Source organism: Balaenoptera musculus, chromosome 3, assembly GCF_009873245.2.
Source record: "Balaenoptera musculus isolate JJ_BM4_2016_0621 chromosome 3, mBalMus1.pri.v3, whole genome shotgun sequence".
Taxonomy (NCBI): Eukaryota; Metazoa; Chordata; class Mammalia; order Artiodactyla; family Balaenopteridae; genus Balaenoptera; species Balaenoptera musculus.
In genome coordinates, this window is record NC_045787.1 from 119,244,193 (window position 1) to 119,316,281 (window position 72,089).

Below are 72,089 nucleotides of genomic sequence, written 5' to 3' on the forward strand. Positions count from 1 at the left end.
AAGCATTCACTTCCAAAACTTACAACTGTATACATTCTGAAATACAGATTTTCCCCCATGATAAAAGATAATTCTCCAAGCGATATGACTGACATACCTGTATATATGTGTATGTTTTAATTTAAAAGTATACTTTTTTATAATTAAAAAACCCAGTAAAGATCTACAAATAATAAAGATGGTGTTGCTGTGATAAGCTGAAGCTGATAAAATTTCCATTATGGTATATTACCTGGAAGAGGTTAAGATGTTAAGAATTTGTAGGAAACTGAAATAAAAACAAGCACCTGAATATGATGTATCACAGATGGAATTTAATTTAAAGAATAGTCTATATTCTTTTGTACACCATAGCCACTTTCATTACCATTCAAATGATAGCATTACCTAATTAGCATGTAATTACTCTGTAATCTTTGTTTAAAAATGGCTTGAAATTTTAGTATTTTTTCTGTACTTAAAATCCTAGCAAAGCAATTTAAATATTCAAATGCAAATTAAGTATAGCACCAAAATGCAGTCACCACATTGCTTGATATCTCATGATTTAAGAGGAGTTTTGAGCTTTGTTTCTGGCATGGAACCTCAATGGAGTCATGCCTATAAGACCTCCTAATAATGATCAGATGTTTCAACTTGGACTTAATGAATGAAGAGGGAGAACAGCCAGTCCTCTATTATGCTGTAAAGTCAGATGACAATTGGTAATCAAGAACAAAGATTAATAAGCGAACTTCAGTTTTTACCTAAAGTATAAAATTAGGAAGTCAAGTATGAAATCTGTAGATGTTGGTCAAATGTTTTTTTAATTCACTGAATTTTTCCTGGGTTAGACAGAGTAATAATTTATTACTGTTTCTAGCAGCATTGGACTTTGCATTCTAATACAAATTGAAGTTAGAGATGAACAAAACTATGTCGTGACAACTTGTTCAATCACTCTTAATGTCTTCAGTTAGAACAAGAAACAATAGCATGTCGAGTTGAATTCATCAATAATCTGGGCCTAATGAGAGAGAATGTATTCAAACCTTCTGAAAGGGAATAAATTAACTGTTTAACTTTTGCCTGCTTTGTTTATCAGTGCTAGTCCAGAGAGGATGTAGGTTTGGGTGAGAAAGCAGCCCACCGTATAACTGAGTAGAAAGCATCCCAGACCAGGAAAGAAGGGCTCTGGGTCCCAATTCTGGCTCTGGCAGGAGTGAGCTGGGTGATTTGGGGGAAACGACTGAATCTCTGGCTCACTCAATTTCTCATTTGAGAAAGGAAGGGATTGAATTAGGCTCCTAAGGGCCCTTTTAGCTCTTGGTCCATAAATAACACTTGTGACTTTTGCCTGGAAAACAATGGTAGAGAATCTGAAGAAACAGATGGACACTGTGTTGTCACCTATGACTATATCAGTACATCTGGATCAGTGACTTCCCCTAAAACATGTAGGATGATTGACTCATACATGTGTGAGTACTGTAAGCACTGTGCTAGGTGCTACAAAATATACTGGTGAATAAAAGACACCTCCCGACCCTTGTGGAGTGTATGTAGTACTGTTATTAGATGGGGTGAGAGGGCAGTGGAGTGAGACACAAGCAGTTAGAATAAATTAGATTGTTCATTGAATTATAGTTTCAAATACTTTGGTAAAGCTTTCTAAAAACCAGTATGCCAAGTATCCAAACTTTGAGACTGATACAATTCATGTTAATGTGACATGGCAAATTCAGTCTGGTACACATGAATAGCTTTTCAAACTAATCCACGTATGTTACTAATGTTGCCTTTTCTCTCTTAAAACAAACAAACAAACCAACCAATTTTTGTATTCAGGAGTCATCAGTGGTAATACTGTAACCTTATTTTCTAGTTATTATAGGTATATTATAAAGTAAAACAAATAATTATCTTAATGTTAAGGACCTAGAATTTCAGCATAAAAGGAAATACATGCAAGTAAAAAATCAACCAAAAAAACATATTATTTGAAAATATCAGTAGGAAATCATGATTTTTTTTTCCACTTCATTTTTATGTCCTGGCTTTGCCTACTGAAAACACATAGAAACAATGATCATCCAGGAGCTATGAGCAATCCTAGCACCCCGATTGTGGTCTCTAAATGCTATGTCTCTCTAAGAGGAACCAGAGTTCTTAGAAAAGGCTGAGTGTAGGTCTGGAACAGGAAATGAATGAGATGAGCCTGGGAAATTGGCTTAAGCCTGGGCTAGTAAGCAAGGAAGCCATTAAAGACTAATAGGGAAAATGCCAAAAGACACAGAGCCCAACCATAAGGTGTTTCCACTGCACTAATATAGGGCAACTTGAATATCAAAAAGAATAATTGTAACAGATTGAAACCCACCTAACAATAATATTAAAAAAAAAAAAAACCCCACTGTTTCCAGGGCACACCTTATTGCTCTGAAAACTGATAAATAAAGGAAAAGAATCAAGAATTTCTCTTGCCTTTCTTATATTTCAGGGTAACCAAATGGTTGATGAGGTAAATTTCTTCACAGAAGAATTCCAGCTAATTAGGAATGATAGACAGAAATAATCACCATTTTGCAACCTTAATAAAATAATGGATGCAGGCAATGCTAAAATTATGTGAAATGTTGTTGGGCAAAGTTTATAAAGGAGGGATCAAGCTGAAAGCATATAAACCCACCCCTCAATCCCTAAAAGTGGGGCAAACAGACATTATATGCCTCAGAACATAATATAATAGAAAGTATACAGTGCCACCTGTGAAACATTCTTGCCTAAGAAATGAACTAGAATCTAATGACGCCTCTAAATCTAGCCACCAGTTGTAAGAAATATGGATGACAGAAGAACAAGTTAAATAATACCACAGTGAAGCAATCAGACAAATCCAGAATATGTAACAGGATATAGGATGGATGACTCAATTTCTCCAACAAATCAATGGTATAAAAACAGGGGGGCTGTTATGAAAGAGATCTAGGAGACAAAAAAAAAAAACCAAATGCATCTTGTGGTCATGTTTTAATGCTGATTTAGATCAAACTTGTACAGAGACATCTTGAAACAACTTGGGAAATTAGGTATTACATGTTTTTAAGGAATTTGTCAATTTTGTATGAGTGATAATAGCATAGTAACTATGTAAAATATTCCTTAACATTTAAAAATGCATACTGAAGTATTTGTGTCATTATGGTTGACACCATGTCTAAAACTGGCCTTAAATGCTCTAGCCCCATTCCTCACCCAAATCCTATGAGGCTAGATGAAACAAGACTGGCATAAAGTTGATTATTGTTGAAGATTGGCGGGTGGGTCTACAAAGATTGTTAACTCACTCTCGCTTTTTTGTGTATGCTGGACAATTTCCATAATAAAAGATTTTAAAAGTACACACTTCCAGGGAAATATTTGCTATTGTACATATCTACATTCAGCCAGGCTTCACTTGCTCCTCGTAGTTTCTCACTTTTTCTCAGGGACTGGTTGCTGTCTTGTTAAATTTCCATTTTGTTGATTTCCCAGTTTTCTTTGAAGTCAGCACATTTCTAATTCCACTTGTCTCCTCTTGTTGTCTTCACAGGGGTCTTGAGATGGGATCTTGCAAATATAACGAGTTTCCTGTGCTCTTAGATAACATAAAACCCTGTGTCTATTTTCTCGAGAATCATCTCAGGTTGCCCTTTATTTTTCTTCCTGAGAAACTTTTCAATTTGTGTTGGATTTGTGGTTGAATTTCCTGATATATACTTCTTTCTAGGAAAGAACTTCAGGAATTCGAGAAACAGTTTCAATCTTTACATTTAGAACCTCAGACAAACAGATGATTAATATTTAACTCATTTCATACCAGTAAAAACAGAAGGAGAATGTGTTATACATTACAGAAAGCTGCTTTCTGTTCACAGAACTTCTTCACTCCTCGTAGGCATGGCTGACATAGAAAGATTGTTCACTATTTATTTTTTTTAGAATTCGGTATGCCATGCTGATCATATACAACGTAGCCTTCAAGTGCACATCTCAAAATAAGCCACACAACATTCACACACTAGATTGGTATCAGCTAAAACCGGGTCATGAATCATCATCTATTTACAGGCCTACTGCGAAGAAAGCTGTTGATGAGGGAATGTTAGCCCATATTTGCTAAGCACGTACTTTATACGAGGCTCTGTGTTAGGTACTCCACATACACCGTTTCATTAATGATAGTTAATAGTAATAAAAGCAGGCGTTATCATTACAAAGATCATTTATTTGGCATCTGCTGTGTTCCACTTGATATATTTTCCATTTGAACAGATGAAAGCTCCGAGGTTACTGCAGCTATTCTTAAGTGAGGTTAAGTAACTTACTCAAGTTTACTCAGTTATTAAGTGGTGAACTCTGACCCCCAGACCTCTGTTGCCTCCACTAGTTTTTTCCATCAGTCATTTGCATATGACTTGCATGATCTTTGCCACCTCACATACCACTCGTACAATTATTTACATAACATTTTAAACTTGACATATTTTTCCTTAAGTGTATTTACCCAAAAAGGAAATGAAATATCGCTGCCATAAGTGGAAAACTAATATAATTTGCCATGAATAGAAGGTAACCATATAAATAAATACAATGAAATTTTGGCCTCTGCAGCTTGAGACTGGCTCTCACTCTGATGGAGCAGACTGATTCCCCTCCTCGTCTCTCATTACCCCATGGAGAATACCACCTAAGTCATCTTGTGTACCGTTCGTGGTGTGGGTACCATATTCTAGGCAAAGCTTTGTTTACTGTCATCTAATGTGGCTTCAAATAGGTGAATCTATTATGCATCATGGGTCTCTTGTTATAAAATTGAAATAGAGTAAAACCTCACTTATACTTTGGCAAACACACTACTGACATTAGGCATGAAAGCTTGAAAGAACAGCTTAGTTCAAACAACTAGATTAGAAAACAGAGATATAAATAGAAACTTAATGAATAAATGGGAAATTGTATTTCTTGGCAACAAATTTTGACCATATTCAGTTTTCCGGTGAGATAGAGTATTTTATATGTAGCTATGCAAAAAATATGTGTATGCATATTTCTGGGTATGTATATGTATACATATATACATACATATATATATATATACACACACACACCTACACATGTATCTCAATATATGTATCATTCCATTTATACTGGGAATGCTTATGCTGTACAGGTGCCTCCTGAGGATTATGTGTGCCCAAACTAAAATGGTCCTGTAGGTGTAGACTATAGGCTACAGTCCTGATTTATGCACAAGAAGCCAATTCATAAGCAACTATAAGCAAAATGTCAATCATAGCCATTATCTGGCTGAACACTGCACATTCATTAACTAGCCTGAAGATCCCTCCTGACGGTTTTGGGTTGGCATGTGTGTGGACAGAGGGGTCAAGAATGTCAAATCCATTTAATAAGCAATGGAAAGCTCATTCTTCACCTTTTTTTTTTTTTTTTTAGTTCAAGGGTTAAGACCTAAGAACTTTGGTCTAAGATCACAAAGCTCTGTAGGCTGGAGTTGGATGTCTTTGGATATTAAGAAAGTTCAAAAACCTCTCTTTTGTGAGAAAAATTTCCTACTGGAAGGCAAAACAATTTGGGAGAAATAAAAGTGACTTTGGAGTCAGATAGATCTAAAGTGGAAATCCCCACTTTCTACCTACAAGCTGTAAGACTGTATCTATGCCTTCATTTCCTCGTTCACCAAGTGAGGATAGTAGCTCCTTCAGAGGATTTTCATAAGGTTAAACAAGAAAATATTTGTAAATTATTAAGCCCAGTGCTTGGCCCATTCTATCATCCGTTTATTTATTCATCAAACACTGAGTATCGTTATATGCCAGACCCTGTGCTAGGTGGAGACACAGCAGCAAATGAGGCAGCCATGGTGCTCCAGCAGATAAACCAGATTAAGATGATGAATGCGCTATAAAAGCAATTGGGAAATAAATTAAATGAGATAGACAGTAAGTGGTGGGCACTGTAGTTAGCAAAATTCTCTCTGAGGAAATTTAATCTGATTAAGCATTTAATCTGAGACCTGACAGTTGAGATTGAGCCAGCCATGGGAGGAAACTGGTGGTATTTGAGGGGGAGGGAGGGGCAGTGGGAAAACAGGAGGCCATTACTATAGTCTGGGTGGAGATAATGGTGACTTGGTTGAGGGCAGTAGCAGTAAAGATGGATCTGAATCTTGTAATTAATATTCATTCTCTTCTCCTAAAATTTCTCCAAAAAGAAAATTATATCATTGAATAATTTCCACTAGTAGAAATTCAAAGGAAGAAAGTAAAAATGCTTCTTACATATAATGCAGGTTCTTAAGATCTCCAAGCCTAATGGCCTTCCTTTCTATGAATAATTTTTCTTCTGGACCAGACCTTGAGATTAGATATGTTACCATGACAAATAGGTCTGCTTTAGATTTGATTATTATTTTCATTTAGTATTGCCTGTTCAGGAAATACTACCAATTTATTCTTGGTAATAAAACTTTTCAGAGATAATATATATAAAAAGAGAATGAATGTTCTCTTTTTCCTTTATGGATACTCACTCAGCTGACTCACTGGCAAAGAAATTTAATCATAGAAATTAATTGTCATGTTGTGGTCCCTCTGCCACCAGTAAGGGCGATTCTTGAGTGGCTTGTTGGGACAGCCACAAAAACCCTAAGTGAAAGGCATGAGACAGGACATGTTCCACAGAGAAAAACAACTCTCAGTTCACATTCTTCCTTTCAGTGCTAATACTGGCTTGATTTGGAGAACAGGCAATGGAGACCCAACACTCGGTCTGTTTCCCCAGACAAGTGGCTCAGGGAAGTGTTCTCTCTGTAGGAACTCTGTTGGGTATCCATGTACTTGAAAGCACAGACAAGCTACACACCTTCTACTTCTGCAGTTCCTGATTGGAGACCCCCTCCTTCCCTAGCTGCCTTTCTCTTGCCTTGGAGTATGGATCTCCAGCACCGTGCTAGCCTCGACTTGTCTTGGATGGTTATTTAATTTAAGGAAACCACTTATCAGTGATGAGTGAGCAACATCTTTAAACTTGCAGGTATGATCAGGTAAGGATTTCTTGCTACTTAACAATCCTAATTGCCTTGGAATGGATTCAGAAGCAACACTGGAGGATAATCACTGAAATGGTCGGAAACAGCTCACGCCTTGCCCTAACTACCTTCCCCCCTCCTTTGGTAATTTTTATGTGGCTGTACATATAACTGCATTTGTGCACAACTTAGCATTGCCTTGTTCATTTCTACAGCTGATGGGTGCATCGAGACATGTACACATAAAGCAGGCAGCTACGTGTTAATGCCCTCCCATGGGTAAAATTAATTGGAGGTGTTCCTATTTAAAAAAAACCGATTCAACCTCTGATGCATATATCAGAGAAAACATCATCAGTATAGTGAGGTGGGAACAGCATGGGCTTTGGAATCAGGCTGAACAGGTTGGGTCAGGGTTCCAGTACACAGTAACTGTGTGATCTCAGGAGTAAAAATGGGGATATATTAATAGCACATACCTCATAGAAATCTTATGAGGATTTGATATCATAGTGTAGTGAAGCAGCTCAAAGTCTGGCACATAATAGGCACTCAATAATCATTTTTGTTACCACTACAAATTGCCACTATTCTTTTGGATTGAATAAAGAGTATAGAAGAATTGCCTCTGGCTGAAAATGAGTTTCCAATAAGGATCTACTAATGACTTTGGTAGAATATCTTCTCTTTTGTATAATTTCTGCCTTGGACCTGCTTCAATACACTGCTAAGTGTTCCTTTATCTCATTGTGGGGGCAGAGAGTGTGCCTCAGTCTTTGTGTATCCTCAGTGTCCTGCAAAGTGCCTGGTGCATGGTAGGCACTCAATACATATGTGTTGAATAAAAGAATCAAACTCAAATAACTTATTTTCTATAATCTTCTGAGCCTCAGATGCTGAAAGGGTTGAAAAATCAGACTTGTTTTAAAATGGCACTAAAAAAAAAGTTCACAAACTTTTACAGCTGTTCAATATGGTATTATTGGACAAATCCTAAGTATTAAAAATATTTTTAAAAATTTTGTAGATTTCAGACAGCTGGATTTAAAAACAATTCCAAATAATCTTCATTTTCTTTAAGCCAATTCACTCTTGATCTTACTTAAAAAAAATTCAGAGACATAATTTTGTAAACAAAAGAGTTGGTTAATTTTTCATAGTGAGTTTCCCATAGATATAAAAACCAGAATTTAAAAAAATCTACTTAAAATACATTTTTAAACTATACTTAATAATAGTGTATTGTACATTTGAAAGTTGCTATGAGAATAGATCTTAAAACATTTTGATCACAAGAAAAAAACATTTTGTAACTATGAATGGTGTTGGATGTTAACTAGACTTACTGGGGTGGTCATTTCACAATACATAGAAATATGGAATCATTATGTTGTGCACCTGAAACTAACATGTTATATGTCAATTATGTCTTTAAAAATGTATTTTCAGTAAACATTTAACAGAGAAGCAACTAATTAACTTACTAAAGAGTAGTAGAGTGATATTACTTCAAGACGTTCACATTTTCTTAGACTTGAATGACAATATTGTCCAAAAGGAAAGGCTGTGTTCTCTGTCAACAGATGCTTCTTTAGAGATTTTTAGGTAGAACTTTTAGGAGGGTGTTTTGAGTCAGTGATGGTGGCTGGGATTGGGGGTAAAAACATGACAACTGAAGACAAATGCAAGGTCTACTCTGGCGGGTCTTTGTAATACCATCCCAAATCAAGAAACAACCACACAGCTCTACCCACCACCAGTCCCTCCCATCAGGAAACTTCCACAAGCCTCTTAGATAGCCTCATCCACCAGAGGGCAGACAGCAGAAGCAAGAACTACAATCCTGCAGCCTGTGGAACAAAAACCACATTCACAGAAAGATAGACTAGATGAAAAGGCAGAGGGCTATGGACCAGATGAAGGAACAAGATAAAACCCCAGAAAAACAACTAAATGAAATGCAGATAGGCAATCTTCCAGAAAAAGAATTCAGAATGATGATAGTGAAGATGATCCAGGACCTCGGAAAAAGAATGGAGGCAAAGATCGAGAAGATGCAAGAAATGTTTAACAAAGATCTAGAAGAATTAAAGAACAAACAGAGAAGAATAATACAATAACTGAAATGAAAAATACACTGGAAGGAATCAATAGGAGAATAACTGAGGCAGAAGAACAGATAAGTGACCTGGAAGACAGAATGGTGGAATTCACTGCTGCAGAACAGAATAAAGAAAAAAGAGTGAAAAGAAATGAAGACAGCCTAAGAGACCCCTGGGACAACATTAAATGCAATAACATTCGCATTATAGGAGTCCCAGAAGGAGAAGAGAGAGAGAAAGGACTCGAGAAAATATTTGAAGAGATTACAGTCGAAAACATCCCTAACATGGGAAAGAAATTAGCCACTGAAGTCCAGGAAGTGCAGAGAGTCCCACACAGGATAAACCCAAGGAGAAACATGCCAAGACACATAGTAATCAAATTGGCAAAAAATAAAGACAAAGAAAAATTATTGAAAGCAGCAAGGGAAAAATGACAAATAACATACAAGGGAACTCCCATAAGGTTAACAGCGGATTTCTCAGCAGAAATTCTACAAGCCAGAAGGGAGTGGCATGATATACTTACAGTGATGAAAGGGAAGAACCTATAACCAAGATTACTCTACCCGGCAAGGATCTCATTCAGATTCGATGGGGAAATCAAAAGCTTTACAGACAAGCAAAAGCTAAGAGAATTCAGCACCACCAAACCAGCTCTACAACAAATGCTAAAGGAACTTCTCTAAGTGGGAAACACAAGAGAAGAAAAGGACCTACAAAAACAAACCCAAAACAATTAAGAAAATGGTAATAGGAGCATACATATCGATAATTACCTTAAATGTAAATGGATTAAATGCTCCAACCAAAAGACATAGACTGGCTGAATGGTTACGAAAATAAGACCCATCTATATGCTGTCTACAAGAGACCCACTTTAGACCTAGGGACATATACAGACTGAAAGTGAGGGGATGGAAAAAGATATTCCATGTAAATGGAAATCAAAAGAAAGCTGGAGTAGCAATACTCATACCAGATAAAATAGACTTTAAAATAAAGAATGTTACAAGAGACAAGGAAGGACACTACATAATGATCAAGGGATCAATCCAAGAAGAAGATATAACAATTATAAATATATATGCACCCAACATAGGAGCACCTCAACATATAAGGCAACTGCTAACAGCTGTAAAAGAGGAAATCGACAGTAACACAATAATAGTGGGGGACTTTAACACCTCACTTACACCAATGGGCAGATCATCAAAACAGAAAATTAATAAGGAAACACAAGCTTTAATTGACACAATAGACCAGATAGATTTAATTGATACTTGTAGGACATTCCATCCAAAAACAGCAGATTACACGTTCTTCTCAAGTGCGCACGGAACATTCTCCAGGATAGATCACATCTTGGGTCACAAATCAAGCTTCAGTAAATTTAAGAAAATTGAAATCGTATCAAGCATCTTTTCTGACCACAACGCTATGAGATTAGAAATGAATTACGGGGAAAAAAACATAAAAAACACAAACACTTGGAGGTTAAACAATATGTTACTAAATAACCAAGAGATGACTGAAGAAATCAAACAGGAAATCAAAAAATACCTAGAGACAAATGACAATGAAAACATGACAATCCAAAACCTATGGGATGCAGCAAAAGCAGTTCTAAGAGGGAAGTTTATAGCTATACAAGCCTACCTCAAGAAACAAGAAAAATCTCAAGTAAACAATCTAAACTTATACCTAAAGGAACTAGAGAAAGAAGAACAAACAAAACCCAAAGTTAGCAGAAGGAAAGAAATCATAAAGATCAGAGCAGAAATAAATGAAATAGAAACAAAGAAAACAATAGCAAAGATCAATAAAACTAAAAGCTGGTTCTTTGAGAAGATAAACAAAATTGATAAACCATTAGCCAGATTCATCAAGAAAAAGAGAGAGAGGACTCAAAACAATAAAATTAGAAATGAAAAAGGAGAACTTACAACAGACACCACATAAATACAAAGCATCCTAAGAGACTACTACAAACAACTCTGTGCCAATAAAATGGATAACCTGGAAGAAATGGACAAATTCTTAGAAAGGTATAACCTTCCAAGACTGAACCAGGAAGAAATAGAAAACATGAACAGACCAATCACAAGTAATGAAATTGAAACTGTGATTAAAAATCTTCCAACAAACAAAAGTCCAGGATCAGATGGCTTCACAGGAGAATTCTATCAAACAGTTAGAGAAGAGCTAACACCCATCCTTCTCAAACTCTTCCAAAAAGTTGCAGAGGAAGGATCACTCCCAAGCTCATTCTATGAGGCCACCATCACCCTGATACCAAAACCAGACAAAGGTACTATAAAAAAAAGAAAATTACAGACCAAAATCACTGACGAATATAGATGCAAAAACCCTCAACAAAATACTAGCAAACAGAATGCAACAACACAATAAAAGGATCATACACCATGATCAAGTGGGATTTATCCCAGAGATGCAAGGATTCTTCAATATATGCAAATCAATCAATGTGATACACCATATTAACAAATTGAAGAATAAAAACCATATGATCATCTCAATAGATGCAGAAAAAGCTTTTGACAAAATTCAACACCAATTTATGATAAAACTCTCCAGAAAGTGGGCATAGAGGGAACCTACTTCAACACAATAAAGGCCATATACGACAAACACACAGCAAACCTCATTCTCAACGGTGAAAAACTGAAAGCATTTCCTCTAAGATCAGGGACAAGACAAGGATGTCCACTCTCACCACTATTATTCAACACAGTTTTGGAAGTCCTAGCCATGGCAATCGGAGAAGAAAAAGAAATAAAAGGAATACAAATTGGAAAAGGAGAAGTAAAACTGTCCCTGTTTGCAGATGACATGATATTATACATAGAGAATCCTAAAGATGCCACCAGAAAACTACTAGAGCTAATCAATGAATTTGGTAAAGTTGCAGGACACAAAATTAATGCACAGAAATCTCTTGCATTCCTATACACTGATGATGAAAAATCTGAAAGAGAAATTAAGGAAACACTCCCATTTACTATTGCAAGAAAAAGAATAAAATACCTAGGAATAAACCTACCTAGGGAGACAAAAGTCCTGTATGCAGAAAACTATAAGATACTGATGAAAGAAATTAAAGATGATACCAACAGATGGAGAGATATACCATGTTGTTGGATTGGAAGAATCAATATTGTGAAAATGACTATACTACCCAAAGCAATCTACAGATTCAATGCAATCCCTATCAAATTACCAATGGCATTTTTTATGGAACTAGAACAAATCATCTTAAAATTTGTATGGAGACACAAAAGACCCCGAATAGCCAAAGCAATCTTGAGGGAAAAAAATGGAGCTGGAGGAATCAGACTCCCTGACTTCAGACTATACTACAAAGCTACAGTAATCAAGACAATATGGTACTGGCACAAAAACAGAAATATAGATCAATGGAACAGGATAGAAAGCCCAGAGATAAACTCACGCACCTATGGTCAACTAATCTATGAGAAAGGAGGCAAGGATATACAATGGAGAAAAGACAGTCTCTTCAATAAGTCGTGCTGGGAAAACTGAACAGCTATGTGTAAAAGAATGAAATTAGAACACTCCCTAGCAGCATACACAAAGATAAACTCAAAATGGATTAGAGACCTAAATGTAAGACCAGGCACTAAAAAACTCTTAGAGGAAAATGGAGGAAGAACACTCTTTGACATAAATCACAACAAGATATTTTTTGATCCATCTCCTAGAGTAAGGGAAATAAAAACAAAAATAAACAAATGGGACCTAATGAAACTTCAAACCTTTTGCACAGCAAAGGAAACCATAAACAAGACGGAAAGGGAACCCTCAGAATGGGAGAAAATATTTGCAAACGAATCATTGGACAAAGGATTAATCTCCAAAATATATAAACAGCTCATGCAGCTCAATATTTAAAAAACAAACAACCCAATCCAAAAATGGGGAGAAGACCTAAATAGACATTTCTCCAAAGAAGACATACAGATGGCCAAGAAGCACATGAAAAGCTGCTGAACATCACTAATTATTAGAGAAACGCAAATCAAAACTACAATGAGGGGCTTCCCAGGTGGCGCAGTGGTTGAGGATCTGCCTGCCAATGCGGGGGACATGGGTTCGAGCCCTGGTCTGGGAGGATCCCACATGCCGCGGAGCGGCTGGGCCCGTGAGCCACAACTACTGAGCCTGCGCATCTGGAGCCTGTGCTCCGCAGCCGGAGAGGCCGCGATAGTGAGGGGCCCGCGCACCGTGATGAGGAGTGGCCCCCACTTGCCGCAACTGGAGAAAGCCCTCGCACAGCAACGAAGACCCAACACAGCAAAAATAAATAAATAAATTAATTAATTAATTAATTAATTTAAAAAAAAAAAAAAGAACTACAATGAGGTATCACCTCACACCAGTTAGAATGGGCATCATCAGAAAATCTACAAACAACAAATGCTGGAGAGGATGTGGAGAAAAGGGAACCCTCTTGCACTGTTGGTGGGAATGTAAATTGATACAGCCACTATGGAGAACAGTATGGAGATTCCTTAAAGAACTAAAAATAGAATTACCATATGATCCAGCAATCCCACTACTGGGCATATACCCAGAGAAAACCATAATTCAAAAAGACACATGCACCCCAATGTTCATTGCAGCACTATTTATAGTAGCCAGGTCATGGAAGCAACCTAAATGCCCATCGACAGACGAATGGATAAAGAAGAAGTGGTACATATATACAATGGAATATTACTCAGCCATAAAAAGGAATGAAATTGGGTCATTTGTAGAGATGTGGATGCATCTAGAGACTGTCATACAGAGTGAAGTAAGTCAGAAAGAGAAAAACAAATATCGTATATTAACACATATATGTGTAACCTAGAAAATTGTACAGATGAACCGGTTTGCAGAGCAGAAATTGAGGCACAGAAGTAGAGAAAAAACATATGGACACCAAGGGGGGAAAGCAGCGGTGGGGGAGATGGTGCTGTGATGAACTGGGAGATTGGGATTGACATGTATACACTGATGTGTATAAAATTGATGACTAATAAGAACCTGCTGTATAAAAAAATAAATAAAATTAAATTAAAAAAAAAAGAAACAACCACAGAAGATAATCAAATTCATGAGAAAAACAATCAGCGAAACTACAAGAGTCCTTTCTCTTTGTAGCAATGAACTTTGGTCAATTCTCTAGAAAGACATGTTTTTCCTATTTGCTTATTCTTTAATAATTGCTCTTTCCTTCTATTATCTGTCCCGTCTGGTGAACTCCTACTCACTCTGAAAAGCCCAGCTCCCGTGTTTCCTCCTCTCTGGAGCTGTTCTTAATCTTCTTCTTCTCACTGCCAGGCAGAATAGATACCTGCCTTCTCAGCACTGTGACATGTTGTATTGCAACAGCTTTGTCTTTGTCTTTTTCCCCACCAGACCAGGGGTCAGCAAACTATGATGCATGGGCCAAACCTGACGTGTTGCCTGTTTGTGTACAGTCTGCAAATTGAGAATGGCTTTTATTAATACATGGCCAAGTGATGGAAAGAAAATCAGAAGGAGAATATCTCATGACATGTTAAAATGATATGAGAGTCAATTTGTACTATCTGTGGTTACTTCCATGTTACAATGGCAGAACTGACAGAGACCATATGTTGGGACAGAGACCATATGTAGCCCACAAAGCATAAGATATTTATTACCCAGCCCTTTACAGAAAAAGTTTGCCACCAACTGCTCTGTGGGCAGGGACCTTCATGTCACAGTCATGTAGCTGACATGTCCTGTTACCATGTGCTGAGCACGATGCTTTATCTTCCTTGTTCCAACAACCCTAAGATGGAACTGCTACATCATTTCCATTTTACAGATGAAGCGACTGAGGCACAGAGATGTTGAGAACTTCTCTGAGAGTTATATGAGGAGCAGCTTGTAAATATGGGATTCAAATCTAGGTCTGTCTGCCTCCAGCCGCCAGCAGGCACCCACGTGGTCATCATCACCCAGGCCCTGAGGGCAGTACTTGGCACTGTTTGTGGAATAAATCAGTTACATCCCTCCCTCAACTGTATTCCTCTAGAGGAAGGAACTCCAAAACAACTTCCATGAGTTTTTCTGAGTAGAGTGAGCCCATTACTAGTAAATGGGTTAATTAATCTATTAATGGTATGTGCTGACCATATCCCATGGGCCAGGCTCTGTTGCAGGGCTGAGATACAGAAAAGAAGAAGCGTGCTGTCTAGAGAGGAATCCTGGGCCCTGAATATTGGAATAAGGAGGCAGAAAGCTCTTTCTGGACCCTATCCAGCAGGATAGTTGAGTAGCAGATACAAGATTTCATGGAAGCTTCATGGCAAATATTCTTCTATTGTTTTCATAGGGAAGCCCTCACTTATTTTAAGTGTTTTCCCCTCATGGGGAAGATTTGGTGATCAGTTTAGATGGCACTGTGCTTGCTACTACAACAGTGAAGGTTTTCTACTTTGCTCACGACTTCATCTCCCCATGCTTAGGAAGGAAACAGTTGCCTTTTCCATGTCCCTGTCACTACTTGGGTATTTACTGCAACCCTTGGAGTACAGTGATTCCTTTAATGACCACATACAGCCTGAGGGCCAAAGGGAAGGTGGAGGGGAGAGGACGGGGGCGGGGGGGAAAGGGTGGGGGCATCCACTAATTAGTTGTGTGACCTTGTCACTTAAAATACTTCCTGTGTTTTATTTTCTTTACTTAGAAAATGAGGATAATAACAGTAATTACCTTGTAGGGTTGTTGTGAGGATGAAACGAGACAAATACAAGGATCTTTTGCACTGTATGTTCTCCAATATTAACTGCTGCCTTGACCATTACTCCTACCAATGTTCTAACTACTGCTATCATAGTATTACTAGGTTCTAGAAATCTAGCCTTGAAAAGAGCAGGCAGAGTCAGGCTAAGGACATATGCCGAGTGTTGTGAAGTGTGCTGAGCAGTAATGGGATCATTATAACAGTTTCATAGTGTGCTATTTGCTGGAATATTTTTCCAGGCAAAATATTATCTTGAGATCCCTACCTGAAGCCCCTTTGGTGTCCAGTTTAGAGGGTCTGATTGGAAGTCATGTCTTCGCCAAGCTGGCACCTCTAATGCCACATTGCTTATGGTCCCTCAACACTTCCTCGCCAATGCTCTCGTCCCCAGATGGTCGTAGGCACCGCCCAGCCTTGCACCCACCTCCAAGTTTCATCTTGCTCAGGGCTCTTCCTTCAACACAGAGCCCTCACCTGTGGGCTCTGTAAACTCCCAATGGGACTTCAGTTGTAAACGTTACGGCACAAAGTGTCTGTGGACCAGCAGCATTGGCATTACCTGGGAGCTTGTTAAAAATGCAGAATCTAACAACAACAAAAAAAAAATGCATCATCTCCAACTGTTATATCTTCATCTTGGATTGATCCCTTGATCGTTATGTCGTGTCCTTCTTTGTCTCTTGTAACAGTCTTTATTTTAAAGTCTGTTTCGTAAATATATATGCACCCAACATAGGAGCACCTCAATGTATAAGGCAAATGCTCTGTGGCCATACCATTCCACCCTAAATGCACCCGATCTCGTCAATATATGAGGCAAATGCTAACAGCCATGAAAGGAGAAATCAACAGTAACACGATAATAGTGGGTGACTTTAACACCCACTTTCATCAATGGACAGATCACCCAGACAGAAAATCAATAAGGAAACACAGGCCTTAAATGGCACATTGGAACGGATGGACTTAATTGATATTTATAGAGAATTCCATCCAAAGGCGGCAGAATACATATTCTTTCAAGTGCACATGGAATATTCTCCAGGATTGATCATATGCTGGGCCACAAAGGGAGCCTCAGTAAATTTAAGAAAATTGAAACCACATCAAGTATCTTTCTGAGCGCAACGCTATGAGATTAGAAATCAACTCAAGAAAAAAACTGTAAAAAACACAAAGACGTGGAGGCTAAACAATATGCTACTAAACAACCAACGGATCACTGAAGGAATCAAGAGGAAATAAAAAACTACCTAGAGACAAATGCAAATGAAAGCATGATGGTCCAAAACCTATGGGACGCAGAAAAAGCAGATCTAAGAGGGAAGTTTATAGCAATACAATCATACCTCAGGAAACAAGAAAAATCCCAAATAAACAACCTAACCTTACACTGAAAGCAACTAGAGAAATAAGAACAAATGAAACCCAAAAGTTAGTAAAAGGAAAGAAATCATAAAGATCAGAGCAGAAATAAATGAAATAGAGATGAAGAAGACAATAGAAAAGATCGATGAGACTAAAAGCTGGTTCTTTGAAAAGATAAACAAAATTGATAAAACTTTAGCCAGACTCATCAAGAAAAAAAGGGAGAAGGCTCAAATCAATAAAAATGCAGAATCTCCAGCCCCAAGCAGACCTATTGAATCAGAATCCATATTTTAAGATGATTCCTGGGTGATTTACATGTACCTTCATGTGTGAGAAGGACTGTTGCAAAGAATAACTCACTTAGGAAGGCAACATCTATCCTCAGGGAACACAGAATCCATGGTAGGATCGAGATGTGAGCATAGCAGAAGGCAGGTGATTCCTCCCATCGCTCATCTGAGAGCCATGCTCATTGCAGTTCAGGCACCACACTTGGCACTGAGGAAACCTCAGGCAGTCCTGGATTCGAATCCGAGTTCTAACGATGCCCACTGTGCATCTGCTCTGAACACTTCCTCCTTCTAAAGATCTCTGCAAAAGCAGGAGACCATTTAACACTCAACATCAGCCGTTTTATAGATCACTTTTTAGCTTGGTGCTCAAACACACTTTCCCTTGTTGCACTAAACACACAGAAATAAATAGGACTTGGTCCCCCCAACATCTTTGGATTCCCAAGAAGAGCAGAGATGAGTTAACAACATACCCTTCTCAGGTTCTTACCACCTTCATTCTGAAGACAGCAATATCAGTAACAAAACTTCCTCATGTTCTTTGAAGCTTCAGTAATTTATGAAGTGCTTTTGGATAGTTCTTTGGGCTCAAACTTAGAGGTGGGCAGGAGGGATTGTTATTACTATGCCAGTTGTACAGTGAGGAAAGGGGTTCAGGGAAGTTATCTGCCAATACATATGATGGACTGATGATGGGTCAGAGCTACACACAGGTATGGACCCCCTGGAGCCTGTCACTGAACTGTGGGCTCTTTCTTTTCACTGCCTCCACAGGAGAGGCAGACCTCATTTGATTGCACTTCACTTTATTGCCCTCCATATTATGTTTTTTTTTTACAAATTGAAGGTTTGGGGCAACCCTACTTCGAGCAAGTCTATTGGTGCCATTTTTCCAACAGACACTGCTCACTTCATGTCTCTGTCTCATTTTGGTAATTCTTGCAATATTGCAAACTTTTTCACTATTATTACATTTGTTATGGTGATCTTTGATGTTACTACTATGACTCACTGAAGGCTCAGATGATGGTTAGAAGCTTTTAGCAGAGAATTATATTTTAATTAAGGTATGTGCTTTTTGTAGACATACTGCTACCGCATGCTTAATAGACTACAGTAGAGTATAAACGTAACTTTTATATGTACCGAGAAACCCAAAAAATTGTGACTCGCTTTACTGTGGTGGTCTGGAATCAACAATATCTTTGAGGTATGCCGGTACTATACATTGGTACTTTTTTGCATTTAAAGAGAGAGACTTCTAGCCCATGTGCAAGTGACTTGTGATCACCAGGGCAAGATGGGCCCAGATATGTCCAGCTCCAAAGCTCAGGCTCTTAGCTATCACGGAATCGCTTTTTCTGTACATCATCCAGGCAAGGGGACTAGGTACTTCCTCATCTACCTTAGAATTGTAAGGTAAAATTATATATGAAGGCAGAACTTTTAGAAGAGAAAATGCCTAATCAAGAATAAGAAACATCCTGTTCTGTTTCTCATTCCCTCCCCTTTACTAGTAAAAGGAAAAGTTCTACCCTTTCCTGTGTTTCTTTTTTTAAACTTTTTTTTTTTTTTTTTTTTTTGATTTATGGCTGTGTTGGGTCTTCGTTTCTGTGCGAGGGCTTTCTCTAGTTGCGGCAAGCGGGGGCCACTCTTCATCGCGGTGCGCAGGCCTCTCACTATCACGGCCTCTCTTGTTGCGGAGCACAGGCTCCAGACACGCAGGCTCAGTAGCTGTGGCTCATGGGCCTAGTCGCTCCGCGGCATGTGGGATCTTCCCAGACCAGGGCTCGAACCCGTGTCCCCTGCATTGGCAGGCAGATTCTCAACCACTGCGCCACCAGGGAAGCCCCCTTTGTTTCTTTTGTGTTTTACATCTCAACCTGATACAGAGGGGGCAACTTGGAGAGAGTTAAGCGAGGGTGATGCCCCAGAGACTGGTCCAGGGCGAGGCTAATAGCACCAGCAATATACAACACAGATAATACTAATTATTATTAATAATAATATAGATGCAATGCCTTTTCCTTGAGTGCTTACCATGTACCAGACACTCATTTATATATTCTATCACACTATGAGGCTGGCATTAATATCCCCATTTCATAGCTGAGAAAACTGAGAATCAGAGAGGTGGAGAATGCTGCCCAAAGCTGCATGGCTGCGTTCAGGTGAACACGGATGTGTCTGACTCCACAGCAGAGGCTCGCAAGCACCATGTGATGGACATTCAGAGGCCAGTTATGAAGGTGGTTGTGCTTTCAACTGCCTCTTAGATTAGTTAAAGTAAGGCAATCAGACAGGCCTGAAACTTCCGGGTAAATACAGCTGTAGGGTTCTCGAGCTTAAATGATTCAGACCAGTGGTTCTCAAACTTGCCCATGGTTCAGAATCACCTGGAGGCTTGTTAAAACACATGCTGCTGTCCCCCTCCCTTCTCCCTCCTGGTGAGTTTCTGATTCTGTTGGTCTGGCATGAGGCCTGAGAATTTGCATTTCTAATAAGTTCCCAGGAAGAGCTGTTTAATTTGCAAGACCCAGAGCAAAGTGAAGATACAGGACTCCTTATCCAAAAAGCAGGAAAAAAAAAAAAAGTGCCATTAATTAAAGTACTAAAAGATAAAACTGTTTCCTTTCTTCCACGGTCCCTTTCAACTAGTCATGGTGTTTTTTATTTGCTATTTAATGTTCTAAAGAGAAATTAAAATTATTAGCATGAAGTTTACTGTTCATCTGTAAGTTGCACAATGCCAGTTTTAAAGAGTATTTAACTCCTCTGTGGAATCACCAAAATTATACAACTCATCTTTTGTAGCTCTTATATATACATATATACATATGCATACATGCATATACACACATATATTCCTTTCTAACCAGAAGAGTGGAACTGCTGCACAAAACTGAGTCCACTGTTTTAAATTTCATTTCTTGATATATATGCATTCTACCAACTTTTGCTACTTTTGAATTACTGATGGGTAAGGAAGTTCTGAAAAGATAAGGAACCATGTGTTGCCCTCTCTCTTTCCTTCTTTGAGTGTAAGTAGTTGGCTAGTTCACAAGTTAGAGAAGATATGATAGGGTTTCTTGGTGGACTGTTGTCCTTAGAATGCCATTGCTTTTTTTCTGGGTTCAAAGAAAGTTCTGATTCAAATAGAAAGTGTGACCTCTCTGGGCTGTCAGTGCCCCCTCATCTCCCTAACTTCCCCCTAGTTGATTCAGTTGCAGACCTAACATGCTTACCTTATACTTGCTTTGAATCTCAAGGAACTCTCACACATATGCAGTACCCTGGAATTCTGTGCTCATGGGGTGCTGTGAATGCTTTCTGTGAATGGGGAAATCTACTCATACCAGCGCTCTGCTGTCCTCTTTTCCCACTGGGCTTTACTTACAAAGCAAAGTTAAGAATTTCAAGATGGCAACGGCATCAAACCAAGTATGAGGCCCTTCTTAGTGAGAGGGCCCTGCCCAGGTGATAATGATGATGCTGGTCTGGGGCCCACACTTTGAGAACCCCTGATTCAGAAATTTCTATAATGTTCCAGTTCATTTTGAACGTATACACTCTAGATCAGGCAAATTTTTGCTTCTCATCCCAACAACGAAGGCTTCCAGAGATTTTCCAAAAGAATCAGATTGCTGCCCAAACAAATGACTCCTACAACATAATATTTTAATGAGCTAAAGGGCAAGAAAATAAGAAACATCCAAATTAAATTTGTTAAAAAATACATATGGTTTTCCAAAAGTAAAGGCTCGAGGCAAAATTTAAATCATATTTTACTGAACCCAAAAGTTTGGGAAAACACTGCAAGATACTCAGCTGGACTCAGGACGCTTGAAGCATTCCCTATTTCTAGAATTTCATTTTGGCAGGTTAGCTCCTGACCTAAGCTTATTCCACCAAAGGGTATAGGATTTCAGTAGTGCAGAGGAGAGGCTATTTTCAGAGTTAAAATTTTTCTTATTTGCCATTAATTTTCACTTACTTTTTAAGGTTAGTATAATTAGCTCAAGTTATTTCTGTCCTCTTAGCAAAGAAGAGTTTCCCTCTTCCTCACTCCACGTTTATTTTTTTCTTTGCGGGTATGATCCGAGGATAAAATCTGCAAGCTCCAAGGTGAATTCCCTCAATTCTGAAGCGTATCCCTTTCACCTTGACAGAATAATATTTTTACTCCCAGCAAATGTGAACATTTATAACAGATGTACAGAAGCAGGTTTTGTTTGAGAATGAGCTCACAGGTGAAGCCGGCTCTACAGAAGTGCAAAGGATCCCCCAAATCCTCACCATTACCGTGTGGATACCTGGGTACACACACAGCTTTCTGACCCTGTCGTCTGGTCCAGCTAAGGACTGAAAAGATCTAGTCAGGGGTTTTCACTTTTTTTAAGCTTATGGGTGTGAACCATTAGCAAATTTATGCTTGATCAAGTGGTTTCCTCTTTTCTGGGAAAACTGTTTTCCCTCCTCTCTTTCTGTCTTTTTGGCTTTTGTTCGAATTTGCTAGCATGCTGCTTTAATCTGTTTTCCTACACAGTTCTTTCAACTCTTAGGGCCCCAGGAAAAGAAGAAGAATAGAAAAGATGGCTTCTCAGTATGATCTTGAATAAAGAGCATGACTTGCATTACGATGGGGCTTTTATACATCAGAGATTTGGAGCTGACCTGAACTAAGAAGCACAAGCAGCTTTGTCACTAAATGTGTGTGACCTTGCATAAATTGCACCATCTCCAGCCTTCAGTTTTATTATGAATAACATAGGACCACTTATCCTAGAACAAATGTTCTTGAACACCGGATATGTGTTAGAATACAGATTCCAGGCTCTACCTTCAGGGTTTGATCAAGTAGCTGTGCCAGAGACACTTCCTGTTCACTGAAGAGGCGAGGGCTGTTTGGCAAGGCCAAGAGCAGAAGTGACATGCATTTGCCAAAGCGTTTCAGAGCTGGTGCATGACCATCTAAGTGCCCTTTTCCCTTTGCCAGATGACCCTGCAAGCCATGTGTTCCAGTGGTAAACCTCCAAGATGGAAACAGCCCGGAGCCCTGAATCATTGCTTGGAAGGGAGTCACTAGACCCATGGTAGACTTTGAGTAAAAAATAAACTTTTATATGTTAAGTGACAGGTATTTGGAGGTGGGCTTGTTTCTGCAGCATAAACTAACTTACGACAAATGCAGAACTTGACACCAAAGGTGGAGTGCTGATTTAGCAAGCCCTAAAATGTACAGCATTCACTCAGCAGTCAGGTGACAGGCAGTGAAGAAATTGATAACAAAGATTAGAAATGTGGAGACTGTTATTCAGTGACAAAGAAATTCTGTTAAAACTGTCATCTGTGATAACTTGGGAGGGAGACCACGTGAGTGCTGAGCTGGCAGCTGTAGGGGAGGAGTTTCAGAAAACAGAACATCAGTAGTGTATATCGGCCACCACTGGCTGCAGTCAGCACATGCTATAAAGAAGAGAAAGAAAGGAAAAAGAAAGGCATGCTCTAGAAAGAATTAGCAGAAATGAAAGGCAACAGAGCCCAGAAATGTGATGTCTTTAAAGATTGGAAAACCCACTGCAACTGGACCATGAACTGTGGGAAATAAGATATAAAAAGGCTGTGAATAACAAATGTCCAGAAACACACATGATCCAAATGACTCAGGGCAAAGATCAGATTTCATGTGTGGCTGTTCAGTTGGAAGGAACCAACAAAGAAATGAGGCAGTTTTGAAAGCCATGTCTCAAACAAGATGTGGATGGGGTTCCTGGCACATGGAACTGATGGCAAGCAAATGTACTGGAAGTCTTCTGAATCTTTGAGAAAGTTGTATTTGTCTAAAAAATCAAGAGACTTAAAATGACCCTTAGCTCTCAAACTCCCTTGATTAGAAAGCCCTTAAGGAGGGCATATGCCACAATATCCATTTTATATGGAGCAAAGGAAAATCAGGTGAGACTAAGAACTTCCCAGATGGTGGAGCCAGGTGCTGCAGAAAGTAACAGACAAGGGACTTGCCCTCTCCTCCCAGAGAACAGAATCAGGGTCTCATTGAGGAACCTCCCCCCACATTTGGGTAGGCGGCCTCCATAGCCATTGTCCAGGGACATCTCAGAGTGCAACAAACCAGTGACTGTGGTGCATCTGCCTTTCTCCCCTTTTCCAAATGGGAGTATCAATTGCAGTTACCAGGTCCCTGTTCCATCATTCTACATTAGGATTATCTGTGGGAGAGTGGCAGCTAACTTGCCCTTTTAATTCATAGCTCTCTAGCCCAACAGGAGTCACACCTGAACCAGGTAATGACTATTGGCCGCCACCCAGAAATCCTAGATTTTGAGCTCGGCGCATCTACTGGATGGGACTTTGGGTTGTCTTTCTTAGGGAGGGATTCAATATGTTCTCTGTGTAGGAAAAAGAGGCAAAGGATGGAAAGTGCCAGGGACATTTATTGCCCACTCTATGGACTTGTGTCTCCTTGCGTTTCCCAGTCCCTTGCAGCAGGGTGGGTCCCTGTACTAGTCAAGGCAATGGGCTGCCAAGCCGAAGTGTAGTAGAGTGGTATGGATTCTCCATGCCCTTTTGTTGAGGTAATAGAACCAGAAAGTATCAGCACACTGGACCCTGGGTCGCTACTTGGAAAAGAGTATTGGGGAAAACCATCAAACCTGCAGCAAACTTTAAGTGAGGGGGAAATAAATCTTGGTTTTTGTCTAGTCACTGAGATTTAGAGGTTAACCTAGCCTCCAAATCCTCAAAGACAGGAAACGCTGTCTTTGAGGATTGCCATTAGCTAAATTGTCTAAAAGGGCCTTAGAAGAGAGGAATAAAACTAAAATATATTTTAATCATGGTTTCCAATAAATGAGTACATGCATTCTTAGAATACTCAGAATATTTCCTGCTTTAATGCATGATGATTGTATTGTCGGTTTTTTTTTTTTTTAATTTTTATTGGAGTCTAGTTGCTTTACAATATTGTGTTAGTTTATACTGTATAGCAAAGTGGATTGTATTGTAGTTTAAGTGGAAACTGGATCTACTGTTGATGCAACTGGTGTAAACTACAGACCTGTCAAGCGAGCCAAACAGCAACATAATAAGCACTGGGGACATCACACAATGCATACCTCCTGGGCCATGTTTCCAGGGTGCAAAGTCTCAGGTCTCTTCCAGACTGAACAGGCCCAGGGAGTTCACATCTCTCCACTGCCTCCCAGCCAAATTCATGCTCTGAGACAGGCCAGTCCCCTTTCTGAGCAGAGTTACTCTCATTCCTTATCCCCTAATACCCACTCTTGCCAATTTGGAACCCACAGACCCTCTGAAATGGGTGAAATTGTACCTTATCCAAGAACCCTTCTGAGATTTATTCCAGCTGGTTCTGATAGATCTCCTTACTTCTGGGTCTATTCCATCCATTGTTAAATATCATTCTTTTTGCGTCTCTTTCCTTAAGCTTAGCAGCTGAAAACTTAGGTTTGATTATTGCACTACTATATACTGAGAAATGTTTGATGAGCTCTTTCTCTCTCCCCTCCCCCACCCCCTCCTGTTCACTCACCTGTGAGGGGAAAATAACAGCGCCTGCACTGGAGGGTCACCACGAGATTTACACGAGACAGTGCACATTAGCACAATGCATGACATACCATAAGTGGTTAATTAAACTTGGCTATTCACATCAGACTGTATTATTCTCAATCTAATCTTGCATTTTAGCCTTTTTCTGCCATGCTCCAAACTTTGGAGACTAGTAGGTGCCCAATATGTAGTCAATGCCAGACCTGCTGCCTCTCTGGGATATAAAGGAAGGCTTTCCCAAACACTTTAAACCATCCCATAACCAAGTTCACTTACACTATACTTGAACAAATTTTTTTTTTAAACCTTAAATTATGAGTTTGGGATTAACATATACACACTACTATATATAAAATAGTCGTATGGCACATGGAACTGTACTCAGTATTCTGTAATAACCTATATGGGAAAAAGAATCTGAAAGAGAATGGATATATGTATATGTATAACTGAATCACTTTGCTGTACACCTGAAACCAACACAACATTGTAAATCAACTATACTCCAATATAAAATAAAAATAAAATTAAAAAAAATAAAGTAAACCTTGACACTGAGCTTGGTGGTAGTTGTGGGCTAACAAGTTAGAAGAGCCTTTTTGGTAAGTGGGGGAAAAAATGGAACCTTGAAGAGTACATTCTTCCCATCAGAATCGTTGAGAAACTAGCTTGAAAAACAGCCAGCTTACCCTGGGTTTAGAGTTGTGAGCCGGGGGAAAGGATTCTATCTTGGGTTTACATAAGAGTTGTGTATTTCTCCATTCAACCTGCATTTTGTGTCTAAATTAGAGGCATTTCAGTGAAGGAGAGGACCTTCCATGTTAATTACTCTAACCATCTACCCAGGATGAGGTCTATTGCATTAATGCTGTCAACACTTTGATAGGGTACCCACTCTTTCATGAATTATTTCTACCTGTTAGAAAAATGTATTGAGCTTAAACATGCCTCCGTGTAACTCATACCCATTAGCCAAGTCCTGTATCTGTCTCAGCTCCAGTGTCTACATTCATGAAATTCGAATCTGTCCTTGCTAAGGGGAAGGGCAGTCATGAGGAAAGACTACCTTCAGGAGGGGAGCAGTCCCTCCCTGAGCCCTTTCCGAGGCTGTGTCCTGATTATTCAAACAGTCCAGCAGTCAAGACAGAATTTCCCAATAGCTCATCTCAGATTCAGGCATTAAAGAAATGTTGCTTCAAATTCTTCCTTTCCTCTATCCTCCTCCCTTGCCCACTGCTGCTGCTTTGGTAACTTGCTCTTCCAAAAAGAAGACAGAAAGATAGACAGACAGACAAATGAACTCTTCTTGGGGGTGCTAAAGTGAGTAAATCAACAAACAAGCAAAGTAAAAGTTTATTTAAAATGGTGTCTATAATTAGAAATTATGATGTGATCCTATTCATGCACAAGTGTAAGAATTACTGAAAGGGTGGCCCATGAATAAGAAAAAATAAAACAAAAATAATACCACTCATTCCTCAATCCTAGCCTGAGCATCTTTTCAACTTTCTTCCAGTTCTGAATACAAAAGCCCTAAAAATCAGGGAGGGAAGCTCTTTGAAGTTTATCAAGGATGGAGAGAAAATGCGTGGGCAGAACAAGACTCCTTTAGAGTGGGCTGGGGAAGAGTGGGAACACAATTTGTCCATCACATGCAGCACTTAAGAAGAGCGCCATAATCACACTGATGTGACCGCAGCCCTAGGGAGTCTGTGGCAGACATCTGATTCTCTTTCTCAATTGAACACATTGAGGCAGATGAATATTTCATTCCTTCATCCAAATATTTTTGAGTGCCTTTTATGTGCAAGGCACTGCTTCTGTAAGTTAGTCACCAATTACATGGCAGTTCTTCAGATGGTAATAACACCTTTATCTCTACTGTAAGATGAGCAGTATAGTCCTACAGGTGTTCAGTACTGTATGAGACATTCTAAGTTTCAAATATATCTGTATCTCTGTATCTCTGCATCTCTGTATCTATCTATCTATCTATCCATCCATCCATCCATCCATCCAACCATCATGACTGGAGGCAATTCAAGAGAAAAAACTTAAGAAACAGAAGTTGGGCCCTGGGGAGTGGTAGATGGATCTGTCATTTCAACAAGAAATAATTAAAAGCGTTTTAAGAATTCTGTTAAGTCTCTATAAAACATAACACAAACCTAGAGCTAAACTCTCTGAACCTGCACCAAATGTCCAATTTGTTGGATGGTCACTCTGTTGGGGATTCATATCTATATATCTTTTATTTTCTTCCTAATCAGCACCTAGCACAATGTCAAACACATAGCAGACTCTTAATTCTGTAGAATTCAGAGCTGTAGGTGGCTTTGGAGACCAACAGAGACCAACCCCTGAATTTTTGTAGGTGAGGAAACAGGAACTTGCCTGGACCATTAGAACAGTTTCCTAACTGATTGTTAAGCCTCTAGCGCCCCCAGTCTACATGGACATTGTCTGTCTCTTAGCTTGGCCAATGGCTGCCTATCTGTCAAGTTCCAGCTGGGTGGCCTCATGTGACCCAATTCCCACTCAACCTCCAAACAAAATTAGTTCTCCCTTCTAATTCTCAAAGCATTTCTTCACCCTCTTCTATAGTTTTCCACTACTTATAATTAAACTTTAATTTCTGTGACTAATTTGAACACATCTATCTCCTAACCAAGCTGTGAGTGCCATAATAGCAAGAACTAGTTAATTCATCACTGTATTCCCAGCGCCTAGTATGGTTCTGGCACATCAGAGCCCAATGAATATTTGTTGAATAAATAAATGGTTGGAAGGCATGCACCAGAGCTCTTTTTTGAAGACGCAAATCTGATTGTCTTTCTCCTGCCTAAATTCCTTCTCGAGTTCCTCAGTTTTTAACAGTGAAGAAAAAATGTCTTAGCATGCCTGAAAAGAGCCATCACAATTTAAAGAGCTTTTCTCTAAGCTGCTCAGGTCCTTTCAGACCCCCAAGTCTTTGCATACCCTGTTCCCTCTAAGGAATGCCCTGCCTGCAGTTCCTGAACAAGTGGTAAGCACCCACTCATCCTTCCCCTTGTTGGTAAGGTCCAGACTCCCAAAGTGAGAGCTGGTCAGTTGGTTCTTGTTGTTCCCATAGCACTTTTTCTGTTCTCCTATGGGAACAGAAGGGTGACATGGAAAGGGCATGCTTTCTTTCCTCAAACCTGTCCCTGGATTCCCTCTACTTCCCCTAAGGCTGTTGTGAATGATGAAAGGACAGAGGCAACACGCAGCCAGTGTTCCTTCCACCACTTGCCATTGTTTCTCCCACATCTCTGTCTCCTGTTACTTTCCTGGGCTTTCTCCTCATCTCCCTCTGGCTTTGCCAGGGTCCTCATTTTTAAATTTCACTCCTGGGACTTCCCTGGTGGTGCAGTGGTTAGGAATCCATCTGCCAATGCAGGGGACACAGGTTTGATCCCTGGTCCGGGAAGATCCCACATGCCCCAGAGCAACTGGGCCCGTGCGCCACAACTACAGAGCCTGCGCTCTAGAGCCCATGCGCCACAACTACTGAAGCCTGCATGCCTAGAGCCTGTGCTCCACAACAAGAGAAGCCACCGCAATGAGAAGCCCACGCACCGCGTCGAAGAGTAGCCCCCGCTCACCGCAACTAGAGAAAGCCCGCGCGCAGCAACGAAGACCCAACGCAGCCAAAAATAAGTAAATAAATAAATAAATAAATAAATAAATAAATAAATTTCACTCCTGTTATGTCAGGTGTGATGCTTTAGCTCCTCTTTTGTTTTTTTGGAAATATGACCTCTGAGAAAGCGGGCAGGGGTTCCCATATCATACTCAAGGAATCCTAGCAAGGTATTTTCCAGAATGAAAAGCTCCCTCTTCTGAGGGAGATTCTGCCATTCCCTTCCCATGCAAAAAAGAAGGCAGTCAAGTTTCTGGCTTTATATTGTAACTTTTCCTTCCTCCTGCAGATAACTTAGAACCTAAACGAAAACAAGGATCTTTTATAAAGCCACTTCACTTGGACATCTCAAATTCTCAGTGGGCTCTGTAACAGTGGCCACCCATTTATCCGTCGGGGGCCCTTTTGAAGCTGACTCTATGAACTCCATGAAGCTCTATGAAGAAAGGCATTGTCAGGAAGGGGCTGTTCTTAGAAATGGCTCTGTAGGGTTTAAATTCCAATTTCTCCTTCTGTGTTCAGACCAACTGCTCTTCAAGTGTTCAGTAAAGATGATTGTTTTATGACTCCCGTACTTGACAACATAGAGAGAAAACAAGCCCCACTAAGACAGGGCAGCCAGACCTGATGATGCTCCTGTTTCACCTCCCTTGTGTGGAGAGGCCAGAAGCTCAATCAATTTTAGTCCTTAGAGAACAGGGTTTCCCATTTCCCCAGCTGTTTATAGGCAAAAGTGAGACACAGGACTGAAGATTTCAGAGATTTGTTTCCTCCCCATCACCCCTCCAACCCCCAAAGCAGACAACTGGACTATGGCCTCTTTTTATCATCTCCATCCTTTTGTTTGTTAAGTCCAAAGGACATGAAGAAGAAGGAAGAGAGAATAGGAACAGAGAATAAGCATAGATAGATGTAATTCAGATAAATCCTACTAAACAAACAGAAACCAGATTTCAATGGACTCAATTACACTTAAATCTGGTGCTTTTTTACTGCAACAAAATCATTCAGAAAATATGACATGACATTTAAACTCCTGAACACATTGAAGGCATTAAAAAAAAAAGCAGATTAGCAATGGATGATACCACTTTACATTTACGTATCACTCTGCATATTTGAAAAAATTTTTCAGTACCAATAAAGGACACTCTCACATTACTTGTGAAAAGAAGGCAGGAAGGATATTTTTATCCCAGTTTATGGATAAGAAAACAGTTTCGGAGTCCGAGATTATACGATAAATCAAATAAAAAGATCCTCTCTGCAGCAATTGGGGTTATGGAAAAAATGGTCAAGAGATTCTAGAGGGTTTTTGTTTTCTCAAACTAGTCTATCTGCAATTCAACCCGGAAAAATAAACGAGGGTAAAGCAAGTCAGTGGAAGAAGATAAAAAGGATGTTTCTTTTTCCTTTGAAATGAATTACATTTAACTGCAGTCCTCAGAATTTGAATATGCAAAATATGAAATTAGTCGATACTATAAACTCCAAGTACCAGTTTGAATTTATAAGACAAACAGTGAAACACACTCTTTGTACTTTTAGATTAATATACCAATTTTGATCTGCATAAATAATAAACATTTATGTTGCAATTGCACATATAATTTTACAAACATTATCATACAAAATCTCACTTTTTTTGTGGCTGATAAATCAGCTTTCATGAAAAGAGTCTTTGGGACAGGCAAAAGAAAGAAACAAAGAAACAAAAACCATAGGATCAGGAGGGGCTCAGATTACAATGGACTCTTATTGCCCAATTAAAGTCACGGGCAAAGTGTACAGAAGGCATACTTAGCTATGAAGACAAAGTGTCCAATGCTATTACAGTCATCCATGATTAGCTAGCTGGTACAAGTCAGGCTCACTTGGTTATAGATAGATAAATGACATGTACCTTTCAACATTCTACATATGACACAGAGATCTATGAGAAATCAATTCCTCAAACATTTAGCATGAAAGAAAGTGACCAACGACTCTAGCTATATCTGTATTACTCTCACACACACATTCTACCCACCCCCAACCAAATTAAATTTTGATTTCTCCCCTCAACATGAACTCTACCTAAAATCCCAGCCTATTGAAAGCCTCAGGTAGGAAGTCACCATCCTGACTAAAGAGAAGTTCTCTCTGTATACACAAATCGTGACAGTTGAAGTCCACTGTGGATCTCTGCTAATGGATCCCCAATTTAGACCCTGGGCAACTGCAGCCAGGCCTTGTTTAACAAGGGGCCCTCGGCTCTGGAATCCCTTGTCTGTCTAGGTCAATCAAAGCTCCACTTGCCAACATTCTGGGCTTCACGCCAATCTTGTATTTTTAGACTAATCAAGTGGCAATCTGGGGCTAGAGTTTTGATAATGTGATTTTTTTTTTTTTCTTAAAGAATTGTTTCATTCAAAGCTGGTACTATGTGTTTTCAATCATTTGAATTAATCTATTTTATCAACATAAACTATTTGTTTAATGGATTTCTTGAATTTTAAAATTATGTTCACTGCAACACTCCTGGGCATAAGTACAGAAAATGAACACATCAATTATAATAAAACATTCAAGGACTGAAACAAATAAGGAGAAAAGACAGTAACACATGGGACTCAACATCTACCATACTTGTATACGCATAGAGTGCCTTTTTCTGTTTAAAATGCATCTCCGTATCTTCTACTACCCGCCTGTTGGGCTGTGGCTCTGCTGATGACATTCTGGTGAGATCAGAAAAGGAAACGATGGTGTGTGGTCATCTACCCATGTTGTTCTCCCCCCAGCCCTGTGCCATGCTCTGAAATGCCCGTAGCTCACCTCTGAGAACATTTGTAGTTTCATGCCACAAAGGAGACACACATTAATTATAGGTTGGAAAGGGGGGGCCTGGAATGCTGTGGTGGCACATTCCTTTTCAATAGAGAGGATCTGAGTGCATGTGCTTGGAGTGTTTACCCTCATGCATGCCCTGACTCTTGACTGCTCCCTTTCTCCATGTTGTGATTTTGTTTTCTTTACTCTTGCTGTTACATTTGATTTACACCACTCTAAGATCTGAAAATCACAATGAGAGAAAACAGTGATAGAACATTGTGTGGAAAGAAAGATAGTTAATGAAGAAATTTTAAAATATGTATTTTGTGTGTTAGAGTCTTAATTGTAATCCAATTTGATGAAGCTAGGATCAAACTACTTGATCCACGACTGGACCAGTCAGGTGAATTATCTGGGAAGTCTTGCTTTGGATACAAATGGTAAGTATTTCCCTCTTTCCTTAGATCCCTTACTTTCCAGTCTGCTATTTGATCTTGGATATTGCTCTCTGCTATTTCACTTTGTCAAATGCCTTCAAAACAAAATAGGTTCACTTTAAACATTGTAGAACTCTCCTGTATATAAAATAGATAACCAACAAGGACCTACTGTATAGCACAAGGAACTATACTCAATATCTTGTAATGGACTAAAATGGAAAGGAATCTAAAAAAGTATATGTATGTATGTGTAACGGAATCACTTTGCTGTACATCTAAGCGTCATGAATGCTCTATGTAAAAGAGAGACATGAGATCTGTAAATAATTTTTAATATGGATAGAAATGCAAATTTTATGTGTGTTCCATCATCACATTTGTACTGGACAGAATGACCCATATGCAGATTGGTAACACAGCTTCAAACTTGTTTATGCAAATGCTTCGGTCAAGAATAATCAACATACCCCTGTATAAAAACATTTACAAAAAATGGATGAGAGATGATTAAAGATCGAAATGGTAAAATGTGAAGCAAGGTGAAAATACATAAAGAAGAATAAGAAGTATAAAGTACTATGCAAAAGAACCATTGCAGAACTGTAAATTTGACCTCTTACCACTTGTTCTCACAACATTAACAATCCTGCAACATTTCACATTTTTCAATATGGCTTTTAAAACTTGTGTTCGTGATGTGCTGATGAGATGTTAGAGGCTCTAGTTCATTACAGAGGATGTAGTCAAGGCTAATATGAGCAGAGCTTCCCTAGCAACCAAGCATCAGATTTCGTCCCAATATAAGACGACCAGTCAGTTTTCTACTCCATTGATGTTTGCTATTACAACAATGAAGTAGCGTATGCTTTCTCTGTAACCAGATGACTAATTTGGTTATTGGCTTTCTGTTTCAATTTCATCTTTTATTTAAATTAGTTGAAAATAGACTTTCTCTATTCTTCTACACATTCAGGGTCAGATATAAAAGCAGTTTATTCCATTTGGCTCCAACATTAATTCAGAAAGGGATTTTTGTCTTGTCATTTTTTTCCCCTACTTTTACAGGCTCATTATTACAGGTAAGATGATCAACTGGGATTCATAGCCTATAATGCTGCCCAGTCCAAAGGGAAATTGTGGATATATCTCAAAACTTGCATTTGAATGTGAAATCACATAGATGGACTAAAGCTGAGAAATCTTGAGAGAAAAAAGTCATTTCTTATTGTGTGGGTCCCTTTCTCTTGAGGCCAGATGCTACATTTTAGAGACAGAATTTTCTCATGCCAGTTCACTTTGTGGTAGATGGGATAGTGGAGAACTTCAAAACGCTTATGCAGATGACATTTTGATTATATGGACTTGAACAGAGAGTTTTCTGAACATTGGCCTTGTTACTCCCATTAGTTGATGGCTCTTTGAGAACAGAAGCCACATCTTAATACTTCCTTGTATGGTAACTAGTGAAGCGCCCTGCACAAAATAGATGCACAAGAAATGTCTCTGTTAAATAAAGCATCCAGAGAGGTATAGACGAGAGAAAGGTAGGAGATAAGAGGTTCCAAGGACGTATCTCTAAATAGGTACTTACATGTGTTGTGTGCTTTATTTTTGTTGGAAGTCCCTCTCTGAACCCAAATGGCCATTTACTTGAGTCTACTGGGATGCAACCATTCCCGCTTCTTAGCGTAACAGTCCTGCCTTTGAAGTCACTAGTGCTAAGTCAGGAACGGTCAAGAGGATTCATCCCATAAATCAATCAGTTCTGTTGAATTGGTGGTGATCCCTTAGACTAGTGTATAGGGAAGGGAATTCATACTATATCTGGGCTCAGTGGAAAAAACGGACAAGATGGCCATCTCTGGATTTGATAGTTAAGACAGCCTTCTCTGCCTGGTAGCATGATCCTTCTCCCAGATTCAGCCCTCATTCATCTTTCAAAGCCCGTATCAAATTCTCTCTCTTCTAAGAGGGATTTGTAGATCCCCAGCCTTCAGCTGGAATTAGTCACCCTTCCATCCCTGCTCACATAGCACATTATTCTGGCTTTTATTCTTGTATTTGTCACTGTCTCATCTATCTATGCATCTCTTTATTTACCTACTGACCTACCTAGTTAGTCATTTATGTCAATTTCACTAAAGCAGTTGCTCTTGGAGGACAGGGACAATCTTTTTCACTTGTCTGACTCCATATGCCCAGTATGGATGGGCTTTACTTATAAGACATGCTCCATAAATGATGATGAAGGAAAGTGAACAGTAGGCTAATGGACAAAAGGCCACCCAACAGATCACTGCAGGGATTAAGGCACTGATGGTATGTAAGAGGGGTAGAACCTCAGTCACTGCAGAGTGATTCAGATCTATGGCTATGGAGGCACAGCCCGTGTCAATGGCACGAGATCATTCTTGACTTTTTGCCAGTTCAAGAGGAGATTAATAGCAATCTGAGTCATCCAGCGCCATAAACGTCACTCTACCTCGTGCTCTGTCACCAAGAGGGGATGACCTCTACCGTCATTGAGAAAACAAAACAAGGAAAGTAGACGTCAAAAAAAGGGCAAGGCTCTGCAATTCACAGCCTGTGACTTGGCCAAGTTACTTCATATCTATAAGCCTTAATTTCTTCTTCCCATACAAACAGAGATAATGGTGTCTATATTCTGGAATTAAGTGAGATGATATATGCAAAGAGCTTAGCATGGTATGCTCAAGTGACATTCACATAATAATGAAGATGACTGGATCCACTATTTTCTTTTACCTTCTTTGCCATTTCATTTCCACTCTTGTGATTTTGTTTTACTGTGTATGAGTGAAAAACTGTACACTGGTGGAAAATAATACAGCCTGAGTTTTTTGTTTTTAACTGTCTAAAGCTAAAACAATTTTCTCTTTAACATCATGGAGCATCACTGAAATAAAAACTGATGTCATGTGACTTATTTAGTTTTCCCAAAAGGACATGTTTTCTGGTCTACACACAGCTAGAGCAGTTGGCCTTTTTGTTATGAATCACGAATCCTTCAATTCATTGATGCATGAGTCAGTAAAGTTGGGATAAATGCCTTTAATGTACGTTCCACAGGACCCCCAGACTTTTATGTCCCTTCCCACTCCCTAAGTTAATCCTAAAATGTTAGGCATCTAGACAATAGCATAAACCAAAAACTCATTCTTTAGGACCCTTCTCAATCATTTTCATGTGTGAATATCTTTGACTGTAGATAGAGCAGCCATCTCTGTCTACAACAAAGAAGCCCCAAAGGTTAAGTATCGTAACCATAGCAACCAAGCTAATCAATGGTCAAGTCAGTACAAAGAATCATTCCAGTTGCTCCAGAGATGAAGGAGATAGCTATTTTCCTCGGAGAGGCACAGGCCTAGCTGTGGTCACCTACCTGGGCTGATACCCACATAGTGGCAATGAACAGCCTATGGAAAAATAATAAACTGAATACTAAAATCCCAGGCACAGTGCCAAGCACTTTACATGAATTATCTCTAATCCTCATAACAAATGGATAAGGTGGGACTCTTATTATCTCCACTTTCTAGATTCGGAAATAGGCTAAGAGATATTAAACAATTTGTCCAAGGTCACCCAAACAACAAGTGGTAGAGGATAAGGCTTAAATGCAGGTCTTCCTGACTCCCAAGTCCAAACTCATAACCAATATGTACACCACTTCTTTAAGCCACTTAACACTGACTATGTCTATTCTATGACTAGATTTTATACTGACTTTGACCCAGCTTTTCGGAGAAATGGGAGGGGGTGTAGTGGGATGGGGGTGTCAGAGAGAGAAGGAGGTGGGAGGAGGGAGGAATGGCTTGTCCACTCAGCCATTGTTTGCCTTCCATGTTTATTCATTCCTACTACGTAGCCAGGTACCATGCTAGATGTTCGGTCACAGCTGTGAAGACAAATAACCTTCTGGCTCTCACGAGGCCGAGTGCCCCAGGAATCCTGCATCTACTTCTCCCAGCAAACCGAATGTATATGAACACTTGAGAAGATGTGAGTACCACGCTGTAACATCACCTACAGCTTTCTATAGGTAAGCTGATATGAGAGAAGAACTGTCTGATGCCTGAAAACACCTAAGAGGACGTTCATGAGAAGATATGACTGTTTCTCTTAAAGCCAGTTCTGAAGCCCGTGTTCTGACTTAGGGTAGGTATGATGTACCATATCTTCCCCTTGATGTGAAGTGGATCATATTACAGCCCTGAAGTTATGTGTTACCATAGTGAAGCAGCAGGCATAACACTGCTGTTGGCTGGTGACTGTTTCTAATAACAGATGGGCTGTCTCCATGCAGGGTTCTGAATGCATGGCAGGACACAGCTAGGGGTCTCCTTGTTTTCTGTGACCAAGGGTGGAGCTAGCCCCAAGGCAGCTCCCCAGAGCTCTTCTAATGAATCTCCAAGCTGCCCTGGAATTCGTCCTACCCTCTTCCTATCCATGCCAGGGGTGGCTTCCCTGATAGCCAACTCTGTCAGTCATTAAGAGTTTCAGGACAGGAAAGAATGGGCCAACTATAGATCACCCAAATGTGTTCAGCAATCATGCCTCACTGCATCATCTGGCACCAAAGAGCAATTTTGCAAATATTTCTCCTCGTCATCTCTTTCCATCAAACTAAAATGGCAGATTAAAAAAAGAAAAAGCCCCAAGTAAAGGATGAAAAGTTTCATAATGGGATTTGAAAGCCTGGGCAATCATGTCATTAAAAAAAAAAAAAAAAAAAATGCTGGCTGCCAAACAGCTCTCTCAAATGACACCAGGCACATTGCCTAGTAAACTTCAGATGAATAGGTGTTGGAGTCTGTCTGGGCCTGATTTTTGGAGGCTTCTTAAAGAGGGGAATCTAAGGCAGGCATGCAAACTACAGTAAGACTGAGCCGTGCGTGGTTAGCTTGAAGGAGCTTGGACGGTGGTCTTTATTGGCTTGCCAGAATTTCTGTGTGGAGTCACGCCCACCATTCCTTCTCCCAAAGAGACAGAAAAACAGACACTCCCCTGTTCCGTGAAATATGGTGAACAGATGTCTGCCTCACACAGCTGAAGTGGGTTGGATTTCCTGAGATGTAAAGGTAGCAGACGGTGTCTTGCGAACAGCGAGGGAAAGAAGCTAATAAACCATGCACCTCTACCATTCCAGGATGGGGACTCAAATATCCTTCTGGGCCATCCATCAGTAGCTCCCTCCAGTTCAAGATCCAGATGCAAGAGCATGTAACTCAAGAAGCAGTATCTACCAAGGCTTCTCAGAGCCTTGGTCACCTTCACCTGGGCTGACAGTGACATCACTGCCACCCTTAACCCTACGTTTACATTTACACATTCAAACTCTACCCTGACTCACATCCTTTGTTTCCTTCACAGACTTTTTGTCTCCTAGCAACTCTGGGCTAGGAGACATCCACCTCTCCCTGGGCTCACCTTTTTCCTGAGCTGACCCCATGGACCTGTGAGACAGCCAAGGGCCTTTGCCTAGCCCTTGAGTCAGCTGAATATACAGATGCCTGTACCTGTGCCAGTGCATCTTTATCATACTTGTGGTCCACCTGCTCTTTGTTTACCAGCTTCTGTACATACGTAAGTTAACTCTGAGTTCTCCCTTGGCAGACATCAGTGCGTAGTGTCTTATGTCACTACCTAGGGTGAATCAAGAACGTTACTTACAGTGAATCAGGGACATTTTTGTTCATGCCACAGAAACTGGTTTTGTCTTTTTAAAAAATGTACCTCATTTTACGAAAGCTTAATAAGTGAAAATGCAGATCCAGGTAAGAAAATTAAATTTACACACAGCTTTTCAGGAACTCAGTGGGCTGCCCAAAGCAGTGGTTTTCAAGGAGGGGGATACCACCTCCCTAGAAATGTTTTGGCAGTTTGTAGGGGCATTTTTTGCTAGTCCCAGTGATTGAGGTAATGTGGTTGGCATTTAGTGAATGGGGTCCAGGGAGGCTAGATTAGACAGTCTTATACGACAAAGCATTCTCCTGACAGACATCGTGGAGCCTAAAACCAACTCTTTTAGACATAATCACGAAATGTTTTTATACAGTTTTAATGCAGTCTGAATTTTCCAGGAATGCAACTACTGTAAAAATCAAAGAAGGAGATTGGCTTTTGATTTCCTTGGAACTTTACCAAGAGGCTGTCATCATTGGGAAGGTAGGAGGGAAGAGCAAAAAAAAAAAAAAAAATCACACCACAGATAGCAATACACTAAGTAGTTTTTGAGTCACCAGTGTACACACCTGTATCAAGCTGCATTGTGGTTGCATTCATGGTAATACATACTATCAGTATTAGTAATAGCAATATCTATGGTAATACACTGTGTCTTTTAAAAAATCTCTTCTATGGTTGTCAAACCTGGATTTTTACTGATGAAATGTTATGACTTTTATTTCCCTTTTTACATTATATATAGGATATTGTATTCTTTTCTAAAATTTTATATGAGTTATCAAATCTATGAATTTCTATACAGGATGGTCAAGAAGATGTTATTTTTTTAGAAAAGTGAACTTTGGGTTTGATGGAGACAAGAATCATTGGCATAAAGCAACATCTGTCTGCAATTCAGACAAACAGTAGAGATTTCCTGCTGTACTAGATAAGAACAGTGGAGTGAAGATTTTCTATGTTAAGCAATGTGATAGTCTGAAAAAGGTGTTCTATTTGATTGTACTTTAATTTAGTCAGCCACCTATCAAACAATCCTGTTTATGCTTAGATCATTTTCATTCCAATATTTCAGACACTTCCTGATTACATCACTTTGCCAGATATCATGTGGATTAAGAAATTCAGGGACCTGACCATCTGGAAGCATAGACTGCCTCCTCTTGGAGAGCAATCTGCATTAAGATGAGAGCATTTAACAAATTGGCATTCATAACCTTGACATGCAGGGCATCAAATGATTTCTTTGAACTGAAATTCTGAAATGCCCCTGATCCTTTCTTATAACATCACTGAGGTGGTTATAATGCAATGCTGGTGTTCTCAAAATCAATTTAGGTGTCAGGTGGCCCATAAGGAGTATGTATTATAAAAGAGAAGGAGAACAAATTGATTCAGAGGAGTGGGAGGAGAGATGGGCTTTAGAGTTAGGTAGATCTGGGTCCACACCTTGGTTCTACCACTTACTAACTGTCCAACTTGGAAAAGCTCAATTTCCTCCTCTGTATAATGGGCATAATATCAACTGCCTCACTGAGCTGATCTGAGGATTAAATGAAATGACAAGTGTAAATCCCTCCGTAGAATGCCTAGCATACAACAGGGACCAAACAAAATGCACAAATCACCATCATCCCATTTTCCTTGGGAACTCTTCAATGAGTCCTAGGACCTAAGAACTGAAAGCAACCTAGTCAGCAAGTCAAATGCTCCATTAGACTATTATATAAATGTCTTCTGTAGATGATGAACGAAAAATTCTAAGCCCATATTGTTCCTGTCTTGATCAATGGTAACTAATTCTATTTTGGTCACCTGAATATCTTAAGAGTCAAAGCAAAATATGAAAGCATATGAAGTTTAATTTATTGAAACTTATAACCAACTTCTCCCCTCCACAACCATCTCCCTCCCCCTGCCCAACCAAACTGCTGTGAGTCATAAAAACAGAATGAATGGCCAGCTTAGATATGATATCTATTTTCAAAGATTGCTTTTTAAAAATGTTAGTGCTCAGCATATTAAGGGCCAAATTGCTATACAGAACATCCCCCCATTCTCTATGTACTTGAGCTCAAGATAACAAAGAAATTTATTCTTTGCCATGAATACAAGACCATTTACGGTGAAATTCTGTTAAGATTACTCAAATGTCGTCCCAAAGAGATGAGTATTTCATAGTCTTGAATATGTGGGCAGAAGAGGCTTTCAAGATTGGGCTCTTGATAGAGATAATTGTACCTCCTTCCTGAAAGAGGCCCTGCTTACAGATTACTTCCTCTTTCATTACTAATAGTTGTGAACTTTGCCCTGTGAAAATAAAATTCATCATAATCAACTAGCGTCAGAGGTCTATAGCATTCTTCCACATAAACACATGACCCATAGGTATGTGCTCTGTTTCTGATGTCATTCTACCCATAATCTATCTGTTCTCTCCCTGAAACTAGGCCTTCCTCAGTAGTCATCAGCGGAAGAGATTCTTTTAGTCCATTCTAGATAGGCAGCTGAGGTCCACAGACTGGTGTTGGGGCAAGATTTTTTGACCTAATGTTTCTTTGGGAATCATCAATTCACTACTCTCTGCATAGTTAGTTTTCTCCTTTCTAAAAGGAGGGGGGGTCTTACCTTGCCTTTACCATATGTATGTGAAAGTCCACACCACCGTATACCACGTACTGCTTTATACTGTAACATTTTTTAAACCAATATATAATTGACGTATATGACATATAACACTCTTTTCACTTTGGGTGTACAACATAAGTATTTGATATATGCAAATACTGCAAATGATCACAATAAGTCTAGTTAACATCTGTCACCAAACATAGTTACAAATTTCCTCTTGTCAGGAGAACTCTTAAGATCTCCTTTCTTAGCAACTATCAAATACAGAATACAGTCTTGCTAACTATAGTCACCATGCTGTACATTACATCCCCAGGACTTACTTATCTGATAACTGGAAGTCTGTGCCTTTGGACCCTCTTCACCCATTTCACCCATTCCCGGCCTCTGGCAACCACCAATATGTTCTCAGTATCTATAAGTTCAGTTTTTTGTTTTTTGTTTTTTTAAGACTCCACATGTGAGTGAGATCTTGTCTTTCTCTGTCTGACTTATTTCACTTAGCAAAATGCCCTCAAGTTCCATCCATATTGTCACAAATGGCAGGATTTCCCTCTTTTTTTTAACGACTGACTAATATTCCTTTGTGTGTATTTTTATGTATATGCATGTATATACACACACGCACACACATATACACATGCAATTTTGTGTGTACATCTATATATCTCCCTATATATCACATTTTCTTTATCTGTTCATCCATCCATGGTCACTTAAGTTGTTTTTATGTCTTGGCTATTGTAAATAATGCTGCAATGAACATGGGGATGCATATATCTTTTCAAGATAGTGATTTCATTTCTTTTGGTTAAATACCTAAAAGTGGAATCACTGGATTATATGGGGGTCCTATTTTTAATTTTTTGAGGAAACTTCATACTGTTTTCCATAGTGGCTGCACAAGTTTGCATTCCCACCAACAGTGTACAAGGGTCCCCTTTTCTCCAAATCCTCACCAACACTTGTTATTTTTTCCTTTTTGAGAATAGGCATTCTAACAGGTGTAAGGTGATTATCTCATCGTGGTTTTGATTTGCATTTCCCTGATGATTAGTGATGTTGAGGACATTTCATGTATCTGGCCATCTGTATGTCTTCTCTGGAGAAATGTCTATTCAGATCCTTTGCCCAGTTTTTAATCGCGTCGTCTTTCTCTATTGAATTGTATGAGTTCTTTATATATTTTGGATATTAGGCCTTTGTCAGATACGATTTGCAAATATTTTCTACCATTCTGTAGTTCGCCTTTTCATTTCATTGATGGCTTCCTTTGCTGTGCAGAAGCTTTTTAGTTTGATGTAGTCTCACTTGTTTATTTTTGCTTTTGTTGCCTTTATTTGTGGCATCTATAATGTAAAATATTAAAGATGACAGAAGGAGGGTGCCATCCTTTGGTCATTCCATGAGTTAGGCTTCACTCATTATTATCATTAATAATAATAATAATTAGTCTAATTCAAGGAATGACTAGAGAATGTCATCAAGAACAGCATAGGGTTCTCATATTTTCCTAACATATGTGCCTTGAATCTATTGGCTTTTTAGCTATATTTCTTTGTATTATTATTTTTTGTGGCTGCCCTAGGGATTACAGTATACATCCATAACTATTTACTGTCTATGTGCAGTTAATATTTTACCACTTCAGATAAATTATAGAAGTGTTGTATCCAGATAGGTCCATATCTACCCTGCTTTCCGTTATGCTAAAGGGTTATTTGTATTACATCTACATACATTATAAATCTCACAAGACAATGTTGCAATTTTTGCTTTAAACTGTTACATGGTTTGTAAATAAATTGAGGGAAAAGGCAAATGTTTTGAAAGTCTTCTGTGTTTACTCAGATATTTACCATTTCCAGTGCTTTTCATTCTTTTCTGGGGATTTGAGTTTCTATCTTATATCATTTTCTTTCATCCTGGAGAACTTCCTTTAGGGTATCCTGAAGTTCAGGTCTGCTGGTGATAATTTATTCTAGTTTCATTTTATGTGGAAAATTTCATTACTTAGTCTTTATTTTGCAGGGCGATTGCTGGGTAATGAATTCTGGCTTGACTATTTTTATTCTCTTTTATTACTTTAGAGAAGTTGCTCTGCCCTCTTTTGGTCTCCATAGTTCCTGCCATGAAACCATCCAGTAACCAGAGCACTCTTCCCTTGTATGTAGTGTGTCATTTTTCTCTTGCTGCATTAAAGGTTTGCTTTTTATCTTGGGATTTCTATAGTCTGACTATGATGAGCCTTGGTGAGGGCTGCTTTATGGTTATTCTGCTTGGTTTTCATTGATCATCGTGTATCTTTACATTTTTGTTTCATCAAATTTAGTAATTAGTCATGAATTCTTCAAATATTTTCACTCTTTCATTCTCTCCCCCTTCTCTTTATAGAATCCCATTTACACATATATTGGATTATTTGATATTATCTAACAGGTCTCTGCAGCTCATTTTTTGTTGTTTTTCAATCTTTTTCTCCATTATTCACATTGGATAATTTTTTACTAAGCTATCTTCAAATTCACTTGCTCTTTTATTTTACATCTCCATTCAACTCTGAAGTCTGTCCAGTTTATTTTTAATTTCAGATATTATATTTTTCAGTTCTAGATTTTCGTTTGGTTCTTTTTCTTCCATTTGATTCTTTTTTATTGTTTCTATTTCTCTGAGGAAATTTCTTATCTTTTCATTCATCCTATGCATCATTTAGGTTATAATAACCATGTTCAAATCCTTGTCATTTAGTTCCAACATCTGGATCATTCTGAGGTCAGACTCAACTGATCTTCTTTTCACTTGAGAACATGTCCCATTTTCTTGATTCTTTGTATGTTGGATAATTTCGGACTGTATCCTAAACATTGTGAATATTAAGTAGTGGAGATTCTGGATGTTGTTATTTTCCTCCATCAAGTGTTATTTCTTTTGTTTTGGGTGGCAATTATCTTATGAACTTCAACACCAAACTGTTTCTTAGGTGGCAGCTGTAGTCTCTGTTCATCTCTTCTGTCTTCAGCTTAGTTGCTTTCAGTCTACACCATGCATGATAGCTTAAGAGACAGTCACAGATATGGGTAGACAGAATTTGGGCATTCCCTACATCTCTCTCTCCAGATCTTTCCTTTTGGCTATTCCTCCACTCTTTTCAGTGTATCTTGGTTCTCCTGGCCAGAAAGACTTTCTTTTTTTTTCACAAGCACCCCTGCTGCCTTGAGTATGCTGTGTCGTCTGTCCTTAGCCTAAGCTGTGAACATGGAACTTAATTTATACAGCTCCCCTTCTACCCTCCTGTAAGTGCGTCCTTCCTACTGGAGCGTCTCTTGTTCACTCTCCAATATCTCCAGCTTTTTACATTATATCAAAGTTTAAAGTGGTTTTCTGCAAGGAAGTCATCCAAGAAGGCCTCATTCCATCATTTGCAGAAGAAGAAGACATATCACCAATTCATTATGAATGTGGAAAGCTGGGAAGCCCCACTATTGAAAAGATACTGAGCATGAACCTAAGAATTGCTTAAAATCTGAGCCATTCTCTTAAAAGAATATCAACTAACATTTTTTCCCTCTTCACTTAGAAATATCACAACCATTTAAAGATGACTTACTCCATCCTTAATTACCATATTCAAAGTTATAAAAGAAGTATTTTAATTTGACAGGATTTGGTTTTCAGAAATTCATCTGGCTATAGATCCATTTCCCTAAATTATCCCTGACTCACTTCAAAGACTGTGGAATAGTTTGAGCCTTCATTTTTTGTTCCCAATAGACGCCCAGCCTGTAGTTTCAGAGATGTGCATGAAAGAGGGTTTAAACCAGTTCACATTTATGGGGTCAGTTCACATTATGGGGTCAATGCCCTTTTTTATTTCTTCTAATGAGATTTGCAGCAACACTGGAACTTTGTGGCTTAGGCTCTGTCCCTGCTGGTTATTTTCCCTCTAAAGCCACAATCTTTCATGACATTATAATCATTTCCACAGTCACCAACTTTTGTGTCACAAGCTGAGAAGTAATACATTCAGATGAAAAATATGTAATAGGAGGAGAAGGGCTACTAGGAAATAACCTGTTTTTAATCACATAAATGTCATTTGTAATAAGACACAAAGAATAAGAAATATTAAAAATATAAATTAATAGGAACTTTTCTCTACCAGTTTCCCGTTTGGCTTCTGTATCTCTTTTAATATTATTGACTTGACTTTCCTTTTAAGTACACTATTTGGTGGATTTAAGAGGCAAAAGCATGAAGTCTATCTTATTAGCTTGCCAGCAGCATCAGTATCTATTTGGATGAGTGCAATGCTAATTATGTAAAAACAGAAAGTATGGAAACAAGATTAGAAGTTTGCTCAAATGTTAACAACAGGCATCTCTGAAAAGATGGGGCTAAAGGAATTGATTCTTTCATCTTTTTACTGGCAGAAAAACATATTTAAGCTCATGATCCTTAGACCAGATCCAGGATCAGCACCGTCGAGATGAAAGGATACTAAATCAGAGTTAGAGTGTACACTCTGGGAAGATGGGTTCACCAGGACCCTGGAAGGCTGGTACAGGAACCCATCAGCACATATTTACTTTTTCTAGCACCACCCCTCACCTCCACTACACTTTTCTTTTTCTTTTTTTAAATGCGTATTACTTTATTATATTTACTTTTTATTTTTTGGCTGCACTGTGTGGCTTGTGGGATCTTAGTTCCCTGACCAGGGACTGAACCTGAGCCCTCGGCAGTGAGAGCACAGAGGCCTAACCACCGGACCATGAGGGAAGTTCCTCCACTACACTTTTCTTCTCACCCCTGCTTCCTGTCCTTGCCAATCGATAACTCTTAAAAAAATCCTTGTACTGTCATTTTAGCAGGGTTTGAGAAGAGAGAAGAGGCACTAGTCTAGGCTCTGAGGACAGAGCAGTGAACAAGACAGAGAAGTTTCCTACTCTCCTGAGTTTATGTTCTAGTGAGGGTTGTTAATATATAAATGTAGATGAGTAGAGACACAGATGACTTCACATAGTATTAAGTCTTACGAATACAACAACATAGGGGGATGTGACAGAGTGCAACAGGTGAGGGGATGATTACTTTAGAAAAGGTCATCAAGGAGGTTTATCTGAGGTGGTAACATTTGAGTTAAGAAGAGTGATGACAAGGAGCCAGCCTCATTAAGTTCTAGGAGCACAAATTAAATCAATGGTGTGTTTTTACAATAAATGGGGTCATTGAAGCAAAACCAAAATTATATCTATGTTTAATGTCTTAAGGAAATAAACCAATATATCTACAGTGGTTACATCTGGATATAAATTAGAACCTGGGAATCCATTTGCCACTGCATAGTTTTCCACATTTTTAAGAATGAGAAGAATATTTAAAAGAAGAAGTCAACATATATCTAGAAGGAGATACAGGGCTCAAAACAAAGGCAAACTTAGATCCCTGTAAGCAACATTTAACCAGCTCAAAATAATTGTGCATTGGAGAGGGGTGACCATGAGGATCTGAGGGAGTCCTCAAACACAGAGTGTGACAGACAGAACTCTCTAGGGGTTGGAGCAAGGGCAGCAGGGTCAAGCGAGCACAGCGGGACTCCTCTTACATCCAGGCCTCATTCATGCCAGCAGGGACCACAGCACAGGGACCACCTCTGCAGGGAGCCCTTGGGGTCAAATGCTGCTTCCTGGAGGGAATTCCATTCTCAACGCAAAGAGGAGACCGAGTGAGGCACAAGGAGCTGCTAGAGGGAAGCGAGGTAGAGGAAGAGGTTTACTGATAAAGAACTTGGTGGCACTTCTAGTTTCATGACATGTGCAGAAATATTTTAACTATAAGTCATTAGTTTAACAAAACTCATTTGTCTTTAACTTAAATCATAGGCTTTTGAAGGAAATTTAATTAATGAAAACACAAACTTTTAACTATCTGAAAGCATATGTTATGCCAACAAGAGATACTCTTGTGTCTTAATTTTTATTTTCTGGGAACCAGGGGCAAAATCAGAAACATAAAACTTTCATCAGTTTGAGGCTCGTGTTTGGCTAGAGCCTAAGGAAAGAAAATGCAAGGGATTTGAGCTGAAGTCTAAGTTTAGACAAAGAAGTCCCACCATTTCTATCTAGAGGCAAAAAAATTCTTAACTCGTAAAAATCAGGTTTTTATCCCTCCCACTCCCAGCGTGTCAACCATGATAGAAAAGGGACTGAAAATCTCAAACAGTTAACCCCATTTTTATACGTTGCTCTCATGTGCATCAAAGGTGGGGAATGAGCAAAGCAGGGGACCTTCTTATAACACACACAACTCAATATCAAAAAAAAAAAAATCCATTAAAAATAGGCAGAGGACCACAGATGTTTTTTCCAAGGAAGATGTACAGATAGCCAACGGACACATGAAAAGATACTCAACATCACTAATCATCAGGGAAATGAAAATCAAAACCACAATGAGATATCACCTCACACTTGTCAGAATGGCTATCATCAATAAAAAAAGCATTGGTCAGGATGTGGAGAAAAGGGACCCCTCGGGCTCTGTTGGGAATATAAATTGGTATAGCCACTATGGAAAACAGTATGGAGATTGGTTCCTCAAAAAATTAAAAATAGAACTACCATAGAATCCAGCAATTCCACTTCTGGGTAGTTAACCAAAGAAAATGAAATCACTAACCCGAAAAAATATACACACCATTATGTTCACTGCAGCATTATTTACAATAACCAAGATACGGAACAATCTAAGTGTCCATCGACAGATGAATGGATAAAGAAGATGTGGTAGATATATACAATGGAATACCACTCAGCCATAAAAAAGAATGAAATCTGGCCACTCGTGACAACAGGGATGGACCTAGAGGGCACTATGCCAAGTGAAATAAGTCAGAGAAAGACAGACACCATATAATTTCACTTACATGTGGAATCTAAACAACAAGACAAACGAACAAACGAAACAAAACAGAAAGAGGTTCAGAGATACAGAGAACAAACTGGTGGTTGCCAGAGAAGAGGGGAATGGGTTTGGGTAAGATAGGTGGAGGGGATTAAGAGGTACAAACTTCCAGTTATAAAATAAGTTACAGGGATGTAATGCACAGCACAGGGAATATAGTCAATAATATTGCAATAACTTTGTATGATGATAGTTATTAGACTTAACCATGGTGATCAGTTTGTAAGGTATAAAATGCCAAATCACTGTGCTGTACCCCTGAAACTAATAACATATTGTAAGTCAATTATGCTTCAATTTAAAAATTATGCTTTAATTTACACTTTTTTTAAATTAAAAAAGAGAGTAGTTTCTTGGTCATGGTCAAGATGGGAGTAGCAACTCAGAAGCTTTGGCATCTGCAGCTTTGGACTCATACCTTAACATGCTACAAACCCCCCTTCCAACAGGGAGGTTGTGGATGATGGTCTCTGAGGACATCCCAGCTCATAGGTCTCTATATGGACTTATGAGACTGCTTCACAGTGGCCACAGACAGGCAACCCATAGGCCCAATCTAGCCTTGTGGACACACTTGGCTTGGGCCCCCCCTTTTTTTTTATTGCTCTAACATTTAGAAATTGGAAGAATAATCCAAGTTTATGGATTTTGGGGAAAAAAATATCAGAAGATCTGGCAACTTTGGGCCTGCATTCTTCTGTGGTCATACTTGGCTGGAATTAGCAGTGGCTGCCCCAACCGCATGCAATTCCCACCTTGTATTTATGTTATTTTGTACACACTTTTGTTTGCTCTCTCTGCTGCTGCTCGGGCTGGACCAAAACAGTCAGCCTTTTCCACTGTGGCTCACGATGCCTGCCACATAAACACAGGAGACCTGGCTGTGGCCAGTTGAAACGGCCAGCACTCATGCATAGGTTGGCTTCATCTCTACTCCCTGAGCAACAGAGATGGTTCTTGCTTCCACTTGAAATTGAGAGAGCAGACTTTCAAAACGCTGGGGAGTGATCCTCAGGTGGGTGAATAAGTTTGAGGTCAATGAAAAGCCAAGTACTAATGAGAGCTCTGTTCATTTTTTTCCCTTTTCTCGAGGACATTTTTCTTCTCTATCGTATCCCTTGGGGGATTTTAAAAAGAGTATTTGGGAGCAAGTTTCATGGGAGAGTCACAGATTTTAATGAGAGGGCTTAGAAAAATTTAGTCAAGTGCCAGGGCTTGTATTTTAACTCGATTTCCTGGTGTGAGAAGGGCCGGCAAGTGGCCCACGGCCAGGCAGGCGATTGTTAAGGGTGGGGATGACTCACTCTGAGGGGTGTGGAGAAGATGACCCAAAACTTTGGAAAATCTAGTCTTAACTCACATTAGGAAACAGCCCCAAACAAATATACTTTCCACCCCTACTTTCCCCTTCCTCTTCCAACTGTGTTACATTCTATCTGTAAGTGTATTTGGGCTTTCTAAGTCCTGTATGGGTCAGCGGAGTAAAGTAGTCCTTTCATATGGTCAGAGCCCTGGTTGAAAATCATTGCGCAAGATTTTAAAAAGCAAAAAGATCCTTCACACAAGCTTGGACTCTCCTCTCCCTTATTTGTATTATTCAAGGAAGCAGATATTTCCTGGCTCCCAAAACACAGCTCAACCTTTGAGTACAATGTGGTCTCAGGTCTTAACCTGGATCTAGGCCACAGCTACCTGCTTTGATTCTTCATGGAAAGAAAGCCCTAATAAGCTCACAATATGACAAGCAGGCCATTTTAGTGTTTCCAGAATTATTTGGTAGGTAGAATAAGAAAGTACCCTCCTCCCAACTTTTCTTAACTTCTTGACCCAGAGTGTCAAGTGGTCAGTAATTATTAACATTTCTATTAGTCGTCCAGCTACATGTTTAGAGATAACATACTTTTGCTACTGATAGATAAAACTTTACAGGGAGTCATGTGTGAGCCATCTTGCAGAGAGCAGTATACTGTAAGATTAGGAAAGCACTGTTTTGTATTAAATATGTGAAAATTTTTAAAAACATTTCCTGGGCTTCCCTGGTGGTGCAGTGGTTGAGAATCTGCCTGCCAATGCAGGGGACACGGGTTCGAGCCCTGGTCTGGGAAGATCTCACATGCCGCAGAGCAACTAGGCCCGTGAGCCACAACTACTGAGCCTGTGCGTCTGGAGCCTGTGCTCTGCAACAAGAGAGGCCGCGACAGTGAGATGCCCGCGCACCGCGATGAAGAGTGGCCCCGGCTCGCCGCAACTAGAGAAAGCCCTCACACAGAAACGAAGACCCAACACAGTCAAAAATAAATAAATTAAATAAATAAATTTAAAAAAACAAACAAAAAAACATTTCCTTAAGCCAACAATAGCCCACAAGAGTTTCATTCATGTGGTAATCAACAAATATTTACTTCCTACTTCATTTCTGGACTTGTGGAATTGAGTGGTGACCAAGATCATCACGGGCCTTGCCCTTTAGAAACTTGACTTCTAAGGTGTACAGGGGTTGATGGTGGGGAGATGGAGATGGACACTGATACAGTCAAAGAAGAAGAAGCAGATAATAGACAGGGAAGTGACTAGGGGAAAGTGGGATTCTTAGATTAAGTGCTGAGGAAAATCCTCTTTGAGAAAGCATTATCAGTATTTACTCCTGAATGATGAGAAAAAAGCTAGCAGAAACAGAGACACAGACGTAGAGAACAAACGTATGGACACCAAGGCGGGGAGGAGGGGTGGGATGAATTGGGAGATTGGGATTGACCTATATATACTTATATGTATAAAATAGATAACTAACGAGAACCTGCTATATAGCACAGGGAACTCCACTTTGCTGTACAGTAGAAACTAACACAACGCTGTAAAACAATTATGCCCCAATTTAAAAAAATAAAAGCTAGCCATGACAAGGGAAAAGCATTCTGGGAAAAGAAAACATCAAATGCAAAGGCCCTGAAATTGGGATGGTGGTGGGGGGAAAGCTTGGCAGATTAACAAAAAGAAGACCAGAGTGGCTGGCATCAAGGTAAAGAGTGGTACCAAAGTCAGGAAGGTAGGTAATCCCCAGTCATAAAAGGAAGCCATCATAAGGTTTTTCATGGTGTCGCAATGCATCTTTTGGGAACTCTAAACCAGGGCTGGCAAACTACACCCTGTAAGCTAAGTCTGGCCCTCTGCGTGTTTTGAAAATAAAGTTTTATTGAAGCATAGCCATGTCCAGTCATTTATGTAATGTCTGTAGTTGCTTTTGCACTGAAATGGCAGAGTTGTGTAGTTGCAACAGAGACTAAATTGGCCCATAAATATGAAAAATTTTAATGAGCTACCTGGCCTTTGACAGAGAAAGTATACCAACTTGTACTTTCAACTATGCATTCTTAATGGTTTTATTGGATGTTGCATTTGGTTTATGCAAAACTGACTACCGTGTTAGCTTCATTTTCTCAAAAGACACTAGATAAAACTGCTAAAGCAGGAATATTTCAGAAAATAAAAATTTGCCTTGAAATAGGGATCAGACTCACTTGTATCACTTTAACAAGTAAATTAGCTAGCCACAGTCTGTTTCATCACAGCAAGAAGCTATCTCACACTGCAAGAAGTCTGTAGGCAAGTTTGACGATTTCTGTGGGAAGACACTGTCATCAAGGATCCAGGTGCTTGCCATCTTTCTGCTGCCTTCAAGGTGTGGGAAAGCTCACTCCTCCTGGTAGCAAGATGGCTACCATGAGCCAAAGACGGTTTAACTATAGGAGTTACTGCAGACAAGATGTGAGCTATCTAGCAACAAAATAGGTTGGGTATTTCCTTCCACATGCCTTTTTATTAGGGAAGAAATATCCTCCCTGACCCACTGCTCATATCGTCTACTTATATCTCATTGGCTAGATCAGGCTGTGTGCACACCAGTGTCCGGTAAGGAGAATGGACTTACCATGATTGATTTAAGCTACCTAACACTCATCACCTGGGAGCCTACACACATACATGGAGAATGAATGCCCAAACAAGGTCAGGCTTCCACCAGCAAGGAAGGTAGGCAGGAAAGGCTGAGAGCTGGGCAGCCAAGGGTACCTGCCACAGGGTGGGATCTTCGTAAGACAATCCTGTGTCCCTGTCTATTCAGAGAATGAATGGGAAAGGTGGAGATCAGCAGAGAAACAGAAACTGAGCAAATCCTCCCATTGGGAGGTGGGTGAGCAGTGGTGGAATATGGTTGATTGCTCAGTTCTTCCATTTAATGTAAATATCATCTACTGTGTCCACAACAGGTTGAGTAATTCATTCCCACATGTGGAAAACTTGCTCTCAAGGCAACACATACATTTAGCCTCTCTGGTAAGTCATCTTTCTGGACAGCTGTCTTCTGAGCTCAAAGAAACCACAATTGTTTGAATGTGGACTTGTTTCAATTGAGTTTTGCAAGTAGGGGCTTAATACCATATTGGGCTTCCCTCCGGTTCCCAAACAGGTTCTTTTCAAACACATCTCTAGTTATTTGCATTCTTCACCTCTCCAGCTGGCTGGAAACCACGGCCTCCTTTAATTGTCTACATCAGGGTTTATTTATTTATTTATTTTTTGGAAAAACTCCCCTCCTGGGAAAAGCTACATTTGCTTCTTCAGTCTCATGTCTATTCCCCATGTATTTAGAGTGCCTAGTACTTGGCCCTCGGGGAGCTTAAAGTCTGATTCTCAGGAGGCTGAATTAGTTGCTGTGTTAATGGCATTTTCTGTGACAGCTGAGAAGTTACTGTAGAGAAAAATATTAAAGGTCAGGAGAGCTGAAACCCAGCAAAGACAAGACCAGAAAGAACTGCCTTGAGCTGTGCTTTATTAGATGAATTTCTGTAATATCTGAGTCTTGGTTATGTTTGATTTTGTTTTTAATAGGGGAAATTACAGCAACAGGGAAGTGACTGAAGTTCTGTGACATTTGTGGAGGACTGGCCAAGGCCAAGTCATGTCCATTGTGAGACTAACTCACTTGGATTAAACTGAGTTTTGCAAAGTACAGGCTATAGGTTCAACCTCTGAAGAGACTAATTGTCTTATTACTATGCTATGGAGAAAGATTATTCTTTTTTGGCCTCAGTAGCCATCACTCACACCCTCTTTCTTTCACTCATTTACTTATTTTATAACGAGAACACCTATTATGTGTTAAGCACTATATCTGGCACTGAGAAAACAAATGGATAAGACATTTATTAAGCACCTGTTATGAGCCAGGTGGTGGTTAAGGCAGTATCCCCGCCCTTAAGGATCTCCCAGTCTGGTGGGCGCAAGCTGGCATCTAAACAAGTTAACTCCAGCTCAGCGGGATGAAGTGTAAAGGGCATAGGCAGGACTGGCTCATACTTGAGAGCGTGAACTTGAGCGCCAGATTCTGGACTCACAGTGTGTGTGACTTTGAGTGAGTTACTGAGAGTTCGCAAGCCTCAGTTTCCACATTTGTAAAGTGGAGGTACTACTAGGGTGTGCACCACATGGTTACTGTGAATACTAAAGAGATGTCGGCTCGAAAGTTATTAGCGTTAACAGTTGGCACGTGGTGAATGTTTCAGAGTTTGGTTAACTGTCAGCTATTGTTATGTGTCACCAGAAGGGCAGCTCTGCCAGAAGCCTGCTGGTTAAGCACAAAAGTGGCTTGGAAATCAAATTCTACCACTTAATGTTCTGTGACCTTGGGCAAGTTATCACTCTCCCTATCCCTCAGGTTTCTGCTTTGCAAAATGGAGGTAATACCTAACGCAAAGCATTGTTGTAAGACTTAGAGATGTGAAACATGTAAAGCTCTTAGCATGATGACTGGCCCGTGTGAACTCAATAAATGTCAACCACACTACTTCAGCTGCCGTGGCTACTGGAACAACAAAGGCAACCACCCGTAGGGCCAGAACACATTTTGCGGAGAAGATGACACTCAAAAACGTGTGCTGTTGGTTGCAGGGCAGGGGTCAAAGCCATCTGCCTCCATGGCTGTGAAAACAACTCTGCACCTGTTTTCTGGATCACGGATCAGTGGCATCTTGTTTGTGCAGTTTGAACAGAACGTTCAATTATGGAAAATTTGAGAGTTGCTGCCTCTGTATTTTCATGGGATAGTACAGGGTGTGACAAGTCCTGACTCTTGCCTACCTTCTTCCTAAATGGCCAAACTTTCCTAGAAGTTTTCTTCTCAAGTTACAGAAAACACCTTCAAAAGCATCGAGGTGAGTATACTATGCTACACTGACCCCTAATGTCCTCCCTTCCATCCCCCAAAGCTCTGCTTGGGCACAGGACTCTAATTTTAGTATGTGGGCAGCTCTGTGCACTGGCAGAAATTCTAGGAAATGGGTGTGAAGGAAGCAAATGACTGGTGAGCAGGATAACAGGAGAAACCTACAGATGCGTCTGTGCTCTCCAGACCCTCAGTGCCTGGCAGGCAGCCAGTTTTTCTTACCGGCAGTGACATCACCAGGGTGGCGGCGTATGTCCCTCCTCTTCACTAGTCTCCTTACAATAGTGTTTGGGTATTAAGTGTTCTTTTAGAAACAGTATCACTATCTTTTCCTTTTAGGGGATAACTCTTCCTCTACTCACTGTTCAAGTACTGCAGTAGAGTTAACCGTACTGCAAGCAGTTCCCTAGGGGTACATGCCCGGCCCAGGCATAAGCCCACCAGAAAATTCCCTTCTGCCAGCCTTGGTTTAGAAAGGGGCACCAACTCAGTTCAGCCCTGCATCCTGCAGAAAGCACCATGGCGTACCCGAGAATGCCACAGATCCCATGCAAGGCTGAGGAGAGAGAAGAAAAACAAGGCCTAGGGACATCAGTTAAGTCCCTGAAACCTCCCAAACCCTGGACTTTTCATTTATATGCACCTATAAGTTCACCTTTTCGTTTAAGCTGGTTTTATGTTCTGTTTTCTGCCTCTTGCAACCAGCAGGATCCTAATGTCCTCAAGACCAGTGTTTACACCTTACACAAGGAAACGGGCAAGATGCACACAGTTGAGCTACAATAGGTTATACTTCTTGCCCGGCCAAACCTTGTAGAATACAGCAGAAGAATGTCCAAAACCACTTTGGCTCAAGGGGAGAGTACAAAAGAAGCACTAGCAAATACTCTGTTATCAGTTAAAAGCCTGGACCTGAGGCCTGGCAATGGCTTGCTTTTGCGTCCCTATTTCTATCCTCATCAATCAGAATACACTCACAGCAGCCCTCCAGGGGATGATTCAGAGAAAGAGGCAATCCAGGGACTTGCGCAGGGTTGGCTCGATCTAGACCCTGTCCCTGGAAAGTAAGTCTCTGCGTAAGACTTTTTACCCAGAAAGCGAACTGTTTTCAAGAACCATATTCTGACTTCCTTCGAAAAATGAACAATTATCCTTAATTTTTATTCTTGAGGCCAAACTGGGTTATTATTCCCTATCGTGTTTTCTGAAAATGAGAAAACATTGGCTGGCTGTAGGCTTGTTCCTAGGATCGGTATCAGGTTTTACTGTGTTGTTTATTCCAAGTTGTCTTAAACTCAGACTGTTACTCAATTTTTGAGGGTTATTTGGTTTGAGGGTGAGGGAGGAACAGCAGCAATAAAACCAGCAGCAGCCATGAACTGAGCAGTTAGCTTTGTGCTTTGCTTCTGTCAAGCATGTCAAATGTAGGATGTGCATTCACAAGCAAGGTCCTTAGAGCAGGGGTAAGTGTGATTACCATCCCCATTGTATACATGAGAAAACTGAGCCCAAGATAAAAGCCATTATCTTTGAGAATCAGACCTTTGACTCAAAGCCCTTAAACATGACCTTACCTTCTTGATATTACCCAAATAAAAATGACCATGATTTAGTTAGCCATAATACTAGCAAACACAAGAGTTACATAAACCTGAATTCTCTACCCTGAGAAAAATGTACATTTTAGGGGGATGCCAAGACTCATTGACTCAAGACTCAATGAGAAAGATGACAAAACAGTCTATTTTTTAACCCACATTGTGAAGGGCTATAGAACATCAGAAAAGAGAGCTTTCTTGATGGAGTAGCTGTGGATATGCTGTGGAAGACACTGGGGGTTTTGGATGCTTAGATCACTTCGGATTTTTAAAATTTCTCCAGTCCTTGAAAGCTAAGCAAAGAAAGACATAACTATTTATTTTGCTTTCTGCAGCCCTTGTTAGGCGCTTGTACAGCCTAATATACACAAACAAATAAATACTGTTTGGTCCACTTAGATAATTACATGCAACTATGAACTCATGGATCTGAAAGGTTGTTGACTATCAGAAAGAGAGACAACTACAAGACCAAGCAGATAATGAATTCAAGATTCTGGCTTCTTTTTTCATCCTGTCTTTAAGCGTGAAGATCCCTGGGATAGACTTTAATCGGTCAGCTGAGAAGTAATAAGAGCAGCTCATGCGTTTTGAATGCTGTTCTTGGGACAGAAAATATTAGAAGAAAAACAATTTGCTTTAATGATCATGAGTTACTTCAAAAAAGGGAAACAACTTGCTAAATCTGATTTGCAGCACCAGCCCTGCCCAGCCATCACCTTCCCTTTGACTTTACACATGGTAGCAAATGAGTCTTTTGCAGATTTCAATCCCCAAATGACAGTCTTAACACAGAAAAAGCTATCAGGCACCAAAAAATTGAAGGCGGTGAAGTAAAGTTGCAAAAGCAAACGATATGGGGTGGGCACAGCTAGGCAGTACATGGCTTCCTCTCCTTCTCTGAGGGGACATCACAGCATTCCTGGAAAGCGGATGGCTGAGCCCTGTGCTGGGAGCAAACTCCCACTTCCTCTGACTCAGTGTGCACATCTTTTTTTCTGGTCCTTCTACCTGTTGAGGAGCAGCTTTATTTTCAAGTGAAATTCAGAGTCTGAGAGAAGTTTACGTTGTGGTCCAAGCTGTGGAATATGCTTTAAGTGGCATGGCCTCTTGGGAAACATCTGTGGCTAAGCAATGTTTGCTTTGTATATGCAGGAGCTCCCTTATGTGTAGGTATGACGACTTGGTTATATATGCATCATGCACCCCACAGGATGATCTTTTAAAGGTAAGTCTTTGAAGGGACAATTTCCTGGTTAATGTTTTCTCTTTCCGTACTGACCTCTTAAGAATCTCTGACCTGGTGCTCCTATGTTTTCATGCCATGGCCTTCACCTAAACACTTGAAGATCATCATCAACAGCTACTTTTTGTGGCATACCCCCCTGACCAATGATTCTGAGATTTGGGTAGATGGGTAGGTAACTCTGCACAAATAATTTTACTAACAGGCTCAGCTTCATTCAAATGACAAAGGGGATTGGGAGGGAAGGTTGGAAAAAGCAGCAATAGATCATGTCACTTTGAATAAACTACATGCTCCATGAGAACGGAGACCAGAGCTGGGTACATTGGGGATTAGCAGACTATGGTGGGCCATCTGTTTTCATATGGCCTGCAAGCTAAGAATGGTTTCACATTTTAAATGGGTACATGTTATGTGGGTATATAAGTCCCTACACAATATCCATGATTTCGTTTCTTGGCCTGCAAAGCCTAAATTTTACTTTTTGGCTCTTGAATAAAGTTTTCTGAACCCCTGGTTTAAATCATTTTAACTTCAAAGACTAACACAATGTCTGACATGGGCATTAGGTTAAACTGGATATTTGCTGGTTTGTATTATCTAGAATTCACAGTACTGACTGTGATTCAATACCATGGTCCATGTGCCTCAACTTGGCGAATGACCAACTTGGGCCACTGATACACAGGGAAGTTTTCTAGGGGATTCTGGACAAGAGCTTTCAGATGGGATCATTGTGCATGAATGAGAGGCCCAGAACTGCTATGGATGAAGCCAACTAGAGTGGGTTTCAGCCAAGAGGATCACAGGGAAATGGTGCTCTTTGGATGCAGCAACCTTACCTCTGGCCCTCCTGTCAAATGAACTAACAGGTCTCCATAATACAGTAACTATTTATTACTTGCTTATGTGGCAGTCACTGGGTAATTGTTTTATAGACTTTATCTCATTTCATCTTTAAAACAACCTGTGAAGAAGGTATACTTCCACTGACATATGAGGAAAAGGAGGCACAAAGATTTTTTAAAATAAGCTTGTAGCTAGTAAGTGGCAGAGCTATGATCCACACTCTGGTTCTACTTCAAAGTTGATTCTCTACTCTTAATCACTATTCTATACTGCAGCTTTCAGCTCTATACAACTGCGTCACATGCAACACTATATAGCATGCTTAGGAGAGGCCCTTTTTTGACAATTTGCACTTATAAAAGATGCAAGAAACCAAAACATTTTCTCAGTGCTCTTACTTATGAGCTATAATATTAAATTATTTTCTCATCTCATTCTACATAGGATCTTTGTTTTTGTTTGGTTTTAAACGTAAAGATAAGAGGTTTTATTAATAGGTACAGGTGGAGTTATATAGCTCTTAAGGGTGTTATGCATCTTTATGCTTTTTGGTAGACTGTAAAACATTTTATTACCATATTAAATCGCTGGGACCCACATGCTTTCCAAAGATGAAAAAGAATGCTATTTTAAGACAATTTATTAAAAACAATGTCCCTTTGAAAGTCTGTTTTCTGTGTATTTATTATATCGACTATTAAGATATTTTGTTTTCTTGGGCACACACAATAAGAAATTGTCACATAGTCAAGTTAATTCCTGGGAAACTCTTTGGCACTTCATTGTGAATAAGCTCTTTCAAACCAGGAGGGCGGTGTTTGGTAATTTACTGTTGAAGTAGACACCAAGTGGCATTCTAGGGATGAAAAGGAGGGTTCTCTCCCTGGGAGAATCTAGCCAACACATTTTGTAAGCTACTGGAGAGAGGATGAAAAAGAATGTCACATCAGAGTGACTGTTCAGTGACACCCAACACCAAATACTTTGACTTTCTACAGACTAAATTCAGGTGGAACAGCTAGATCACAAGTCTGCTAACTAGAGACAGAACTTGCCTTTTGTTTTTGCATTTGAATGAAACTTTCATAGCCTAGTGATACTGAAATGTCACCTGGCGTCTCTCTAGATGGCTCTAGGGAGAATTGGTGGTTTTCATCCAGTTCTCAGAGTATAGTACTTCTCATCCCAGAAATGTTCTGAGTTAGACTAAATTTTGCCAAAACATAAATAAGCACTCTTTAGAATACATTAACATTAAGAGCTGAATGAATCAGTCAATAGCATTTATTTGTTGCCCACTGTGTTCAGTCCCAAGGAGGGGGTGGAAAGTCACAATTAAAAGAGAACACATGGGTTGTAGATAGGGAACATTTCACAAGCGAAAATGTCAACTATCAAACTGTAGAGTCTAAAGAGAATTTGGAAAACCATTTTCCAAATTATTTTCTAGGCAACAAAGCTCTGGAAGATATGACTAAGTGCTCTGGGGTCAAATAAGTTTAAAAAAGTGCTGTTAACAGGTTTCTTCATGCATGAACCCATGGTGCCTTTAACATGCTAATATACACGGCAAAGAATCTCCAAGTGTGGACCTATAAGGTGCAGCCTTCCCTATTTGGACCAGATTTGGGAAATATTGCCTAGAAATTATTAGTCAACTTTCATCACTTTTTATAAAAGAAGAAAATGAGGTCGTAAGGATTTATCCCAGATCACACAGCTATTATTGGCATAACCAGGAGCAGGACTTAGCATTTTCCATTTGAATCCAGTATTTTCCAGCAGAGGCCGCTGTATACAATCCTAGTTTCATAAAATATGTATTTGAGTGATTGCTCCTCATCTCACTAAATTTGATTGGTTGTATTATTACATAATCACAGGTAGGAGAATGAAACGCAGCCTCAGGGATTTAGGGGATAATAGCTCTGGCCTTGAATCTCCCTCTGCTACCTGGGAAAAGTGTGCAAGCTTACTTATTCTCTCTGAGCCTCAGTTTCTGCATCCACCAGGTGGGAAGAGTAACACCTGTCTGGTTGAACTGTTGAAGCATCTTATGGAGAGGCCGGTGATAGCCAGACCATCTAGAATCTGAGCTCTGGCTAGGAGGTCAATCTCACTCCCAAGGCAATGGAATTCACTGGAGGAGTTAAGAAGGTCAAGGTCATGAGTTTGGTCAGACTGGAACCTTTTTGAGGAAAAGGGTTTCCTCTCTTTTCTCACAGTGCCTGCTCTAACACATTGTACTAAATAGATGTTTAATCAACAATAAATGACAGCACCACACAAAACACGCAGAGAAGCACAAACAATAACAGCTTTACCATGCTACACATATAAAACTACACAGACGTATATAGAGGAGATACCATTAATGGTTTTTGTATCTTATGAAAAATATGTTTTGAATAGTAAGACTCCTCTCTTTTGAGTTCTATTTAATATTGGAAAAGGAAACATCAGCATGTTGAAAAATAATGGGTGCTTAAATGCCTGGGCCCAGGAGGGTAATTTATAGTACTTAATAGTGTAGTTAAAACTAATTCCATTTTCCTAAGATGGATTGCTTTTCCAGTGCCCTGGCAGGTTACCCATGTCATAGACTTTTAGTCAGAGGCATCAACTTCCCCAGGACTGGATATAGAGTTGCCTTGTTACCTTATTTGAAGTATGAGGAAAAATAAATTCATTTGTCAGGAATTTTGTAGGGTCATTAACTTCACTCTGCCTTTCCAAATAAATATGCCAGCTTTAATTTTTCATGCAAATGGTTCACCTACATCCACAAATCCAGGTAGCCCTTCTTGGGAGACAAATGTCATAAAGCAGAAGGAGCTCGGCTCTGTATAATCCCACAGAGCTGAGTCCCCACCTCTGAGTGGTTGGAAATGCAGACAAAGAGGAAAGGTACAGAAGAGGGACTTTTATTTACTTTTGTTTGCCTTTAACACAATTTCCACAGTCAGTCATAACCACTGAAAGCTAGAAACGGCAATGACTCTACAACTTCTCTGAACCTTCCAAAATACTCTTACAAATAAAAACAAATGATGTAATAAGTACAATAAGCCTTTGGGGAAACTAACCATAAAGGACCACCGGAGTGCATACAAACATATGTGGCTCTGCCCCACCAGGAACACATTCCTTCTGAAGACTAAACAGGATCTTACACTTCAACAAGCCAACTGTGACCAACAGGCCTCAGTGTTGTGAGAGCTTTGTTGTTAAACCACAGCCTTTCATTGTCCCTTCAAGACGTTCTGAACTATTCTCAACATCTGTAAGATGTGCCACATTAAGCATAACAAAGGAAAAAAAAACATGTTCCTGCAAACAACATTATCAAAAATAAGTATATTACACAGTGGCTTGCCTAGTTCTAATTAAGGGAAAGACCAGGGACAGGAAATTTTGTTTTTGGTTTTTTTTAAGTTTCAGTGATTTGACCTAACTAGTATATTTGTGTAATTTTGTTAATGCTCTAATTAAAGTTATGCTAAATAGCCAAACACTGAGTGTTAAGGAAAATGTCACAGAATAATTTTATGTGGAGAAGAGGAGCTTAATTAAAAGTGACTTAATTTATATCCTTAGGGAGCCTAAATGCTAGAAGTAATGTCATTGGGAAAGAATATTTTCAGATTAAAAAAAAAAACCCACAAATTTTGTTAAGGAGCGGATTTGGGTATTTGATAATACAATAGTATAGTAGGGGTTTTTTTGTTTTTTTTAAAACTTGAGTGCTTTCTTGGAGTTGTAGAGGCTTGCATAAAACTGAATTTATGTTGGCTTAGGTTAGCCACTAATGTTTTTCATAAAACAACTAAATGTGTACTGATTTGATGACATCATACTTTGCACCCCTTCACCACCATGGCAGACAGACTCAAAGGTGGGCCCCAGGACTCTTGTTTCCTAGTGTTCATGTCATGCTGTAATCCCTTCCAACTGAGTGTGCACAGAAACTCTGACTTACTTCTAACCAATAAAATACGGCAAAGATTTCAGTATATAAGTGGTTACAATACTTATGATTATAATGTCTGTCTTGCAAGGAGCTCTCTCCCTTCCTGGCTTTGAAGAAGCAAGTTGCTCTATGTTGTGAGCTGCCTGTGGAGAGGGCCACTTGGAAAGGAACTGAGGAAAGCCTCCAGCTGACAGTCAGCAGAAAACTGAGGCCCTCATTCTGACAGTCTGTAAACAACTGGATTCTGTCACCAACCACGTGAGCTTGGAAATGGATGCTTCCCTAGCTGAACCTCTGATGAAACCCCAGCCCCGGTCCACACCTTGACTGCAACCTTGCAGATGATCCACTTAAGCCTTAGGTCTTTTCTAATGCTGTGGCATGGGGTGTCCACAGGAACCCACTCTGTACTCACAAATGCACAGATCCAAACTGTAGGGGACTTAATGCCTGTGGAACCACTGTTGAACATTGGGCAATGGAGGATATGGATACATACTTCTCCCCTTTCTCCTTAGGAAATGCATTTCATAAATGTCCTCAAGAGGTCTAATGGAGTTGAGCACTCAAAGTCTATAGCAGGTGCCGACTTGACAAAGCTTCCTTGCATTGGCCTTCCTCTTGTTTCCATTCTTATCCCTTATTCACAGAAACCATGAGGTAGTAAATACGTATTGTTTTAAGCTGCAAAATTTTGTGTTAGTATTGCTAAACAACAATAGATAACTAATACTCTTAACTAATTCTAGATATTAAATGACCCACAGCTCTGGGGAAAAAAAAGAATGAACCAGTATCACTACTTTTGGCAGCCAATTGTAAGCTATGTTTATGGGAAAACAGACCCGTCTATACCACATTCATCGGTGTTATATGGATGCACGTGATCTGCCTTTCCACCCTTCAAAGCCCTTTGATTAATAACAATAATCAGTCGAATTAATTATAATTTCTCCAAACAAAAATATATTCTTGCATGATACAGCATAGTTCTGAAAATGTAAGTTTTAGTCAAAAATCAGAATGAAACATTTCTGACCTGACACATACTAATTTTATGTTTTAAAATAGCAGAAGCCACCAGGGCAGCGAGAGTGTGCCCTTACTGTTGCCTTTTTATTTCCCTGTATTAAATTATATGTTAGACTAAAACATCTAAATGGTTTATCTTCTGCCATCTAATATGCCCTTGGGCTGATGGAGAGAGTCACTTTCTATAAGCAGGGCACGGAACGCAGAAGTGGCTGGACTTTCTGTTTACAGAGTACTTTCTGCACCAAATTCCACAGCATCTAACCCCAGTGATCCCTGAAGACCCCTTACATATCTCGTTAGGTGGCGGATACTACACCCAGGGAAATGGGGGCAGCCGGAGGCTGAGGAGCAGAAGGTCTCATGATGAGGTGGTCCAGTTCTTGCTGCCTCTTCAAGTTGCACTGGTGGGAGGGGGATGACAGCAGAGCCTGTTGGGGCATCTTGCCTTTGTCTGGTTGACTAGGCAGCAACACATGCTTAAATGGCACAAACATGTGAATGTGGGTGTTTAAATGAGGTTATAAGACACAAGAACAAGAGCAATTGCAAGTTGTGGAGCTTGGATGCAGAAGCTGGTTAGATCCAGCACCAGACAAAGTAAAAAGTCCTACTCATTTGTTCATTAATCATCTGCCCATTTAAATCTATAGGTCAACTACTATTTGCAAGGAATGAGGCTTGGTGTTGGGGATCAATGGTATACAAGAAAGATATGGTCCCTGTTTGAAAAAGAACAGCCTATGCAAAGACCCAGAGGAATATGGTGAGCTGTAGGACCAGGCTAGAGGCTCTGAGAGGCGGGAAAGAGAGAACAGGCAGAGCTTGGAAGCCAAGGCAAGGGTGTCTGAAGAAGTACAATTTGTAAACAGTTTCCCTGACTTACTCTTTTGTACTTCTCACTGCCATTCTATTGCTGGAACCCTTATATTTTGCTTCTGCCAAGTGACCCCATGCCCTTTGCCTTGGCACTCTGAAGAGGCCCAGCCTTTCTTGGCATTCTCTGGACCTCTTCTATCTCATTAAAGCATATTGGGGGTCATAGAGCATAGTAACGGGGGCATGTACGGGCCCTGGTGTCAGACAGCCCTGGCTTAACACTTCATTTCTACCACTTCAAGTCCAATGACCTTGGGTAAATTGTCGAACCTTTCTAAGAGCATAAGGTTGTTGAGAGCGTGTTGAGCTTCTTGCCTGGGAGACAGTGTGTGCTCAAACAATGATAGTCATTATTAATATTTTCTGCTCCTGGAGCATTGGCTAATGCTGATAAATTAATATGCAGTAATGTGCCAAAGGAGTCCTCTATAAATACTCTTGGGAGGAGCATTTTAAAATGCCTAAACCCATTGAATTGGTCCTCTAATGCTGGGAATGTCAAATGGCAGGGCAGGCCCGTGTGAGAAAGAGCTCCCATTTTTCGTTGTGTACTGGGGACCAGGTAACATGCTAAGTGCTTTGCATGTCTTTTCTAATTTAATCCCCACAACAAATTTATGAAGTAGAGCTACCACTACCTCCTTTCTACAGATGAGATATAACTGAGGTTTGGTAGATTACATTATTGGTCAAGTCATGTGACTGTCACTGTCAGTAGGGATTTTTCTATACTCTTCCCAAATGAGGTTTCCAGGGTGAGAGATCCCCTTGAATTATGCTCATGGTATCTGCACATGTGTGCACTCTGGGGCAACCAAACAGGGTACTTGGATCCAAATGGAAGTTTCCTTTTTGTTTTTGGAGAGTAGCTAGCTCAGCCCCACACCCTCCTTGAAATATAACGCAGTTTACGGTTTTTTGTGTCCACCACATTACCTGCTTTCCAGTATTCTGGGCCTCTGCTTCCTCACCACCCTGGTCTGACTGTCCCCAAGCCCCTACCCAAAGCCATCCTTTGGACCAAAAAAAGTGTTTACCTGGTCAGTGCTTAAGAATTTAACTAGTCTTGAATTTAGCCAACAGAATTTGAAAAATGTTACCCATGGTTCCAAAGCGAAAACAAAACTAAACTTAAAAAAAGTCTGGTTTCCTCCAGGCTCATTGCACCTGGGAAGGGGTACAGGAAGGTGAACAAACAAAGCCACTTTGTCTTGACTTCAGGCACAGAGGAGCAAAACTAACAAAAAGGAACAGAGGCCCGAGGTGTCCCCCGGTTCAATGGGCTTGGATATGGTGCTGGGACAGAAATGACGGGCATATCTTAGAACCCAGATGAATTGCTGGGCATGAAATAATGATTCCACAACAACTGACAAGTCTGAAAGTAACTGAAGACTTCAAGAGGCAAACAAAAAGATGATTTCCCGGTGCTCTTCCAAGCCAGCCAGTGAATTCAGAGGGAAAAAGGAAGACAAATAGCTGAGACTCATGGAGGAGACAGAGATAGCCAGGGGAGAGGATGAAGGAGAGACTAAAAGAAAATATGAATTACAAAGACGCTCGTTCAGTCAACAAGCACTTGGAAGCAGTAGAGTGCCAACAGTTGAATGCGTGGGCTCCACTGCCTGTTGGCTGGGAGACTGGGCCTTGCCCTGTACTCCTCAGTCTGTAAAAGGGGAAAACAGGGATACGACTAGTATTTACTTCGTAGGAGAGCTGGATAAAGCTCTTGGGGTACTATCTGAGACATAGAGCCCCCTAGCTGTTACTGTTATTATTTGTAATATTATTTACTTGTTCACCATTTGCAAGGCACTTGGGGGGAAGGCATTAAGGTGACAGAGACAAGAACCCAGCTCTGACCTTATAATCTAGTGGAAGATTTAAGAGGAGTGCACTCTCCTGCCTTTGATTGCAGTTTCGAGTCTCATAAGTTACCAAGAATTATGGGATTGAGTAAAGTTGCTCAAATGAATAGAGTGCCAAAGAGATACGCGCAGGCATTGTTGTTTTATGGCCAGATAGCAATACTGGAAATAGAATGCTCAGATGGATTAATTGCCTTCCTGGGCCAGGAGATCAGAGAGAGGGTAGAAGGTCGCAGAAAGGAGTTTACATGCACAACTTTCTACCTTCTGGTCGTCTTCCTGCATTATCTAGACTTGTATACAGGTGCTTGTTGTGTTTCTGGAGCTAATTTAAGGTGAAGATAATTAAGTGCACGGATTTAGAATGACAAAAGTTGTCTGTTTTGTGTCTCTAATATTAGGTTTCTAAGCAACAACAAGACGTCTGGTCAGATAGGTCTTCAAAATATATTAATTCCTCTGTATTATTGCTCAAAGACAATTTACAAATGCTATTCAAATTACGTAAGAGGCTGGCCTAGAGATGATCCTTTTCTAGGCCAAAATTCTCAGCTTTTTACGACAGTAGCAGCAACCTGAACTTTTAAGAGGAATCAGAGGTTGTTGGGAAGGTTGTTAAAACCCAAATTCGCAGTTGGAACGCTTGCTGAAAGCACCTGGTTAGCTCAGCAGTCAATATCAATTACGAGAGGCTTTCGTCCTTATCCCCTCCGGGGGCACGGGGAGCACAGCCCTTAAGGGAACTCCTATTACTCTTTTCTCCAGTGCTCCAGGAGACGTGCACATCTGTTGTTAACACATGTGGAACCTCAGCTTTCCCACCACCTCTCACACTGTTGGTGTGATCATGATATTTCCAAACCTAAGGAAGGACCTCCAGGCAGAAGGAAGACACACCTGACACAATTAAAACCAAAACAGTTGGCACGCTGGGACACAGATGAGGAATTCACTACCTTTCTCTGTACACTCCGAGCTGCCGGATGTTAGTGAAGGGTTAAGCTAAGGACAAAATGAAAGAATTGTATCTGTTTTCTCATTACATGAAGAGGTTGCATCACTTGGTTTTTCCTTAAAATCTCTGACCATAAAATTGTGACCCCTTTCCTAATTTACCTGGGCTACTTCAAGCTTACTTTGGGGAACTCCTTTCCATAGACAAATTGACATTGCCTTTTAGGGTCTTCCAATGCATGCTGGTTAAGAATCTTAGCCTGGGAACCACCCAGACCTGGGTTTGATACTTGACTCACCACCTACTTACTAGCTGGGTGACCTCAGGCAAGTAGCTTCTCCTCGGCAAGCCCATCTCCTTATCTGTAAAGCAGGTGGGACACCCCACTGCCAGCTTGGGAGTATTCTTGTGAAGATTCAGAGAGACCTTGGTATCAAGTCTTCCTCTCGGTGACCGACACATAGTTAAGTACTCAATAGTTTCTTTGTTTTTACCATTGTAATTGTTTTACAAAAGAGACTTGAACAAATAAAATGCACAAGCTGATCTGTAACATAATTGAAAAACTTAAGGCAATGCACATGTATTTTGGTAGTTTAGAATGTGATAATTGGACAAACGTTTCTTCCTTCAGAGTCTGCATACTGTGCTATTAGAAATGCCTGTTATAAGGGGAACAAACCTCCACCAGGTTCATAGGATCATTTGAATTTGAAGGCATTCCTTTCTCACAAAAGGAATTGCCATTTGAAAGGACAAGTCCCTATGAGGAGTAGAACAGACAGCAGAAGGTCTTGGCTTTTAGCTGCCTGAGCCATCTCAAATAATTCATCCAGTCTTCTTGACCTCTGCTTCAATCTCTCTGTCCAGAAAAGCAACAGGTATATTGCATGCAAGGAGGTTATTGATTCCTTCAAGTTTGACTTTGGGGTCAGATAGAACTAGCTTCAAATTCTAGCTGCACAGCATGCAAGCTGTGTGGCTAATGATTTTGAGCCCTAGTTTATGCCTCTGGGAGTAGGGGATTAATGGGGTACCTTCCCGATAGGTTTGCTGGGAGGATTAAAAGAGAGCAAATTGCCCAAGCTTTGCAAATGGCAGCTAATAAAATAATGAAAACTTTTTGCTTTCAGAACTCTATCTTAAATTGAGGAAACCAAAGAGCTTCTGTGACTATTATTAATTTTTAATTAAAAGTAAATTAAAATTTATTTTATTACTAGGAGAAATGAAATGAGAAACTTTAAAAATATTTGTGTATTAATTTAAAAATCACAGCAAACTCTTTATATGCTAACATAAAAAAACATTTTTAATGAAAAGTAACTTTTTAAAAAAAAAGAACAAAAGAGAAGACTTCATTATTGTTTTTTTTTTTTTTCCAAGTCTCTTTAATGTCTTAGTAGGAAGGAGTGGAATTCTCATATCTGCTTCCGCTAAAATCTGTTGCAGTATCTATCACACATCACGTAGCTTCTGGAAAACTCCACTTTACACCCAAGACGGAATGAAAGTAGAGAAAAGCAAATAATATCTTGGTATTATAAAAACAGTTTTGACCTCATGGACTCCCTGAAAGGGACTCAGGGACCCCCACGCTTTGAAAACAACCGACTTGGGACAACTGTCTTTTAAACTCTCAAACTGTAGAAGATGATCCAAAGGCTTATGTAGAAAAAGAATGAGACAATGCATAAGAGAAAGAGAAACATCAAGACCAAGAATATAGAATATCTGAGTCCCACTGAAGAATTTACTTTTAGAAATAAGCTTGTACTTAAGTAGGGGGCAGGAGAACAGCAGGAGCCCGAACATATTTACAGAATCGGGCAAGTATCAGGCAAATATATTCTCCAAACAGGTTGGACAAACTTCTGTGATGCCAGTAATCCAGACATCACAGATCACTGCTTCTATGTCTCTTTCTCCCTTCTCCACCACTCCACCCCAGCACTGCAGGAAAATACCCATTTGCTCTCTGGATTATCGAATGTTGTAGTTATACCCCACCAGGGCATGGCGACTCAAACCCAGAAAAACTCATGGGTTTTTCAAACACACAGACCTGTGTTCAAATGCTAGAATTGCCACTTAAGAGCTATGTGGTCTTGGAAAAGTTACTTAAATTTACTGAATCTCATGTATATAATGGGGATTGTGATGGATTAAAAATGACCATATTCTCTGCAACTCCTCCCATCAAAAGTGTGGAATGCAATGGAATACTACTCAGCCATAAAAAAGAAATGTTACCATTTGCAATAACATGGATGAATCTAGAGGGCATTATACTAAATAAGTCAGACAAAGACAAATACCATATGTGACCTCACTTATATGCAGAATCTAAAAAACTAAACAAAATGAAAACAGACTCACAGATACAGAGAATAAATGGATGGCTGCCAGAGGGGAGGGTGGGTGAAATAGCTGAAGAGGATTAAGAGGTATAAACCTCCAGTTATAAAATAAATAAGCCCGGGGATGGAATGTATAGCCCAATAATGGTCAATAATATTGTCATAACTTTGTATGTGGACAGATGGTTACTAGATTTCTCGTGTGATCATTTCATAATGTATGCATACGTCAAATCTCTATGTAGTACACCTGAAACTAACATAATATTGTATGTCAACTATCTTTCAATAAGATTTTTTTTAATTAATTAAATTTATTTAATACACATAGAGCTAATTCAAGTAATCTCCTTCTTGAGTGAGCTTTGGAGTTTTTGTCTTCAAGGAATTTGCCCATTTCAAGAAAGTAATCAAATTTTTTAGCATAAAGTTGTTTATTATATTCTCTTAATCCTTCTAATGATGTAGATCTCTAGTGATATTCTTTTTTCACTCCTTATACATAATGTATATATTCTACCTTTTTTTTGAATTTTTGAATTTATTTTTTTATACAGCAAATTCTTATTAGTTATTCATTTTATACATATTAGTGTATATACGTCAATCCCAATCTCCCAATTCATCAATAATGAATCTTTCAATAAGATTTTCTGAAAGTTGAAGTCTATTTTCTCATGCCTTGAATTGGGCTGGTGCTGTGTCTTCATCACTCTATGTGGTCGAAGTGGCAATATTTAACTTCTGAGCATGGTTTCAAGAGGCCCTGCAGCTTCCACACTTGCCCTGTGGAACCCTGAGGCCCCCATGCTGTGATGAAAGATTCCATGGAGGAAGAGGGCCAGCCATCTCTGCTGAGGCCCCAGACATCTTATCCCATCCAGCCTCAGCCAAGCAGCCATATGGAGAGTTCCGGTGAAAACAGCAGAACCACCACCCATTCAGCCCACAGCACTGTGAGAAATGATCGTTCTGTTTTAGGCTACTAAATAGATGGGTAGTTTCTAGGGTGACCAATTTGTCCCAGTTTGCCTGGGACTTGCCCACTTTTAGCTGCCAGTCCCACATCCCAAGAAACCCCTCAGCCCTAGTTGGTCACCTATTTGTAGCACAATTGCAAATACCTTACACAGGAATAAGAGCGTGCAACTCAGTGTTTGAGAGAATTAAGTGAAATGATGAGGTAAAGGCAAAATACAGATAGAGCCCATAAAATGAAAGGTTTTGTTTTTCTTGTTTTCAATTTATAAAATAACTTTATAATAATTTATAATTACTCTATCTTTAACAAAATAATAAATATTTCCATAGCTAATTAAAATTTGATGTTTTATCTTTGTCTATAACTGAACTTCTCATTCAGGGCCCTAATTGCTTTTTTTTCTTTTTTTTAATTAGTTTATTTTTATTTATTTTTGGCTGCGTTGGGTCTTCGTTGCTGCACGTGGCTTTCTCTAGTTGCGGCAAGCGGGAGCTACTCTTCGTTGCTATGCGCGGGCTTCTCATTGTGGTGGCTTCTCTTGTTGCGGAGCACGGGCTCTAGGCACGTGGGCGTCAGTAGTTGTGCCACAGGGGCTCAGTAATTGTGGCTCGCGGGCTCTAGAGCTCAGGCTCAGTAGCTGTGGCGCACGGGCTTAGCTGCTCTGCGGCATGTGGGATCTTCCTGGACCAGGGCTCGAACCCGTGTCCCCTGCATTGGCAGGCGGATTCTGAACCACTGCACCACCAGGGAAGTCCCGGGCCCTAATTGCTTTAAATATACCAGAGAGCATTCTCTGCTGGAGAATGCTGCATTTCAAGCTAAGCACAAAGGTAGCAGGCCCCTGGGAAATTATGAACCAAAAAGAGAAAGAAAACATTGGACTTAACTAAATTCAAACTGGCTGTGAGTTCTCAAAAGAGTATCACTGCTGAAGATGGAAAACACTTAATATTATGTCATTCTGGGTGGGTCTAGAACAGGACTTTTTGGACAATATTTTTTCCCCAGGGGCATGTCTAGTGAAAACATAATCCACGGAGATGATCTGCAGATAAGGTCAATGCCATGCGCCCACAAAAAGGCAGAATCCCGGGGGCCTACTGGGTAAGAGAGTTGAAACCTTTAAAACTCTATTTTAGAGCTGTTCCTTAGGAAGAAAAATGGGAGGCTGGGGTGGTGGTGTGGGGTGGGTAGAACGCTTGTAAAAGTCTGAAATTCATTAAATGATGGTGTAATCCTTCCCTCATGTCATAATTATTTGACCTAAAAATGTATTTTAAATGACCAAGAGGTAACATATCTTTCTGCCTAACTGAAATTGCCTGTTATTCACACAATTAAAATGACTTCCCCACCCTAGTGGCCAAAAGAACTTCATGCTGCCAAGAAAATAACTATCCTGTACATTGCTAAAGAATTCTGACTCTGCAAAAAACACATGTGAAATCATTCAGCAGGCTGAACAACAAAAAATGTCAGCCTCCGAGAATTTAATCAAGAAGGTATTTCCTCCTGCAGACTTCCCACAGCCAGCATGCTGAAAATGGTCCAGACACATCTGTACTGCATGTGTCTTCCATGCACAGAAGGACATATCAAGACACTAAGGAAAGCATTTCTGTTGCTCTGCAAACAAGCTAATGCCCAATTCTTGAACAAGATCAAACTAGGATTCGATCAGCCAAGTATTAACTGCCTTTGCTCCTTAGAGAGAACAAATAGACAAAGAATATAGATCTTAACTTTTTAAAGAATGGAAGGTAGCAGGACTCTACATTGTTTAACAGCCTTTAAAAGCAAGAGACTGCTCTCCATGGCATGGATCTGTATATTTGACGATACCCATGAATTGATGGATATATGGATATCTGCATCTATCCCCATTTTCGGCATCTCTAACCCTATCTACATCCATCCACCAGGCATGATTATAACTCACTGAACCTGAAGTGATACTGAAGATACTGAAGACTATAGTCCCTTCACTTTGGAACACTAGAGTATTTACCCCCAAATTTAACAAATTCTTTATTGTGTTGGCAATCAGAAAGCCACTACAACTGTAATTGGAGGTAGACTTAAACATTGGAAAGCAGTGGGTTTAAATACTCATGATTTTCCAAGTTAAAAAATCAGTCAGGAGCCAAGTTTGAGACACACTGGGATAGATTTTCTAGCCATTTTCTAGATGTCTGTAGGAATTTCTAGAATTTCAATTTTCATTCTCTAAAATTAAATACCTCATAGTTTGCTAGTATAAAAATGTATACAAAGCTACATGAACTAAAACCACAAATCAAAAACCTGTTTTTCAAAGGATAAAGCTGTAACAAACACTAAATGAAATAAAAGTATGGCAAGAATCATGCATTCAAGAGAATAATCAAAGGAGACAGGGACACATTTGAAAGATACATGTTTCATTGTAAAAGTTTTTCTAAGTAGCCACAAATGCCACCAATATGGTAAAATATCAAAAAGCTTCATTCCTTTCCCATGGCCACCATCCTCTTTCATCTGAATGGGGATACAGGCTTCTAATCTGTGTCCCTTTTACCTACAATCTATTCTTCACATAGAAATGAGTAGGCTTAAATAAAAAAGATAATTAGTTTCATCAGCTCCTCTGCTTAACATTTAACAGCTTTGGACTTTTATTCTAAGAGCAGTGCAAACTTCTTACCTTGGCTG